The sequence below is a fragment of the Dioscorea cayenensis genome, chromosome 5 (assembly GCF_009730915.1).
Source record: "Dioscorea cayenensis subsp. rotundata cultivar TDr96_F1 chromosome 5, TDr96_F1_v2_PseudoChromosome.rev07_lg8_w22 25.fasta, whole genome shotgun sequence".
Taxonomy (NCBI): domain Eukaryota; kingdom Viridiplantae; phylum Streptophyta; class Magnoliopsida; order Dioscoreales; family Dioscoreaceae; genus Dioscorea; species Dioscorea cayenensis.
Window position 1 is genome coordinate 13,440,458 of NC_052475.1, and position 72,089 is coordinate 13,512,546.

At 34.7% G+C, this 72,089-nt stretch overlaps 1 protein-coding gene across 1 annotated transcript; it reads right to left on the reverse strand.

Moving 5' to 3' along the window:
- Nucleotides 1-29,542: 29,542 nt before the first annotated feature.
- Nucleotides 29,543-31,304, reverse strand: LOC120261510 (chaperone protein dnaJ 49-like). Its single transcript, XM_039269429.1, is given in 3 exon segments — nucleotides 29,543-30,771; nucleotides 30,773-30,961; nucleotides 31,215-31,304. Coding segments are annotated over 2 exon segments (1,125 nt in total). The 5' UTR covers nucleotides 30,925-30,961; nucleotides 31,215-31,304; the 3' UTR covers nucleotides 29,543-29,798.
- Between the last annotated feature and the right edge of the window lie 40,785 nt (nucleotides 31,305-72,089).

Genomic DNA, 72,089 nt, shown 5'->3' on the forward strand with positions numbered 1-72,089 from the left:
TTTGGATTTTCCCTGGCAATACTAAACTATATAAGGCAGGTAAGTCAACTTAAAGATTAAATGATGACACTAAAGATGACAACTATTCTCTTCCTAATAAGGAGTTTAATTAATAAAATCAAAACACTTTTATCTATAATAAATTTAATCTCAAATATGTGTTTTGACATGTCCCTTTTATCATGAAAAAATAGGCCTTGGACTACCTTTACTACTCATAATGAACATTATGAATGGACTGTCATACCTTTTGTATTAATGAATGCTCTACAAGTATTCCAAAGAAAAATGGATAATATATTTAGAAAATAAATAGATTTTATTATAACTTATATAGATTACATTTTAGATTTTAGCAAAAACTAGGGAAAAACATGTATACGCCTTTTTAATATTTTTTACAAAATGCCAAAAAAATGGCTTAGTCTTATCAGAAAAGAATATCAAAGTAGGATGTAGGAAAATTGAATTTCTTGGTGATAAAATAGCTCAAGGAGAAATAAATCTCCAAAGAAATTAGCTTAGTTTTGTATGTTTGAGAACCATAAAGCTTCCTTATGACATCTTGTTAGAATAAGGAATAAGTTTGATTCTTCAGATGGCTACCTTTGACATTCTTTTGATAGAGTCATAGCCTCCAATGAATCCTTGGATATCTTGGCTTCAAAATTTCCATAATTTTAAGTAAAAAATGACTCATAATTTCCCTTGGAGAATGAGTTGCTTCTTCTTTCTTCATATGAAATTGTCACGTTTTTAAATAAGCATCTTGAGAGTTTTCTCCTTGAGGCTTCCGATTGTTCAAGTACAATCATCTCCACATGAGACCACATGCCTCTTTTAGCCATTTACTCTAGCATGTTAAATGGAGGTGTGAAGACAAATTGGAAAAAATAAAAACCCATCCTTTCTCCACATGAGATAGATATAGCATAGTGTCCATTGCTGAGAATGTCATAGCTATATTAACATTTATGTAGTTTCTTATATAACTTGAAAATGTGGAACAATTTCTTCCAACATTTAACATGTGAAAAAGTTAACTCAAAGCAGCTATAATATTTATATTCATTGATGATTTTTCTTCCATTTATCTTAGAGCTTGACATTCTTTAACCTGTAATCCTTCCTCCAACATAATCTTCATCATCATGAGAGCTTGTTTGATAACTTGATGGTTGTGATGCATTTGCAAATTTATGTCTACATATCATATCTTTGCTCTAATATGATTACTTTCAAGTTCTCAAACTTAACTTCCTTTGTTCGTTATGCATCTCATCAGTCTCATCCTCACATGCTTAGAGTTATCTGAGTACTTTACCTTCATCCTCTAAGTCTAGTACTAAGATATTAACAATTATTTCATAACTTTATATTTTAGCTTATGTTAGAATTTCATAGGGGTCATTGGGCTTTCTTTGCTTGGGACTTTCATGTGCTTATGAAATTCTTTTAGCTATTCATAAGTAGGAGACTAGCTAATGAGATACCAATATTTTTAACACTTAGCAGAGTAATCAAAAACAGCTTTTCTGTTAAATTTTTATCTTTGTATTTGAAACATCACCATGAGCCAATGAAGTTTACTTGAACAGTTTTCATCATTTTTCTTACTTTCAATCTTCATCCTATTAAAGAATGGCTGAGGGGTATACTCCAAATTTGAGCCTTTTTCTATATCTTCTTTTCTACTTCTTTGCTTCATCATCATCATCATCATCACATCATCATCATCATCATCTTGTATCTCTTCTTCATGAAGAGCGCTTAATCATAATCTCCCCATCTTGAGATCTATCCAGGTTAGTGAGTGGCTTCTTAACTTCATTGGATTGCAATCCTTGAATGTAATCATAACTCCCTACTTTTTTTGTTAGTGAGCCTCCAAGGAGTCGATATTCCTTTCTATAATTAACTTAATTCTTATAGGGGCAACTTAATAGGTTTAAATGCTTCTGCTTCTTCATCTTATTCTTGACTTTTGGGTTTTTTAGACTTTTGCTTGGGCTCCTCACTAGGGTCTCAAGCTCTCCGCTGCTTGATCCTATCTCCTATCTACTCTAGAAATCTTTCACATGAATTTTAGGTCACTAAGAAAAGTAAGTTCTTCAAGAACTTGAGATCTCCTTTCTGTTTGCATGCCTTCTAATATAACACTTGCATCTTTCCCCCAAAAGGCTCTTTCTTGTGATGTGATTGATACATAATTTGAGTGATTAGTTGATTGATCAAGCAACAAATGTTTTGACAAGGTGATCCTCTTTTCTTGATCTTGTCACTCAATGAAGTTCTTGAAGATATAGCAAATTTTGATTAAGTGTCCCACTACTTTTTTACATAGAGAAAAGTTTAGATAACCTTTCTTGTCTGCTTCTTCTAGTCACTTACTTTTCAATGTTTGCAAGACCACTTTTCTTTTTTCTAACCTAAATATCTTTATAAGTTTCTCTTTTTCTAAAAGTACGTGTTCATCCTTTGTTAGGAGAAAGTTTAAAGGCCTAGTTGTTCTACTTCAACTTCAAAGTTAGGTGTCCCTTGGTTGTTGTAGCCTAGTAGTGTTGTAATCGCTTTTACTCTATCAAATGTGAAGGCCTTATATGCTTAACAACTCTGATCTTCTTGTTTTTTTACTTACCTAGTAGGATCAATCATAAAAAATACTTATGGACTTGTTCATCCTAGTTTCTTGATTTAAGAAATCAAGTCCTGAAATGTGTGGATATTATATGAGATAAGGAGAGGCATCATCCAATTGTCGATATTCCAAGCTTATAATTCCACAACTTGTACTTGATTAAATGGCCGTTCATATTTGGTTCTCTTGTTATGCCACCTCATTTATAGTCAATAAAATTCTCATTGTTTTGTCATGTATTAAATAGATCTACTGTGGTGATCTTATTAGTTACTCCACTAAACTAGACCTTGAAAACTTCTTTCATCAACTACCATGTTTGGATAGATTCAAATAACAAATTTATGTACCTTGAAATACTATTCTAGTTAGGATAGAAATGAATTGACATTATGCTAAACAAGGGTGGGAGAGCTGCGAGCGGGCCATGTAATTTATCACCATCACTCATAATTTTAATCCCATTTAGCTTACATCAAAAAATTTGTTATCATCATTGATTGAGATTTGCAAGTGCATGGGTCATCAAGTAATATCTCTCACTCAGGCATAAGAGGGTCATATTCCCTAGGGTCCGAAGAGCTACTATTACTTCCCCCTAAACGGCACTATCTAGACTACCCAATATAAGTTTAAAAGAAACTAACAAAACTAACAAAAGGAAAAACTATAAACAATTGGATTAAGGCACACCACATAAACACATTAAGGAAGCAATTAACAATGAAAGAGTTAGGTCCGTGGGTGAGGATCCCCTCGGAACTACTAAAGCTAGAAGGATGCTAAAATTACAAAGGCAAGGGTGATTTTGGGCCAAGAAATGTCCAAAAGTAGGTTACCCTAATGGTCGCGGTGATTAACCCCTAATCCCATACAAGTTTTGGGTCGGAATCGCTTCCGCCCAAATCCTTCTATGATTGCATTATGCCTAGGGAAATCTCCAATTAGGTTCAAACTCAATACCTAGGTTTATCCCTAATGGTTGGAGGGGTATGAAATACCCAATGGTCATGGCATATTCATACATGAATCCCTTTTAAGCCAAGTGTTTCTAGTACAAGGGCGATGGTCAGACAACTATGTACAACCTAGAAATCAAACCACAGAATTCACATGTAATTGGATACATCAAAGAACACAAAGCTTAAACCATAACCAAACCAAATGCCATAAATGTAAATCAAAACATCATGCAAGCAAGTTCATCCCAAGGTTCACCGGACGCTTGGTGACCTTGGGAGTCTAGCTCAATATGAATAAGAGAGAGATCTCAAGATACAAATAAAACATAAACAAAACCAAAGAAACTTTCTTGAAATGTTGAGTAGAAGAAGATGATGAGAGCTTGTCGGATCTGCACTAACAAACTCCTTGATGTTCTCCTTGATAGCACTCCTCTTTTTCCCTTAGATTTGCCCCTCTGATCTGCCTTCTCCAGCCTCCTTGAAGCCCTAGGTGATGATGGTGGAGAAAGGGTGGCCAAATACCCCTTCAATGATGCCCTAGAAACCCCTTTTAAAATCCTCTTGGAATGGCATACGGTCTAGTTCACAGTCAACAAATAGGCTGTGGAATCCTCTATAGTTCTACCAATTTTCCAGTAAGTTACTATAGTAACAACTACAGTAGAAATGCTATAGTAAACTACTTCTTCAGTTGTCTTGCGGCCATCTTTACAGCCATGCGGTTGCCCGTGAGGATTTCCAGACTTAGCATTTTTCTTCATGCTTTCGTGCTACAAGTTGCTGCAGTGATGCTGCAATACTGAACTCTAAAACTCCATTTTGATGTTGATTTCTTCAAGAATTGCATTTTCAAGCTCATTTAGGCTTTTTTGATGCCTGTAGCATGAAAGAAATCAATTAAACCATAAAAAGGGCATCAAATTATTTAAATATACATAAATAGTACATAATATGTATGTATAAATACATACATTTAGAGTTATCAATCATCTTCTTCATTATTATCTTATTCTTTTTCTTGGGTAGCTTGTAATGATAATACTTACTTTCTAAGAATCTTTGAATTTTCATGGATTAAGCTCTGAACTTGATCACTTAAATGGGAGGTCACACCAATTAGTGAGACGATAGTGTACATCAAAGACAGATGATCTTTCTCTCATTGATCTAATTGCTTCTTAACCTTTGAAAGCATTAGGTCTCTATTTACTATGGAAAATAAGGTTTTCATCCTCTTTATCACTTTAATTATTGTTACTCCTTAAAAGAGTGTAATCATGCATATGAGATAACCATGTTTTCATCTTGCATAACCTGCAACCATCATTTTCTCCCACGATTTATTGAAGAGACATGTTAGCTCATTTGGTTGTATTGGAACTCCAATGTATACCTATATAGTATGTATCCCAAGGTCATTAATTTCATTATCTTCATGTATTCCCCACTAGAGCTTTAGAGAGAATAATTCAGGTGTAGTGACTTGTGCTTGTTTTAAGGTTCTTATGCTTTTGTTTCTTTGGTAGTGAGAGCTGGATAAAAGTAGAAGCCCATGATCTCATCAAGGATAATGCATTTGATATCATCTTTATAATCTGCAACTTACTGTAAGGGATGTAATTGTTGTAGATTTTCTTAACAAATGTCTTTTTTAGGATAGCGAGACTTCAGTGGTCTGCCCACTTTCATTGTTCTTGTTGAGAAAGAAGCTAAGTTGTCATGTAGTTCTCCTTCACCACTTGCAATGCTTCAAAGGAGTTTGCAAATGAGCTTGATGAGGTTTCTTCATATCTTGGAATGAGATCGAACTTGCATACAAAACTTGCATTTCCTTGTGGCGAGAGAAGTTTTTCTTTATCACTCTTAGCCACCCTATTGTGAAGGATTTTACTTGGGTAGTGAAGGATTTCTTAAAGAGGCAACCTTGTTCTTGCTTAGTAGAGACAATGAATGAAGGCTCTTCTTCATCTCCTACCTTCTTGATATGCACAACTCTCCTAAAGAAAATGAGCCAATTAAAAATGGATTTTCTAATAGCAAAAAATCAAAAGGAAGCCTTAGCAGGTGACACCATATTTGGTCAATGCTCTCTTGATGGTAAGCACTAAACATAAAGCTTGGTTGGTATAAAGGTGACAAAAACAACCCCCAAACTTGATTTCAGCTTCGATATGTCTTATGCAGATGGTGACATGACGCAACTTCACTTGAGTATATTCTCCATTGGAAAAAAATTTTATGAGGCAAGGCCAACGGTGTTGATAAAAGATGTCATGACCATGCTCTTAATTTCATAACATTTCTCACATACAGTTTGTTACAAAGATGGAAGGAGAATTCGTGTCCCACTAGACGTGGCAAGATTTTTTTAGCCTTTTATTCTCATTTGGCCTTAATAAAGTCTAATGGGCAAAAAATAATAGGTCACAAATCATATTTTAATTATTTCAAGTTTTTTTTATGTGATTGTGGATTCATGACTTCATTAGAGATAAGCCTCTAATGTTCATTGTCCCAGACTTTATCGTGGGAACCTCCGATTAAGAACAAGTGTGAATGGGAAAGACAGATAAATAATTAACATTAATTTATTGATTTTGAAAAAAACACATAAGTACATAAACTTGATTGTAGGTGGCAAGAGTAGGAAGTTTATATATTTTTATTTACTAATCCTATTTTTCTAATTTTTTTATGAATGGAGCCTACTCAGCTTTGTGAGCAAGGACCACGATATTTGCATTACTCTCAATTCTTTTGCTAAGAAATCATGCTTGTATGTCTCCTTTGACTTTGTTAACTTTGACCTTCTTTGAGCCTTTTGGTTTGTATCCCAAAGATTATCTGGTTCCCAAGTTGTGGTCTTTCCAGGTTTATGAATCACTAACTTGATTTTGTGTCATTTAGACATTGAAAACTTTGACATTTTATGCTTGTAGACCTTTCAGGTGTTTGACTTGTCAAGCTCGTTTAGCTCTTTATCTTCATGATGCCTTAAGACTCTTGAGTTTATTTATGGTGTATTTAAGGTTTTTTCTCTTCGTTTGTTCTTGGAATTGACACTCCCATGCTTTTTAGCCTCGACTTGCGTATTATCATGTTATGACCTTTCACATAATTGGGTCTCTAACTTGATTGCTTTGAATGGATCTTAAGCTATAATCATGCACTTGATCTCCCTTGATTGAACCTTTAAAGGTCTGTTCTAATGTAGCCCTTTTAGTGTCAAGAGGTATTAGTCCTCACAGCGAGCTTCAAGGAATTCTTCAAAGGTTTCATCACCCATGTGAGTGTCAAGCAATGATCCTTACAGTGGACTTCAAGAGAAAACTCTAAGGGTTTTATTCAATACTATCCACCCCTATGAGTGTTGAACATTGGACCTCACAGTAGGCTTCAAGAAATTCTTCATAGTTTCCATCACCCTATGATTGTCAGCATTGGATCTCACAATAGGTTTAAAGTGAACTCTTAAAGAAAATTTTATCATCTCTAGGAGTGTTACACATTGGACCTCATGGTAGGTTTGAAGAGAGCTCTTAAATAAAATTTTATCACCGTAAGGAGTATCACACATTGGACATCACATTAGGTTTGAAAAGAGCTCTTCATCAACTCCATTCACTCCTATGAGTGTCAAGAGGCATAAATGCCCCCTCAAGACCACATTGTAAGCTTGAAGAGAGTTTTCATTAATATCATTCACTCCTATGAGTGTCGAGAGTCAATAGATGCATCCCCAAAACCTTATAGTAAACTTCAAAAGAAATTTCATAGAAGGTTTCATCAACTCCATCCACTTCAATGAGTGTTAAGAGGTCTCATAGAACGCTTTACAAGACATTTCATAGAAAGGGTTTATCAACTCCTTCCACTCATATGAGTGTCAAGAGATCTCATAATAAGCTTTAAAAGAACTTTATAGAAACTTTTCATCAACTCTTTGATAAGTGCTTGTGTATAAGTAATTCAAAGTTTATTTTTCTTACATTAAGCATTACTTTTCTCAGATTTTATCGCTTATTCGTGTGTATATGTGTTCTTTTGTCTATTTAGGGTTGTAGAGATAATTGTGAAAGAAAAGAACCAAAAGTAGATTGTGGATGCATTTGTTGATGAAGTCTTGGATTGAACAAACGTGAAGACACAAGTTGTGCTCAAATACATGTGGGTGTGTGCCAACCTCCATTGTGCTCAAGAGAATATACAAAGTGGAGGGGCATAATGGTAGTCACACTCATATGTTCCGACTTGTGCAATACTAGCATGATCTTCGTCAATGTGGTTTTATTGAAGATGCGACACGATCTACCACATGGATGTGTGCCCATTCATGTGGCCTCGATGAAAAGAGTGGATTTGGAAGCATTTTGGTGAAGTACTGCAGTAGTTTATTGTAGCAAATTACTGTAGTAAAATTACTATAGCAATTACTGTTCACAACTGGTAGGAAACCAATTTCTAGAAATCCACACGGCTATGTGGAAATTCCACACAATCATGTGGATGCCCGATTCTAGCCCCTATAAATACCTCAATTTGATACGTTTTGAAGGATCCTTTTCTCATCTTTTCCCCATCTTTGGAGGCGCTCGTGGCTAGGGTTTGCATAAGCTTTGGCTAGGTCTTTGGAGTGGTTCTACGGCCTTTGACATCGCCTTCTTTCGGAGGAGAGTTATTAGGGAGCTTTTGTCGGCATCGATTTGGCAAGGTGTGCCCTAGGCTTGACGAGGGAACCCTTGGAGAAGACGAGGCGACTCCACAAGACCATCGATATGGACTACAAGGGGGTTTTACTTATGGATTACATGTTTTTATATTCAATTTCATTGTTGATTGTATATTCCTCCATGGAGAGCTAAACCCCTAGTGGGTGCTTGGACTTGTAAACCCGAGGATGATTTTGTTTCTTTGACCTTTATTATGTTTCTTTAATTGATATTTTAATTGAGTTCCAACCTTGAATGCTTGTTGAATTGATTTTCTCTTAGAGTGACACTAGGGTTGAGAATTTATATTGGTATTCCTTGTGAATGAGTGAAATTTCATTAGGATTAGATAAAGCTAGAATGGAGAGGGTCGAGAAGGTGAGTCGAGAGGTAGTAGAACGTCCTCTTTCCCTTCTGATGTGATTTATCCTACCTCCACGCTCCAAGAGTTCTATGAGGTCAAAATAGAGTAAAGTGCTAAGAGACAAACTCCACTGGGGCTTAGTTGCATGAGCAATAGAGTGAAGTGTTGCAGTAATCCTTAGTGTTGTGGCTTAATCGTGACTAGGGGTCTTTCGCCTATACCAAAGGGTTAGATCTATATTAAGGAATAGGGTTTATCACTTGGAGTCTCTAGAGCTTCAAGCAACCTTGAGTAGTGTTAGGCACCAAGAGTATTCCTTTCCACCATGGCATAGTGTAGGGTTAGTCATGGTTGACCTTAAGTTTGGGACCGTGTGTTTTTTGGATTTTCATGACTCATTAAACATCAGTTAGGAGGCATAATGATTAGTCTTGCACTTGAAACAATAGTTTTAGGGTAAGCAATGTCCGGGTGCCCCATTTTTCTATCGATTGCCTCTCCTTGTTTCTATTGCGTATCTTTCTTCTTTTCTTTATTTTTACTTGCATTGATATTGTTCACACAACTCTGGAATCATCTTCATAATAGTTAAATAGCAATACTTGTGTTTCCAAGCACTATTCCCTATGGATACAACTAACCACTCACTAGGGTATATTATTACTTTGACAACCCGTGCACTTGCAATACACACACGCAAGGGGTGTGTCACTCTTTTCACTCATATGAATGTCAAGTGACCTCATGGTAAGCTTCAAGAAAGTTTTTATCTACTCTTTTCACTTCTATGAGTTCCAAGAGACCTCATAGTAAGCTTTAAGAGAATTTTCATAGAAAGAATTCATCAAGTTTTTCACTCTTATGAGTGTCAAGAGACCTCATAATTGTTAGTGTAAGAACTAGCTAAATACATTGTGTTAACTCTTATTATTTGGATAGTTATTATGAGGCATCATTTTATCTATTATTTATGTACATAGTTAATAAGATAAAATATCATTGAATATTGGTTTTGCTCAAGTTATCAAATGCGTGATTTGGATAGTAGAAACCTTGAAGCACAAACTAGAACAATATTCTAAATGTCCCTAGTCGATTATTTTCATGGGAATGAAAATAAATTAAGACTAGTTGCCTTTCGTGAGATGGCATTGTTTTACGGGTCATAGGATATGGGATATCAATCAAAGGACATAAATACATGTTAGGGAACAGTGTACTTGGATTGATCCGCTCTTGAGAACACTACATGGTTGTAAAGTCATAAGTGTTTTTCTCAAGCAATTCTTGTACTCGAATACTTCGACCAAAAATCATTATGGATCTCGGATGAATCAATACATGCTTTAACTTATGCCTAACGTCATTAGTAACTGAGTGGCGAGTACGGGTATATTTGGGCATGTCGTGGTTCATGCTGAGAGACATAAGTGAAGCAAAGGGATTGTCCCTCTCTATAGAGAGAGTGAATATCACCGGCCACTTGATTAGTGAGACTGAGTAGTGCGTGGCACGCCTAAGGGAAATGATAAGAGTTTATCATTTACTTGACCTACACAGTTCACTAAGAGATCAAGAAATTAATTAGCATTAAAATAAGGGTGACTCGCTCCATGCCTTATGCTAATTAAGATATTCAGTGGCAAAGGATTGTATGAGGTTGCGATAGATTCCGTTAATTCTCAAAATTTACCTTCATTTAATATTGGGTAATCGTATTATCTTGCTAGAGAATAATTATGATTTATAAGCGTTAAAATTGTTTAAGCTCATTGCCAATGTTAAATGGACCTACAGGATCGTGCACTAAGAATGTCGGGATCAAGGTTCAATATTTGTTACTTATTGGACCACCTGTTTAGGGTTTTGGTGAAAAACCTAAATTAGGTGGAGCCAATAGCTTATTCGGGTTGGGTCTTATTAAGTGTTGATCCAATCTAATTGATTTAGTTAATTAAAATGGTTTAATTAATCAAGTATAGAAGAGATTCCTAATTTGATTAGGAGTGAATGGTTTTTTCGTAAATTAGGGTTTTGGGTTTCCAATATAAATAGATGGTCTGACCCTAATATGAATAGAGAGAATAAAAAAGATAGAGTGATTGAGAGATTGTCTCTTAAGAAACCCTAGCCGCCACCCATTCTTTTCCCTTGGCCGCCGCCATCGGATCCCGCCACCGGAACCCGCCGCTACCGCGATTACAGCCATTTTCTCTTGAGTCTCGGATGCTTGCTATTCGAACCAAGAAACAAGTGTTTTTTCTTGAGGTACTAGCATACCTACTTGATTCCCAGAGGCGTTCGTGTGTACATGATACTAGAGGGAGTCGCGATTCGCAGTCCCTTTCGATTTCGGGGAAACAATGGCGTGTTCGGAATCGTCACCAAAAGAAAGGCATAACTTTTAATTATATATTTATTTAAAATTTAATCCTATTTTTAGCATGCACTACGGTTTTATCATGTTTATTTTCCGTTAAAAATTTTGTTATCCGTTGCGTTTTGGCATGTTTTTTTGGCATAGTAATTCCCTTATTAGAGTGATAAGATCCCAATAGTGGTACCAGAGACAAGTTTTGCATGCCTATATAATTAGATGTTAGATCTATTCATAATGTTATTTTGATTGACATTGCATGCTAATAAAATAGGATGATAGATCCGTATTCTGTTAATTTTGTTAATCTGATAAACTAGTTAATATTTCCTAATATGATTAGGAAATAATTGATCATGCTTATTTTTAGAAAGATTTTATTTCCTATTTTTAAATCTTGATTTGATTAGGATTTTAAAATCTGTTATATATATATATATATTAGGCCATACGTCCATTTATAAGTTTTTAAAATTGTTTTGTTAGGCTTATTTTTGTATGTGCCATATATATATATATATATGTGCTCTTTTGGTATGATTGTTTTATTGTTTTTGGTATAATTATTATGCCTTAAACATTAAAATTCTATGTAACGAATTGATTAGTTTGATTGATAGCACAAATTAACTAATAGTGAGTTTTAGGGTTTTTTAAGAACATTTAAATTGATAAAATAGATCAAAGGGTTTGATCATTTGGGTTAACACCCAAGTCCGTCACTAGGTTAGTTCTTAAAACCTAAACACACAATTCCTGTATGGCTTAAATTAAAAGTTAATTGAAATTCAGATTCCATGTCTTTCTTGTTTGGTTTATATAATATGCATGTGATGCATGTTGGTTGGTGCGTTCATGGGCTTTAGCTGTTTAAACGGCCTGCCCGTCGTTTTTTTTTTTAAACAGCCTGCGAGCCATTATATTTTTGTGTACGGCCTGTGTGTCATCGTTAGTTTTATTTTTTTTATTTTATATTGTATAAAAATTAAAGACAAGACGACGTGATGAAGACGGAGCCCCAAAGGTTGGTGGGAGAGCTCGTCGTGGCACAACCAGAAGAGGAACCTGACAGAGATAGTCTCTAGGCTTAGGATTTTTTGGCCCATGAATGTCACATATATTTCTTTTTTTTATTTTTTTTTCTTACATATGTTTTGGATGAATGGAATTCTGCTATTGCCATGTAAGCCGTTATTAATCCCAACAATAGTAAGTCATGAAAATGCCTTCCCTTATTCGAAACTTGTCAAGGCATCGATCATCAAAACACGGGTCATGCCAAAGCTGAGCGCGTTAGATTATCTTTGTGAGGCAAGTGTTGGGATAATGGCTAAGGCCAACACTCTAGTAAAGGTTTGACTTAACATGGGTAGTGGGACGGTCCTAGCCCTAGGCATTGAAAAGATTGGGGTGTGCTTTAACACTAAATTTTAACCCCATTATATCTAAGAATCACATGTAATGTGATTGGAAAGAGTTCCTACCTAAATAACCTAGTCTTGGGTGTACAAGCTTATCTTGACCAAGATGAAGTGAAATATAGATCTTGGCCCTCAATAAATCACTAATAATGAATTATTTACATTGAGATATTAATTCATATATGTGGGAAAAAATTTTAAGACCACATAACTAAATCTTGCTTTTAATTCTGTGTAGATCATAATGACAACCAATAATGCAAATCCACAAAATATTTTGTTGTGATCTGTCCTTGAGAAGGGCAAGCTCAATGGAACTAATTTTTCCTTGATTAGTCTCGAAACCTGATAATTGTTCTTAGACAAGAACGGAAATTGCCTGAAGCACCGACAAGGAACACTATGGCTGCTATTAAAGAGACATTTGACAAGTCAAATAATGACTCTAATGATGTTACTAGCCTCATTCTGGCTACCATGAGTCCAGAATTGCAAAAGCAGTTCGTGGATATGGAGGCTTGTGGTATTATGGTTCATCTTAAGAAAATGTTCCAAGAACAAGCCAGGCATGAAAGGCTCATGACCACAAAAGCGTTGACCTCCTGTAGGATGGCTTAGGGTACTTCCGTAAGTGCCCATGTACTCAAGATGAAGGGGTATATTAATACGCTTAAGAAACTTGATGCGTTGATTCGGAAGGAACTTGCAGTGGACCTTATCTTAGGGTCCTTACATGATAGTTATAATCAGTTTGTCATTAACTATAACATGCATGGTATGGATAAGATACTTACCGAGATACATGGGATGCTTAAAAATACTGAGCAAAGTATCAAGAAATCCATCCCAGTGCTTATGGTACTAAAGGACAAGGAAAAGAGAGGAAAGTGGAAGGATAAAGCCAAGTCCAAGCCAAAGGAGAAGGTTAAACCTTATTCCAAAGGCAAGGAGGCTAAGAAACCCAAGCCCAAACCTCAGAAGGAGGGTATGTGTTTTCACTGCAATGAAGATGGTCATTAGAAGAGAAACTATCCACTCTACTTGGAAGAATTAAAGAAGGGAAGCAAACCTTCTACTTCATGTATCTATATGATAGAAGTCAATCTCTGTATTTCTATATCATGGGTATTAGATACCGGATGCGGTTCTCATATTTGTTCAAATGTGCAGGGACTCAAAAATAGGAGACGTTTGACTAAAGGCAAATTTGACCTAAGAGTAGGGAACGGAGCAAGAATTGCTGAAATAGAGATAGGAGACTTTCCATTAACTTTGCCTTCTGGACTTGTTTTAGAATTTATAAATTATTATTATGTGCCTGCTATGAACAAAAACATTATTTTAGTTTCTTGTCTGGATAATGATGGTTATAACTTCATTATTAAGAATAATGTTATTTCCATTTTTCATGAGGACATTCTGTATGGAAATGCAATGCTTAGTAATGGGCTTTACATTCTATACTTTTAAAACCACAAGTCCATCAATAACATAGATACTAAAAGGGCTAAGTTGAACGAGTCGAACCCTTCATACTTCTGGTATTGTCATTTGGGTCACGTAAATGAGAAATGCATCTCAAGACTTTATAAGGATGGAGTTCTTGGCTCATTTGATTTTGAATCATTTCGAGATATGAGAATCTTGTCTCCATGACAAAATGACTAAAAAACGCTTTAACAAACAAGGCAAAAGGGCAGGTGATTTATTGAGACTAATACATTCTGATGTATGTGAACCATTAAGCATACATGCTAGAGGTGGTTTTGAGTACTTCATTACTTTCACAGATGACTTCAATAGATATAGCTACATCTATCTTATAAAGCACAAGTCCGAGACTTTTGCGAAATTCAAGGAGTTTAAGAATGAAGTACAAAATCAACTTCGCAAAAGTATTAAAGCTAGTCTTCCAATTTCCTTTTAGGGAAATGCCCTTGAGACTGCTGCATTCCTGCTAAATAGAACTCCAACTAAGGAAGTTGAAAACACACCATATTAGATATGGACTTGGCAAAAGACTAATATGACTTTTCTACGAATTTGGGGTTGTGAGTCACATGTTAAAAGGTTAACATTAGACAAGCTTGCATCCAAGACCGATAAATGCCTATTTGTGGGGTATCCCAAGGAAACTAAGGGATATTATTTCTACAACCCTAATGAGAACAAAGTGTTTATTGCTCAGAATGCTGTTTTCTTGGAGAAGGAGTTTCTTCTCAAGAAGAATAGTGGGAGTGGATTACAACTTGAGGAGGTACAAGTGCCACAAATTCCTGTAGAGGATAGTTTGGAAATGAAAACGGATTCATAAGTTGTGGAACCCGAACCTATTACACAAGAACCAAGAAGGTCTAGTTGGATTCATCACGAGCCTGAGAAATATGGTTTTCTCATTACTAACAATCAAATCTTAGAGCTATTGGATCAGGATGATCCCATCACTTACCAAGAGGCAATTGAGAGTTCTAATTCAGATAAATGGCTTGGAACTATGAAATCTGAAATGTAATCAATGTATGATAACCAAGTATGGACTTTGGTTGATCCACCGAAAGGATCTAAGATCATTAAGTGCAAATGGATTTTCAAATGTAAGGCTGATAACACCTTCAAAGGTAGACTAGTGGCGAAATGTTTTAGACAAACTCATGGTATTAACTATGATGAAACATTTTCACCAGTAGTCATGCTCAAATCCATTAGGATTCTTCTTGCCATAGCAACATATTATGACTATGAGATATGGTAAATGGATGTGAAAACGCCTTTCCTTAATGGAAACCTCCTTGAGGATGTGTACATGACACAACCTGAGGGTTTTGTCGATCAGAAGAACCCTAACAAGGTGTGCAAGCTACTGAGGTCCATTTATGGACTCAAGCAACCATCCCAAAGTTGGAACCTCTGTTTCAATGAGGCAGTCAGAGGGTTTGGCTTTCTCAAAAATGAGGATGAGCCTTGTGTGCACAAGAAGGTTAGTGGGAGCGTAGTCGTTTTCTTTGTGTTATATGTCGATGACATCTTTCTTATTGGAAATGACATCCCGACATTGTTAAATGTTAAGCAATGGTTAGGGAAGTGTTTCTCAATGAAAGACTTAGGTGAAGCTGAGATTATACTAGGTATAAAGATCTATAGGGATAGATCACAACGGCTTTTGGGACTAATTCAAGAAAGGTACATAGATACGATACGAAAATGGTTTAGTATGTCTAACTTCAAGAAAGTATTTTTACCCATGTCTCAGGAAGTTGTTCTAAGTAAAAGGGATTATACTCAGATTAAAGAACAAAGGGAACGCATGAGTAAGATCCCTTACGTGTCTGTTATAGGATCTATCATGTATACCATGCTATGTACTAGGCTGGATGTCGCACATGCACTAAGCATAACTAGCCTATTAAAACAGGATCCAGGGAAACACCATTGGTCTGCTATCAAGAGTATTCTTAAGTACTTGCGAAGGACTAAAGATTACTTCTTAGTGTAAGGTGGTGAAAATGAGCTTATTGTAACGGGTTACACTAATGCTGCATTTCAAACCAATGTCAACGACAGTAAATTACAATCTGGTTATGTGTTTTTCATGAATGGAGGTGTTGTAAGCTGGAAGAGATCAAAATAGGACATCTTCGCTGATTCTACCACCGAGTCTGAGTATATAATTGCATCGAATGCTGCTAAGGAGGCAATTTGGCTTAAGAAGTTCCTTACAGGATTAGGAGTTGTCCCAAGCATCCTAGATCCAGTAAACTTCTTTTGTGACAACAATGGGGTCATAGCATAGGCCAAGGAGCCCCGGTCAAAGCAGAAGCCTAAACGCATACGCAGAAGATTCCATCTCATTAGGGAGATCGTTGATAAAGGAGATGCGAAAGTTTGCAAGATTGCTAGAGAAGACATTGTAGCTGATCCTTTGACCAAGCAGTTGGCTAGGCTAAAACATGATCGTCATGTTAGGGTTTTGGTCTTAGAGTTATGCCTGATTGGGACTAGTGCTAGTGGGAAATTGTTAGTGTAAGCCCTAACTCCAAAACATTGTATGAACTCTTATTATTTGGATAATTATTATGAGCCATTGTTTTATTTATTATTATTTCTGTGCATAGTTAATAAGATAAAATATCCTTTTGAATATTGGTTCTGCTTAAGTAATCAAATGCGTGATTTGGATAGTAAAACCTTGAAGCATAAACTAGAACAATATTCTAAATTTCCCTAGTCGATTATTTTCTAGGGAAAGAAAATAAATTAAGACTAGTATGTCTTTTGTGAGATGGCCGTGTTTTATTGGTTATAGGATATAGGATATCAATCAAAGGACATAAATACATGTTAGGGAATAGTGTACCAGGATCGATCCGCTCTTGAGAACACTACATGGTTGTAAAGTTATAAGTGTTTTTCTCAAGCAATTCTTGTACTCAAATACATCGACCTAAAATCACTATAGATCTCGAATGAATCCTTACATGATTTAACTTATGCCTAACATCATTCGTAACTGAGTAGCAAGTACTGGTATGTTTGGGCATGTCGCGGTTCATGCTGAGAGATATGAGTGAAGCAAAGGGATTGTCCCTCTCTATAGAGAGAGTGAATATCACCAGCCATTTGATTAGTAAGACTGAGTAGTGTGTGCCCACGCCCAAAGGAAATGATAAGAGTTATCATTTACTTGACCTAGTCGATTCACTAAGAGATCAAAAAATTAATTAGCATTAAAATAAGGGTGACTCGCTCCATGCCTTATGCTAATTAAGATATTCAGTGGCAAAGGATTGTATGAGGCTGCAATAGATTCCGTTAATTCTCAAAATTGACCTTCATTTAATATTGGGTAATCGTACTATCTTGCTAGAGAATAATTATGATTTATGAGCAATAAAATTGGTTAAGCTCATTGCCAATATTAAATGGACCTACAAGATCGTACACTAAGAATGCCGGGATCAAGGTTCAGTATTTGTTACTTATTGGATCACCTATTTAGGGTTTTGGTGAAAAACTTAAATTAGGTCGAGCCAATAGCTTATTCGAGTTGGGTCTTATTAAGTATTGATCCAATCTAATCGATTTGGTTAATTAAAATGGTTTAATTAATCAAGTAAAGAAGAGACTCCTAATTTGATTAGGAGTGAAGGGTTTTTTCATAAATTAGGGTTTTGGGTTTCCAATATAAATAGATGGTCTGACCCTAATATGAATAGAGAGAAAAAAAAAGATAGAGTGATTGAGAGATTTTCTCTTAAGAAACCCTAGCCACCACCCACTATTCTCCCTTTCCCGCCGTTGTCTGATCCCGCTACTGGAGCCCACCACTACCGTGCCTATAGCCCATTTTCTCTTGAATCTCAAGTGCTTGATATTCGAACCAAGAAACAAGTGTTGTTTCTTGAGGTACTAGCATACCTGCTTGATTTCCAGAGGTGTTTCTGTGTACATGATAGGAGAGGGGAGTCGCAATTCGCAGTCCCTTTCGATTTCGGGGAAACAAGAGTGCGTTTAGAATCGTTATCAAAAGAAATGTATAGCTTTTAATTATCTATTTATTTAGAATTTAATCCTAGTTATGGCATGTGTTACGGTTTTACCATGTTTACTTGTCGTTAAAAATTTTGTTATCCACTGCGTTTTGGCATGTATTTTTCGTATGGTAATTCCCTTATTAGAGTGATAAGATCCCAACAATAATGAGCCTCAAGAAAGTCATCATAGAAAGTCTTCATCAAATATTTTCGCTCTTATGCGTGTCACGGGTCCTAATAATAAGGTTTAAGAGAGTCTTCACAGAAAATCATCATCAACTATTTTCACTCTTATTAGTATCGAAAAGACGTCATAGTGACCTTCAATAGAGTCTTTATACAAAGCCTTCATTAACTCTTTTCACTCCAATCAGTGTGAAGAGAACTCATAGTGTGCTTCAAGAGAATATTTATAACGAGTCTTCATAAACTCTTTGCACTCCTATAAGGGTCAAGGAGCTCATAGTAAGTGATAAGAGCTATTTTGTGCACATTTGATCTATATTTTTTAGAACTTAATCGATTATTTTAGCCTTTGTTTCTACAGATAACTGGTACTTAATTGTTCAATTCGTATCATAGGTTAAAATGGAACAAAATAAGAACTAAGTGAAGCAATTTAGGAGTATTTTGGTGCTTAAATAAGCAAACAATAGAATACATGACTAGGGTACACGCCTATTTATTGGCCTGTGGACATCTCGATAGAAGTAGTCATACTAGCACTATGTGGATCACTCACAAGCCTCACGGTCATGTCTTACCAAGAGGAACACACCCGTGTAAACCAAGTACATGCCTATATACATTAGAATGATACTAGAGCACATCCCAAACAAGAGCACGAGCAGAGGAACGAGTTGAATAGGCGAGTAACTAATGAATTGAAGAAGAAAAATTCCTAGGAGATACACGGCCAAAGTCCGAAGAACATGACCATGTACATCAAGTTTCAAGGTTTCTAGGATCTCTCATGGGAGTTACACAGGCAAGGTACACGTCTGCGTAATGATCGGATCTAGCCAGTATTAATCAAAATTTTAAAGAGGTTTTAGGGCATCCAAGATTTGGCCGATTTTGGGGAGAAAAGTTATGGAGCTCTTTGGATGTAATTGAATGAGGTTTTGAAGGATTGAAGAAGGAATTTGACCAAAGTGACGATCCATTGGCGACAATAGCGGCTCACATCATTTCTAATGTTACATTATGAAAGGGGGTTTTTTATTACATGTTTAGGGATTTAGGGATTGAGTTTTATCTTGTATTGATGAACATGAGCCCCATGGAGGACTAACTTCCTTTAGTGCTTGGATTGATGTAGCATAGGATTGCTTTATCTTTTGATTGCATTTTAATATAGAATCGGCCTTCTGCTTCTGGATTTAACCTTGTTTTATTTGTTCGATTTGAGTAATGAGAGTGGCGCTTCCATGTTTTTATTGCTTGTGTATTGAGAGATCCTTGCAATTAGAACACACTTGGTTAAATAGGTATCACTGATGCTCTCTAGAGATACTAAGGATGCCATGTACCTTTTGATTAGAATTTTGGTGATTAATCCCCGATTCTCCACATAAAAACCCTAGAACTCATTGCAATCGCGCGAGAGTAGGAGTAGGAGAGACTCACTTCATGCCTTAGCATTGGATTAGACACTAAGGAATCTTGAGAGAGTACTTGGTGTGTTTTTGGTTTCCTTTGTTCCAGATAGCTAAGGTTTATTCTTTGTTAAATTGCAATCTCAATAAATTTTATCATCCCTAGTGAAATCAATCCGGGCACCGCCTTTTTTTATTGAGTTAAATTACTTGTTTACCTTTGTTTAGGCCTTTTACTTGTTCTTATTGTTTCTTATCCTTACTCTTGGATTAACCTCGATTCTTGTTTTAGTTAGCTAACGAAGATAAGGTTAGTACTAGTATTATCTAGTCTGCGTGGATTTAACCTTGCTTTTATTACTTTGATTGACACATCCGCTTGCGTGCATCTACTTCACGCCGATCAAGTTTTTGGCCCCGTTGTCGGGGACTAGATATATTAGGAACACTTTTATTTGTTAGACTAGCCATTACTCATTCTTATTGTGTTTATCCTTAATTTTTATGTTGATGTCAACATAGGCCCATTGCTAATTATTTTTTTTTTTTTACTTGTTGCATGATCTTCCAGAGCAAGGATGATCGATTTACTTATAACCTTGACTGCCATTCTAGAGGCATTACACAAGAAGATTGATGATCTCATGAGTAAAACAGAATATGAATGGATGAATCTCGTTGGGCTACATTCTATGCATCAAACAGAATAAGCATTGCTGAAATATTTTAATAGAGCGAAATGTGAAGAGCCTTTAGAGAAGCCAACAATAACAAATCTTGAGAAGTTAGTGGCTGATTTTTCCGAATGCGTACAAAAAGATTTTAGGAATTATGGGACTTTGGTCAACAATATTGATGAGTGCATTTCATATAGATATTTAAATACTCTGTCATGTATTTATTTTGTCTTTAAGCGTTTATTTGTTTAGGAAAACAGTTTCTCATGCAAAAGAATAGGATTCGATACAAGTACAATGTGAAAAAGAGGTCAAAACATAGTGTTATAGATGAAACATGGTCTGAGCACGGGCATGCTCCCTCCCCGTGAAAATCTCTGGAATTCCACATCAAGCGAAGCACTGGCACTGTAGGAAAAAAAACACTATAGTTAAGTTACTGTAATAATTTACTGTGGCAAATTGTTGTGACAAAAGTCTGGAGAAATAGCTCGGTTTCAGTGCTCCTTTTATAGGTGTGCTCTTTGAAAAGCACGAGCGTGCTTATGCTAAATTTCTGATTCAATTGCCCAGACTATCCCGAGAACTCCACGGGGTAAAAGCACAGCCTAAGCACGACCATGCTCACCCCAAAAAGCAACTTTTAAGCCCAGATCTAGGTCATCTGCAAGGGGTCTTCTTCTTCTTCTTCTTGGGGGGCGGTTGTTATGGTCTTCTCCTTCACATTTCTGGGGCTGGAGTGAAGCTATGGTGCAAGAGAGTGAGTGGAGTGGAGCTTAGCCAGCGGGACTTCATCGGAGCACCGTCGGAGTAGTTAAGAAGCAAAGAGGAGAGTCTTTTATGGCTTCTATTTCTTTTGTTTTCCTTAGTCTTGTGTTGATTTGTAAAACTATGAGGGGTTAACCATTCTCTAGTGCCCCGGATCTATAAACTTGGATGTTTATGTGTTATATTAATTTATTTGCGTTTAATGTCTACAGAGTTCTAATGTATTCTTGTGTTTTTATCGTGTTGAATAACTTGGCGTGCTTGATTTGCATAGATGCTTGTGTAAAACTTGACGTGTATGGATTGCCATAGTTGTGATTTCCTAGCATAGTTGTGAAACTCGACGTGTATGAAGCTTGTAGTTACACATGCAGCCCTTGACGTAATTGAGAGCCATAAATGCAACATTGCTTTTGAGCACCCGCAAGGATCTTAGGATGTACCTGGTAGACCTTAGAAGCAAGTCCATATACATTTTTCCAGGGGATTAGTTTGGGGCACTGCTCTATCTATGAGTTTCTCACCTAGTTCATTTACAGCCCTTGCTTGTCATCCTTCCCTCCTTTTAGGTTATCTAGTTATCTGATAAGTGCTTGAGTAGACATATTTCTCTATATATTTTACATGCTTTGAGCATCATTTTTTACCATGGTTTATGTCTCATATAGTGTATTAGGTGTTCTTTGTCTCATATAGTGTATTTGGTGTTCTTTTGTGCAATTAGGTTGTGAATGCCTTGAAGGAAAAAAAAATAAGAAAAGATAGGTTATGAAGACACATTTTGGGAGTTTTTGTGCAACTTAAGGATTAAGACATAAGAGGAGCTCATGTATATGGAGGTGTGTGCCAACTTACAAAAGAATTCAAGCTAATTTGTGAGTTGGAAGGGCACAAAGACAGTCACACAACCATGTCCCTACTTGTATGAAGAATGCAAGAGCTTCCAAATGTTTATTCGACGAGGAAAAGTCTATAACCTACCACTTGGACGTGTGCTCCACCATTTGGCCTCAAGAGAAGATCATGTGAGCCATGTTTATGAAGAGTATTGTATCAAAAATCCTATTCACGTGACCGCGTGAAAATTCCACACGGTTGCATGGGAATTTCTATAGCTCACGTGAGCGCGTGAAATCTCACGCAGTCGTGTGGAGGCACTTGATAGTCGTGGTTTAGGCTTATAAATAGCCCTTTTGCCTGAGTATTTGAGGATTTTTTGCTAGCGTTTGAAGGGCAAAGCAGCTAGGGATTGATGAGGAGGTCTTTGACGAATTTGGGGGGTATTTTTCACCAACTTTGATAGATCTTTTCTCCGTCATAGCATCAAGGAGACATTCGGCAACCTAGCTTCTGAGAGGGATCCTTCAAAACGTTGAGCGACCCATCAAGGCCATCATCACGAATTCAAGGGGGTTTTATTCCATGGTTTACATTACTTTTTATTCCATTATTCTTTTCTTTGTAACTTGCTCCATGGAGGGCTAAACCCTAGTATGTATTTGGGCATGTGAACCCTAGGATCTTATCTTTTATATTGACTTACTTTATGTTTTCTATTAATATGATTTTATTTAAGTTTTAATCTTGTTTTCTCATTTCTTGCATGTCATATTGATCTTTGTGATTGATTGGTAATGCATGATTTATTGCCTTGGTGAGAGAGAGGTCTCTATTAGGGTTAGAACTCAAAGATTAAAGAGGGTTGACAAGGTAAGTCATGAGATAGTGGAGTGTCCCCTTTCTTTTCTGATGATTGCTTCTGATCTCCGTATTCCCTAGACATTATGCAACCATATTTCGTGTGAGGTGTAAGATTGAGAGATTTCTCCATCGGGACCTTGTAGGGAGTTAGGAATCTTTCGCCTAAAAGTAAGGCTAGGTCTATCTTTAGGAATTGGTTGCACTCCTAGGTATTCCTAGAGTTTATTGTGGTCATATGTGGTGTGAGGTGTTGAGATTGAGCGGTTTTTCGACCAGGACCTCGTAGGGGACTAGTATCGGTGGCTTGGAGGCGGGGACTGATTGTTCTTGGATTACCTCAACTCATTTAACTCAGTTTAGGAGCATTTAGTAAGTCTTGTACTTCATGTTTAGATCCTAGGAGAGCATTGCTGGGGTACCTCATCTTTATTGATTGAGATCTCCATTGTTTTCTACTTTCCCTTTGCTTGCTTTTGATACTTATTCTTGCAATTAAGTTCATTTCATCACAATCTTGATTCTAACTAGATAACTGAGAAGTGGTTATTACTAATACTTCTGTGCCTGTAGATTCGACTACCCACTCACTGGGTATTTTATTACTTCAACACCCGTGCACTTGCAGCACACACATACAAATTGGTCGTGTCATTATCACACTTACCTTGAATTTGTAATCTGGTTAGAGATTAGAAGATCAACTAGTACTAGGAGTCTAGTCCCTGTGATTCGACAACCCTACCCCTCATGGGGTACCACTTTATTACTTGTAACGATCCGTGCACTTGAGGAGAGTACATCAAATATCCAACATGTTATGTCAATTGAACCCACATTGGTAGGAGAGAAAGTAGAAAGTGAGACCCCTTCGGTGGATGATTGTCTCAATACTCGAAAACACGGTGAATTCTTTCATTGAGGAACCTCCTGAATTGGAATTGAAGCATTTGTCAGATCACTTGGAATATGCTTATTTGGCTGAAGGAGAAAAATTACCGATGATCATTTCATCTGCTCTAACATCAAATCAAAACGTGAGATTGTTGGAAGTGTTACAAAGGTGAAAGGGGTTATTGCATGGAAGATTTCAGATATTAAGGGGACAGTCCTTCGTATTACACACATAAGATCTTCATGGAAGAAAATTTCAAAACCATGGTTCAACCTTAAAGGCGATTGAATCCCAATATGAAGGAAGTGGTTAAGAAGGAGGTTATCAAGCTTTTGGATGCCGGTATTACCTATCCCATTTTGGATAGCTCTTGGGTAAGTTCGGTTCAAGTGGTTCCTAAGAAGAGTGGTATGACCATAGTGGAGAATGACAAGAATGAGCCATGAGAATGGTCACGGGGTAGAGAGTGTGTATTGACTATAGAAGACTTAATGTTCCACCAGAAAAGACCACTTCCCTTTATCGTTTATTGATTAAATGTTGGAACGTCTTTCGGGGAATGAATACTATTGTTTTTTTAACAGATTGTCCGGGTACTTCCAGATCCCTATAGTATTGGAGGACCAAGAGAAGACGGCATTCACATGCCCATATCGTAAATTTGCTTATCGGAGAATGTCATGTGGTCTATGTAATACACCAGCGACTTTACAGCGTTGTATGATGGCCATTTTTGATGGGCTCATAGAAGATATCATGAAGGTTTTTATAGATGACATCTCGGGTTTTAGAGACTCCTTTAAGCTTTGGCTGAAAAATCTAGAGAGACTTTTGATCCGTTGTGAGGAAACAAACTTAGTGCTTAATTGGGAGAAATGTTATTTTATGGTTCAAGAGGGCATAGTCATGGGTCATAAGATATCCCGCCATAGGATTGAAGTTGATAACACTAAAGTTGAAGCTATTGAAAAATTACCACCTCCCACTTTGATGAAGGCAATTAGAAGCTTTATTGAACATGGATGGTTTTATAGGAGATTTATCAAGGACTTCTCAAAGTTAGCAAGACCTTTGACACAATTGCTTAAAAAAAATGTCCCGTTCATTTTTAGCACCGATTGTTTAACCGCCTTTAACCCCTTGAAGGAGAAGCTTACTCTTTCCCTGATCATGATCTCTCCCGATTAGAGTTTGCTATTCTAACTCATGTGGGATGTGAGAGATTACGCAGTGGGTGCGGTCCTTGGGAAAAGAAGAGATAAGCATTTTCTGCTAATTTATTATGCTAGCAAAGCACTTACCAATGCTCAAGAGAATTACACAACAATAGAAAAGGAATTACTTGCTGAGGTGTTCGCCTTTGACATATTCAGATCATACTTGATTCTTTCAAGGGTAATTGTCTACGCAAACCATTCACTTCTATGATATCTGTTGAGGAAGACGGACGCCAAATCATTCATTAACTCTTTTCACTCCTATGAGTGTCAAAAGATATCATAGTGTGCTTCAAGAGAATATTTATAGAGAATCTTCATAAACTCTTTCCACTTGTATGAGTGCCAAGAGACCTCATAGTGAGCTTCAAGAAAGTCATCATAAAAGTCTTCATCAACTCTTTTCACTCTTATCAATATCAAGAGACATGATAGTGAGCTTCAGTAGAGTCTTTGTAGAAAGCCTTCATCAAGTCTTTCCACTTATATGAGTGTGAAGACACCTCAAAGTATGCTTCAAGAAGAGAATATTTATAGAGAGTCTTCATAAACTCATTCCACTCCCATGAATCTCAAGAGACCTCATAATAATCGTCCAAAAAGTCATTATCAACTCTTTTGACTCCTATGAGTATCAAAGGACCTCATAGTAAATTTTAAGAAATTCTTCATAAATGTCTTCATCAACTCTTTTCACTCTTATGAATCTCAAGAGATTTTATAATAAGTTTCAGGAATAATCCGCAAAATAGTCCCTTCATTATGGTCAGGTCACCCTTTTAGTTCCTCTATTATGAAATATGCCAATTTGATCCTTCTATTTTTCCCGATTGGAAAATGTCAGTTCTTACCCTAACAATTGTCATTGTTGTTGTCCATTTTTGTTGATGTGGCATCCACTAACACTGACCTGCCCACGTTTAATATAAAAAAACCAATTATTGGCTTAAAATATTGTTAAAAGTTTCCACGTCATTTTGGAACATGCTGATATAGTATCCACTACCACTGACATGAAAACTTTTACCAATATTTTAAGAAATTTATTATTTTTTTATATTAAATGGGGCCACGTCGGTGTTAGTGGAAGCCACATCAGTGAAAATAGACAATAGAGGGACTAAAAGTTTTTATACAAAGGGATCAAATGGGATCAAATGGGCGTATTTCATAATAGAGGGACTAAAATGGCGATTTGACCATAATAGATGGACTATTTTAAAAATTAAAGAGAGTCTTTATACAAAGTCTTCATTGCCATCCACTCTTATAGGTATCAAAAGGCAGTAGATGCCCCTCAAGACCTCATAGTAAGCTTCAAGGGAGTGATCCTACAAATTTATTAAAATACCCCTCGTTCTCACAAAAATTTCCATTCTCGCCATTTTCTCTATTTTTTTTTTTTTTGGCATTTCAACCCCTTTCATGTCACTATTTGCATATTACACCCTAAATCTTTTTTTTCCACAAATTTTTATAATTTATACAATTAAACCCTCTAAACTTTCACTTTTTGCGTTTTCCTATAATTTTGCAAACAAATTCTCAAACGTTCACATTTGCCATAATTTTAGCAAATAAACACAAATCTCTCACATTTTTTTTTCATAAATTTTTTGTAATTTATGATTCGCATTTTTCCATTTTCACCTTTTTACCTTTTTGCCATATATTTTGCACCTGAGCCCTTAATATTCATATTTTCTACATTTTTTAAAAATTCTTGCAAATAAATGTTATTCGTTTAACATTTTTACAATTTCCAAACAATTTTTCATGTTTTTCACACATTTTACAAACATGTCTTCAAATATTCTTCTATTTATTATGTTCCATCATTTTCAATTATTATTATTATTATTATTATTATTATTATTATTATTACTATTATAGTAAAATAGAGAGAACAGACTTACACAAACACTTTATATCCACCTAGCTTATATACTACATAAATCAAAATTTGAATTCTCATAATTTAAAGATGAGGCAAATCAAATCAGATAGATGGGATAACCTAGTATATCTTGATTTGTTGCGGGCATAATATTATACTCTCAAAATTAATAAATCAAACAAATTAAATCACATAGTATGGAGATGATTGCATGAAATATTCGTGATAAATTTGGAGTCTAAAATAGAAGTAATTATATGTTGATAAGTAATACGCCTAGGATATAAAGTGTGGGAAAAAAATCAATCTTATTGACAATAAAGTATCATCAATTCTCTTTTTCTGACTCGATTTTCTACTTTTTTTCATCCCCTCCGTTTCTTTGGTCTTTCAAAAATGATCCAGTCTTCTTTAGATCTTTTGCCCGATAGAATTTTTCCTCATATCTCTCCCTCTGGTTTATCTTTTTCCGATATAATTTTTCCTCATATCTCTCTCTGGTTTTCTTTTTTATTTTTTATTTTTTTAAGGCATCCTTCTCTTCAAGTTGTCCTCTTCTTTGCTCAGCTTTTCTCCTCCTTTTTCTTCTTCATTTCATTTCATTTTCTTTTCTTTATGTTTTCCCCTTCTTTCCTTCCACCTTCTCTTAAATAGCCTTTTTTTTTAGCTCTTCCCCTTAATTCTTCCTCTCGTTTATTCTCACGCCCACGTTTGGTTTTTCTTTGGTTTTTTTTATTTTGAGTGAATCTATAATCAGGAATTCATTTTTTAATTTTTATTAATTTTAAATTTTAATTAAAAAAAATAAATATAATTCTTTTCATATAAAAATTTGCATAAACTCCATGTGAAAAATTTTGAGTCAGAGAATCCCCTCCCGTGAGGAGAAGGGAGAAACAAGGATGCCATTCCCCACCCCACTTCATTTGTATTTGGCTAACATGAAAAGAGCTCTGTATACAAAATTATGGTGTTGTCCACAATCGGGTTTTCATTAAATTTAAGGCTCGGAAACTCTCAAATAGTTCCATACTTGATAACTTAATATGAATTCTAGTAAAACTGATTCAATGAAGGTTATGAACTCCGAGTTCGATTTAGAGGCATACAATGCATTGCCTAAGATTAATTTTGTCCCTCCGATAATTAGAATACTTGGCAGGGGCCAATCTCTACACCTTATATATAAAGCCGCAGAGCTTGTGGTAAATATCAGAAGAACTCAACAAACATGCAATAGTTTCTATGAAATGTTACGTTTTCTAAATCACTGAACTACTACCGTTAAAGAAAACAACATAATTGCCCATGTGGGGATTTCAGTCATGAACTCTGTGACTATGATCTAATGCCCACTGCAGACAAACACACATGCACATGGGAAAACCATTGATACAAAGCATAAAAAAGATGTGATCCAATACAAAAACAGTCAAGGAAATACAAGGGAGGTCCTCCATATATTAATAGAGAAGTTTTTTTAAAAAATAAAATAAAATAAGAAGCAGCATATTTTCGATCTCAACCCATCCATAAAAAGTTTGCACCAAGCCAACAATGGAGAAACATTTTATGCTGGCAGCTCAAGATGGATCAGTAAGGACTATAAGATTGGAAACCACCCAGAAAGTTATCTCCAGTTAGTCAAGCCACTGTGAAAATGTGGTGCAGTTTAATCATGTGAAATGAAAATTACAAGAAAACACCACTGTGAAAAGGAAAATGTGGTGCAGTTTAATCATGTGAACTGAAAATTACAAGAAAACTTCTACTTGGTGGAAGGTACCTACATCGTCTGGTGCACTGATAGACAAAAAAAGAGGTATGGCACCCACAGCAAGCCAAAATAAATAAATGCGTTCATGAGACTAAGTACGGCAACCCCCAAAGAAAGCCAAAATAACTGAAAATGAGTTCATGAGGCTACAAAAACAAACAATGCTAAGGTACTAGAACTTTTCATAAAACAAAACCATCATTCTACTATTTGTAAACTGAATAAAATAACAGAATTATTTCCATTCCCATCAAGAAATATATTCTGCTTAACATTGTAACCTTAAAAGACGACTCCAAAGACATGTCATTGTAAAGTACATCCTGCTAAGATTAGAAGGGTACTCTGCCTCAATATGTGAAGATCTCCATCTGGCCTGTTTTTTGCAATCTGAGATTATATGACAAAATATATGAAATATTTACACTGAGTTGTATCAGAACATTATCATGAAGACATAATTATAAAAAAATTCTATAAACTCAGCTATGATGTTGAATAGTTTCAATAAAACTGTCAATATGTCCATCAGAGAAATAATCCCAAACAGGTGAGCCACTAAGGTTTTGGCATGTCAAACAAGGGAATAAAAAAATAATAAAAAAAATAAAAAAAAACTAACAGTCTCGTTACCTTATCCCAAAAGGCATGATAGAAGGTAATGCAATGCCAGATTCCCATATAAAGGAAGAGACCTACAGCCAAAAAAAAATGAATTACAGTTCTAGTTGTTACCAAAAAAGTTAAATCTAATAGGTATTCTAATGAAAGAAAGTATATTGTCAAACAAGAAAAAAAAAGAAATGTGGACTCAATTGTGTATGCTTCATATGTGATCTTCTACAGAACTCCCACTTAGATACCTAATGGATAATAAATAAAAATTGGATAAAGAGATATTAAACATGGCGCAGCACAATTAAGAATATGTTTATCATAAATTATTCAAGTATATCAAACAACTGTCATGGGAAACCAAATACATTTACAAAGTTTTCCAGATAAAGGAATTACAATATAGATATATCACTGAAAAGTTTAAAGAAGATTACAACAAAAAGACAATGGCGTTAAATGTTTAAAGCTGATAGTCACACAGATATCATTTATTAAAAAGAGAAGTATAGAAAATCCAATGGGTTGTTCCAGAAGACCATAAAAAAGAAAAAAGGATTACTTCATACAATAGAACAATGCAAGTAAGAGTATCTTGCTATAAAAGCATAATACTAAAGAAAGAACCTCTGGACAATGACCTCAGACTGCCTAATCAAACTTCCGTAGCATGTCACAGTAGGGTGTTTCATATGATAAACCCCAGTTTCGCCGCTGCAATTCAACCCGACAATTCTGACTTAAGATACCAATATACTCCCTTTCAATACGTTTCTCCAGAGCTACCCGCTCAGAACTTTGGTAAGGATAGTCTTGATCAAATTTATCTCGCTTAACATAATATGGCACACCCCTTGGAGTCTCAACCTTGTAGTCATGGTGGTAAGTCCGAGAAAGGGAGTAAACAGGCTCTGAGGATGGGAGGAAGTTCAGTAAAAGTAACAGAAGAACAGGCAAGATTTGGATCAGTGTCCGCAGGTTGAAACCACCACCACCACCACCATGCATCTCATTAGCAGTGTGTCTGCCCATGCCACCAGTTCTAAACTGAAATGTCCCAAAAGGAGTAGTTTGCATTGGCCCTCCACCAAAGAAAAAGTTCCTAAATATCTCATCTGCATCAAAATCAGCCTCATAAAATCCATTATATCCATTATAGTAATTCCTAGCAGCAGGTCTGGCAACACCATAATTCGGCTCCTCAGACCCCACAAGATCATATCTTTTCCGGGTCTCTTCATTGCTGAGACATTGGAAAGCCCTAGAAACAGCTTTAAATGCTTCATCTGAGCCCGGTGCATTGTTTTTGTCTGGGTGAACCTTTAGAGATATCTTCCTATAAGCCTTGCGGACATCTTCAATTGTGCAATTCCTCTCTAAACCCAAGATCTTGTAGAAATCCTTTTGTTTTTTAATCTCCCTCACAATGGAAATCTGCTCCTCTGTGCAGACCCTAGCAGACCCATTTGTAGATCCATTCAAAGAAACCCTAGTCCTGGCAGTCGTAGACGAGGATGCTGTTGAAGCAACACCAGCGTCCGGATTGCCAGCTTCTTCTGCCGAGGGAGCATCAGATGGATTGGCGCCATTAGAAGAAGATGAGTGATCATGAGATTCTCCACCACAGGGCGGCCAACAAAAGTTCATCAACGGGGAGACTAGGATCCAAGCGACGGGCTTTGGAGAGAAATTTGAGGGCACGACCCCGATCTCCAGATTCCAGAGCAGCTTTCCCGATTTTCAGGCATTTCAAAGCATCATCTTTGTTCCCATCCATCTAAAAAATTATTTACGAGGCCCCAAATTTAGAAACCCTAGCACCAATTAGAAGCCAAAATTAGGGTTAGTTCTTCATCTGATCATCTTCACAAGTGGGAAAACTAGAAAATAAAAGGGTTTCTATTGTAATAAAAACCGATGTCGATCTACAAAAGAAAATCGAATTTCAACAAAAATCAATAAAAAAAAACAATGAAATCTAAAAGAAAAGACACCAAAATTGAATTCTTAATTGAGAACAAACAAACATGAAATCAAAGGGAAGTTATAAGGTATAAAATTCATTACCAGTTAAATCGAATTCCGATAAATGTCCTCTTGGATTTCGAAGAGGAATTTGGGTAGCAAGGGCGAAACGAGAGCGACGAAGGGGGGCAAGTCGCTATTCGCCTTAGCTGGGGATATTTATTAGAGATGTTTTCAAAGAATACGTCGATGGTGTAATCACAGCCGTTGAAATAATTTGATCGGACAATCTCGTCCATTCATCTGGTACCTTCGTCAAAACGGTCATTGTATCAATCGGGGCTATCGGGCCGTCGATCATGATCATTTGCAAGAATAATCTCGCGGAAAACAATATATAAATGATTATTTATTTAAAATATTATAAATCAAAACAGTTCCAGAAGACCTGGCAGCCTCTAGTCACTTGTAAGAGGGATGAAACTAAATAAACTAGCGCTTAAACTGTGGGTTCAATATATGAAGAAGAAGGTTATAAAAAATAATATAAATTACATAAAAATAAAAGACATTGTTAATATTTTTTAAAATTTTTTTTATTACGGGAAGTATATTATCAATTTTTAAAATATATCTGAAACAAAATTTTACTTTATTTATGTATTCTTAACACAAAATTATGGGAAAAAAAAAGACTATTTCAATAAATTTTCCAAAAAAATAATTATTAAATATTCACTACAAAGCATAAGTTTGTATTCGTTATTTTCAAATTCTTTAGTTTTTTAACATATTTTTGTTAATTATGTCACTTTTTAAACATTCACTTTTAAAATCGTATGAATTATTGGAAATATTTTAACTTTTTAAGCCCTTTTGAGTAAAAGATGTTATTTTGAAAATTTTAATACATTGAACAACTCTTTAATAATTTTTTCTATATATTTTTATTAGATAACTATCTAACAGTTAAATAAATTATTTTAAGAAATATTTAAAAAACATAATTAACTGTTGGATATGGAATTTCAATCCTCTATGGGGTAATTTTATATTTAAAGTTTTCATTAGAATTATTATTTAATGTTTGCGTTAACCTTTTGATCATAATACTTTAATCATTCTTACAATATGATATATATATATATATATATATTTTCTCAACTCTATGGTAGAGAGTTACATCTCATTCTTTATCCAACAAAAGAATCCATTCTAATTAACAATTAATAGTGATCATTTTATCAAAGTAAACACTTTCTATTTAAATCATTTCTATAAATTAGAATTTGGATTAAATCAAATAAAATGGTATATTCATATAAGTGTACAGAGAAAAACATAAGTACCAAGTATTGTTGATATTAGAGTGGGAAGAGACAAACATAACGGCTCAATTATTAGGGCGGAGTAGAGAAAGGGTTAATGTGCTCATATTTTTTGTTTGAAATTATCCAAGTGAAGTCATTTTCATCAATTATATATCTCTCTCTCTCTTTGTGTGTGTGTCAAAACATCTATCTATCTCTCTTTCTCTCTAAATTTATATATTTGTATAAAAATATTATATAATATCTTGGCATTTTTTTAAAAAATATTGCATTTTTTTAATTATTTACCAAAACGACTATTTTTTAAATTAATTACCAAAATGTGTAAAATACCATCTCCACGGGGACAACAATGTGGAAAAAATTGTCCCCATACCATGGTTTAAAGACAAGGTTGGGGATGGATTTATGAATTCGGTGTAGGGGCTAGGGATTATATCCCCATGCGAATCCCCTCACCATGTTGACAACTCTATTAGGACCCTCAATTATTGTAGAGATTCATGAGGTCCCTTAATTAAATTTGCTTAAGCATATGCAAGAATAAACATGTATAACTGGATGTAAGAAAATAATGTAGTATAAAGTGGATGCCAATGATAGTATGCAAGTAGAGCTACTAAATGTTCAAGTTGCACTACAAGAAAAAATGCTATTTGCGACACACATTGCAACCATTTGTGACAAAAAAACAAAAACGTTGCAAATTTAACCAAATTACTTTGCAAAAAAATGACCATGCAAAAATGTCACCAATTTTGTCGCAAAAGTTTTGTACCTACCATGTAATGGTTTGCGACACCGGTTGCAACACATTATTTGCAACAATCTATTGGCGTCGCAAACGTTATCGTAAATGTTGGCACTTAGCGTACGATTGGTTTCTGACGTAGATTGCGACGACATTATTTGCAACGATTTTTTGCAGCGTATATCGTGTTTGCAAAAATTTGTCGCACATGAAATTGGTTTTGCGACACTGACTTTGCGACACATCGATTCAGACGATAAATTATTGTCGCAAAAATGTATCTCAAATTTTAATAAAAAAAAATATTTCCCCCATTCAAAAAGGTAAGTTTTGGTTTATGGGAAAATGCAAGAGAAGTCCTCCAAGCCCTTAACCTTTACTCTTCTTCATTTTCTTCACAAGTTTTTAGATTTCTTGAGGTATTAGAGCCTCCAAAACCTTATTCTTGGTGATTTAAGTTGGTATGTCTCTCTCTCTCTCTCTCTCTCTCTCTCTCTCTCTCTCTCCTCCCTTTTCTCTTTTGAATTTGCTTTTAGGGTTTCATTTAGTGTATATAGTAAATTTGTGATGATTTGAGTTATGAATGTTCTATTAATCAACTTATGTTATATATTATAGTTTCAAATTAGTGATGATTATAGTATTACTGTTTTAGTTTGGATCATTTATCGATTTTACAAGAGTTGGAAAAAGCGGGAAAGTTTTGAAGTTTCTGACGGTTTTTTGCAATATTTTTGCGACATGATCTGTTTTTGTGTCGCGAATTGACAAAATGTGTCATAAAATTTTCTACACGATATTACCCTACTTAGTTATATTTGAAAAAAATATTTTTTTGATTTCGAGAACAATGTCTTTAAGAGAATCAAGGAAATGGATGCATAACAAGAATTTGCTCGGTTATGGTGCCCTAAATGATGAATTTATTAGAGTGTAGTCGAATTCATTAAATATGCAAGTTCACAACTCTGAAGCAAATGGATGGGTCATTAATAAAGGTGCCCATGTAAGAAGTGTGATAATTTAAAAATTTTTTTAGCCCTGGGATGAAGTGATGCTTCACACTTTTGTCATAAAAGGATTCACTGACCAATTATTTCAACTCGGACATGTCATGGAGAGAAAATGTAGCATAAAGAAGAACAATTTGTGGTTAATCAATTGCCACAACAAACTAATTGGTGGGTTCAAGGATTTAGAAATTTTGAAGACACAGGTTGTAGCTTTGTTGCACATTCGGACTTTGATGATGATGCTAGTAATTATTGTCATGAAAATCCATCTGTACTGCATGATGAAGCTGGCCCAAGTATACAAGAACCACGTGAAGATGAAAAACCATATGTTGATGAGGTAGTTCGTAGTCCTCAATGTGATGATACAACAAATTTGTGTGATAATTTCATTGGTTTGCTAAAAGATGTTGATAAACCTCTATATGATGGATGTGAAACTTATATGCAGTTATCTCTGGTTGCTAAAATTCTAAGCATGAAGTTTGAATACAACCAATCTATGAATCACTTTAATGAGAATGCTAGAGTGTTTAAGAACTCACTGCCTCGTGAAAACACATTGCCTGAGGATTTTTATGGTTATAAAAGGTTACTACGTGACTTGGGTCTGCCTGTGGTAAAAATTGATGCTTGTAGAGATGGATGCATGTTGTTTTGGAAAAATGATGAACATGAGCAATTTTGTAAGTTTTGTAAGTTGCCAAGGTATAAGAAAAGGGAAGATACACTTAATAACCCTATGCGTAAAAAGGTTGCATATGCCATATTGAGGTACTTGCCATTAACTCCAAGGTTGCAGAGGTTATATGCTTCAAAGGTAACGGCACCGCATATGACATGGCATGCTACTCATGAAACAAATCAAGGGGTCATGTGTCATCCTTCTGATGCAGAGGCATGGAAACATTTTGATAAAACTCATCCCCTATTTGCTTCAGAACCTCGTAACATTCGGTTAGGCCTTTGTGCTGATGGGTTTTCTCCTCACAGTCAATATAGGGCAAGCTTATTCATGTTGGCCAGTTATTACTACACCTTACAATCTTCCTCCAGGGATGTGCATGAAGAACCCTTATATGTTTTTATCTTTAATCTATCCGGGGCCTAAAAATCCGAAGAAGAATATAGATGTCTTTTTACAGCCCTTGATTGAGGAGTTGAAGCATTTGTGGGAGGTTGGTGTTGAAACTTATGATATCAACTTAGGTAAAAAGTTTAACATGAGAACTGCACTTTTGTGGACCATTAATGATTTTCCAGCTTATGGAATGCTTTCGGGATGAAGTACATCTGGTTTGCTTTGGTGCCCGATATGCATGGAGAAGTCTAAAGCTTTCTATCTACATCATGGTAAAAAAGTCAGCTACTTCGATTGTCACAGGCAATTTTTACCAATGAATCATTCATATAGAAGGGATAAATCGACTTTCATTCGAGGTAGAGCGAGATGAGTCGTCCACCTCCAAGATTGACGAGGAGATGAGATTTGGAACCGTGTGTCACAATATAAAAAGCTGTCATTGAGGATCCTCGAGGGTAAGACCCCTCACTATTGCAACAATCACAAATGGAATAAAAAAAGTATTTTTTGGGAATTACCATATTGGAGGGCTAACATGATTCGGCACAATCTTGATGTTATGCACATTGAAAAAAATGTGTTTGATAATATCATGGACACAATATTTGATGTACCTGGGAAAACTAAGGATAATTTGAATGCATGGAAAGATCTTCATATTCTCCGTGATCGTCCCCGAACTTGATGTTCCTATTGATAATACGATTGCCTCGTAAGCCAAAGGCAAAAGTACACATCGACAAAAAAATGAAAAAGTTAAGATTTGCAGTTGGGTGAGGGCTTTAAGGTTTCCCGATGGCTATGCATCAAATCTTGGTAGATGTGTTGACATTAATGAATGTCGGTTGAAAAATATGAAGAGTCACGATTGTCACATGTTCATGCAGAGGCTCATTCCGATTGCATATAGAGAAATATTACCTGATTTCATATGGTCTACATTAACTGAAGTGACTTTGATCTTTCAAATCATATGCTCTGCACTGCTTGATTTGCAAAAGCTTGAGGAATTGGAGAAAAATGTGGCTATATTGTTATGCAACTTGGAAAAAAAATTTCCTCCAGCATTCTTTGATTCCATGGAACATCTACTTATTCACTTGCCATATGAGGCTATAATTGGGGGCCCTGTTCAATATAGATGGATGTATCCTTTTGAAAGGTAATATTTTTCTCATATTTTCTAGAGTTAATGTATGTGTTTATGTTATCAATTTAATTATTCAAGCTCATAGATTAATTCGAATTATATATATACACATATATTAGGTTCCTTCATGGTCTAAAGAAAAAAGTGAAGAATAAAGCTCATGTGGAAGGTTCAATATGTGAAGCTTACATTGTTGAAGAGATGTCATTCTTTGCAAACCATTTCTTTGAAAAAGATGTTCCACCTTACAAGAGAATGAGAGTTGGAAGAAATGAAGAGGGTGTCGATAAGAACATTCTACCTTGCTCTATCTTCAACTATCCAATTCGAGGTCAAGGCCGAATGACAGAAAGATGGCTATCTCAAGAAGAGTTACTTGCAGCACATACATACATATTACAAAATTGTGAAGAAGCTCAACCAATTTACCAGTATGTTTAGTATCATATGTGATTTTATGAGTTCAAATGAATATGCATGTTAATTAAATATCATAACTAATACTGTTTTTTATTTTGTAGGATGTTTGTCACACACCTTCAACACTTAGATGCCACACTCATTGAAAAAATGGTTGATCTACATTTTACCGAATGGTTTATTGGTTATGTGAGTTTCTTAGATATATTTTTCTTGTTGCATACTTCCTTATTCAGTAACGAAATATATTGATATTCTCAACTTTGACTAATTTTGGTAGTATCACTTTAGGGTTCAAAACCCGGATAATCAAAGTTACTCGATCAATTATTCTTGACTCTTGCATGGGGTCCAGTGGTCAAGTCAAAAACTTGGTCAGGGTTGCTTTTATAAATGGTTATAACTTCCACACTCTTGGACATGGTGAAAATAAGTCAACTATGAATAGTGGTGTATGTGTCCAAAGTTTCTAGTGGTGATTTTTTTATGGGCTTATTGGAAGAAATAATTCAGTTTGGAGTTTCCAAGTAGCACACAAAAATTTGTTGTCCTCTTCAAGTGTCGATGGTTTGATCCAATACATGGAAAGAAGGTTCACCATAAGTATGGTATGGTCGACATTAATAGAAAGCGTTTTTACACAAAGTATGACCCCTTTATCTTAGCACAACAGCCTATTCAAGTGTATTATTCTGAATATCCAAGTTTGAAACGAGATAAAAGGCGATTCGATGGTCGTATGCAAAAACAAAAAGCAAGAAGAACAATTGAGGCACAATGGCAAGAAAGGGATATCCCACCCTACCAAATGGATGAAGTTGAAGTTAGACATGATGTTAATACATTTGATGTTCTTCCATCATTACATGATAATTTGAATGGTATTGATCTCTTTGTTGACCTATCCGATGTTGTGGACCTAACATCTCAAAGTAGTCAGCCAATTCTTACAACTATGATGGAAGAAGAAAAAAATGAAACAAATGAAGAAGAAGACAAAAACGAAGAAGAAGAAGAAGAAGAATAAGAAGAAGATGTGGAGGATGAGGAAAATGACAATGAAGATGAATTATTATTTTAGACCTAATATGGAAGTTACATTATTTATGAATTTAGTTTATCGTTTTGTCTTGTATTAACAAATGCATTATATTCTATAACTTATTTTGGCGGACTGATTTATAGTTTGCCAATGTATATTTTTTGCTAACTTGCATTTGATATGACTTCTTGTTTTTTCTTTTCTTGCAAGGGTAGATGATGGGTACAAGAACTCTCTAATTTCTTGTACATGGCAATGATGATTGTAAGAATTCTATGACAATGCATCGAGGCATGCTTTATGGTATGACCTCGAATCAACGGGTGTACTGGCGGGCAATGGAAGGGGCAATAGTTCCCTTAACTTTGCAGCCAGCAAGCATCTCGTTTGGTTTTAGGAGTGCCAACATTTATTAACATATAATTGCCAATGAAAATGCAATACTTTTGTGATTCTTATCATCTGAGCCATGTCAACACTTTTGTCGCACGATGCAATGGTTTCGGAGTCAAAAAAACTGTTAATTTTATTGATGATGAGGCATTGAAATGGGCTGCGCTTGAGAAGCTGCCAACTTATGATCGTGTACGAAGAGGAATACTCACTGGAAAAGAAGGAGAGACCATAGAGGTTGATATCCGGAGCCTTGGGTTGAATGATAGGAGGAGTTTGATTGAGAGGTTGGTTAGAGTGGTGAGGGAGGACAATGAGAAGTTCTTGTTGAAGCTCAAGACAGAATGGAGCAGTATTTTTTTGAGTTTGAGTTATATGTATATATGTTTTCTTGTTTTTTTTTGTATTGAAATGATGATCTTGTTCGTTGGTCTTAATTAGTGTGGGGATTGAGCCACCAACAGTTGAAGTCCGGGTTGAGAATTTGAATGTAACTGCAGAAGCTTATGTGGGAAGCAAAGGTGTTCCAACAGTCCTGAATTTTTTTGGTAAAAAGATTGAGGTATCTAAAAGCTTGTGTGTGTGTGTTCTATTATCCTCTAAAAAACACAAATGAGTTAAAAAGTAGTGTTCTGCTTTTACTTGGAATTCTGCTAATATATATTGTAGGAGATTTTGCATAACCTTTATATAATCCCAAGTAGAAAAGAAACCCATTTACGTTCTCCAAGACATCGATTGAATTGTTAAGCCTTGCGGTATGCTATACTGACAAGTACAAGTTAATTAATCCAAGAATTTATTTTTTTATCTTTTTTTCTTTTTTTCTTCCCCCACCCCCACTTTTATGATACAAACGAGTGTGTCCTTTGTAGGGATGACTCTGCTGCTAGGCCCCCGAGGATCGGGGAAAGACTACCTTGTTATTAGCCATGGGTGGGAAACTTGATTCATCACTGAAGGCAAGTGCATCAGTTTGTTCCTATTGTTTTTCTTATTCTTTGTTATAGAAAAAAATTATCATTTATTCGTTTGTGTTTGTTTAGGCATGAATTGAAGAGATGGAAAAAAAATTGGATTATAACAAATATCTGTCTTCTTTTGTTCATAGCAAAATGTAGAAATATTCCTTCTTTGTTTAATTAATGCATGCCATTTATCTATTTATCCATTTTTATCCACTGTTATAAATAGAAAAATGTTTCATTAGAGGATGAACAAGGCTATAGCTGCAGGGTTTGTGGGCGAGTGAGCTATAATGGGCATGAGATGAATGAATTTGTCCCTCAAAGGACCTCTCGCATACATTAGCCAACATGATGTGCATCTAGGGCAAATGACTGTTAGAGAAACCCTTGCTTTTTGTGCAAGATGCCAAGACATTGGAACTCATTATGGTAGGTTTTAGAGATGCAGATGCATATGCTCTCTCTCTCTCTCTCTCCATCTATGTATCTATGTATCTATCGATGAGCAGGTGAGGCTTTCTTTCTTTCTCTACATATTTTTTTAATTTGAATATTTTATTTATGTGGTCATTGGGGTGGCAATTGCCTCGGACCCGAGAAAGATGTTGATGGAGCTTTGTCAAAAGGGAGAAGGGTCGCAAACATCACGCTGACCAAGATATTGATCTTTTTATGAAGGTGAGCAGTGACATTTGAGCTTCTCATACCCAATCAAAGCAAATTTAAATATTTTCATCGCTTGCTTTAGAAATGCTTCCAAAATACAAATCAACTCTTCAAAAAACAAATTATAATATTTTATTTTATAATTTATTGTATAAAATAAATTATAGATCTTCTATTTATTTATTTATTGTATTCTCCTTTTTGTTGCCAATGCATTCAATCTCTTTCCACTTTTCCACCTTCCAGTTTGCCATCAGTAATATTTTATTTTATGACTAGTTGAACTTGCTTTGGTGACAGGTTGTTTTCATGCTCTCACTCTCACTCTAAGTAGGGACCAGGGAGTGAATTTTTTTAATTAAGATTGTTAATTTTTTTAAAAAAATGGATGCACACTGATTCATGAAAATAAATTATCATTGGAACTTGGAAGGACTCAATGGATTGGTTTTAGTTTATATATATGTAGGTTTAAGACTAGTTAAAATCCAAAAGGGTAGCTATGATGCATATCTTTAAATATTCATGCAGTTTCTACTTTTATTTTTTTTAATAAACTAGTTGTTTATCTTATTTATTTATTTATTTATTTTAAAGATAATAAATCAAACACTCTCTCTCTTCATCCAATCCATTCTTCCATCCATCACTTCCCTTGAAACCCTAGCGGAGAAGAGCCGTCCCTTTTCCATCAATCCATTTCTTCTCTTGAAACCCTATCTGAGAAGAGCATCCCATTTTCCTAGCAATGAAACCCTATCTGAAAAGAGCCGTCCCTTTTCCTGGCAATGGGGATCGATCGCTACGGCTGCCTTAAGGTTGGCGAAAAGATCGAGGTGAGCTGCGACGATGAGGGTTTCCATGGCGTTTGGTACGAGGCCACGGTTGCTCGCCTCCTGAACGGAAGCCTCCGCTTGTCGATCATATACACCTCGCTTCTCTCCGACACCGACCCACAGCTGCTCCAAGGGTTTGAAACCTTAGCATTCGAGTCCCGAAGAATCGCTGAGCGTCTCGACACTGTTGCACAAGCCACTACTGCCCGTGCCCGCGAGCTGGACCAGGAGATATGGATTGCGCGTCGATAGCGCTCCCTTTTTGTGGATTTCTCGCGCAACTGGCCCAGGGTCGATCTTACTCTGTCTTTGAGCACGATTTTTTTCTTTTTCTTTTTTGGTTATGCTGATTTTGGGGATTTTTTGTTCTCTTTTTCAGTACAGGAAAGAGTTGAGTGATTTATCACGATAACAAAAAAGTTTGAACGACTTCAAATTTAACTGGTCAGTGGTGTTTAAATCTTTATTGTTCTAAATTTTCCTTAGATTACAATTATATATTTTTTGTTTTTTTTCTTTTTTATGTGAAAGAGTTCTAGAGTAGTGACTATATTTTGATGGAATGCAGTGAGAAATTGATCTGGATTTGTTGTTTTTTTTTTCTTTCTTTTTAGCCTTTTTGTTCTCTCGCTTGATTCAAACGTTGATAGGATCGGAAGGCATCGGTGTTTATGCTCTGGACGTGATTTATTTGAAGTTTTTTGGTGGTGATCTGAGGACGTGCTGGATCTCTGAGGTTAGGTTTTTTTTTTAGTTTTTTTAACTGTATTTTTTTATGGTTTTTGGGGTTGGTTGTGGATTTGTGGCTAGAGGTGGGTGAAAGTTGGGGTTTTAATGGAGATCGGGCAGTGCATTGGGTTTGGTTGTTGTTTGATGCGTGGATCTGTGGATTGCTGTGAGTTTCCCTGGTTTTGATGTTGGTTCTAGGAAACTTATGATCTTTTTCGTGTTTTAGGTTTTTTTTTCTTTGTATATTTTAGGATTGGGAAGATATGAACTTAGTCTTGTTAGGTTTTTTTTCTTTTTCTGGGTTGTTTTTGCTGGCTTTTGTCCGTAAAATTGTGGAAAAATTGAAACTTTGGGTTTTGTTTGGTCTTTCGGATGGAAACTTGTAGATCTTGAAGTTCTAGGGTTGTATGCTTGTTGTGGGCTCTCGGCCTCTTCTACCACAATTTCACAAAAAAGGAGAAATTCAGAACTATAGCTCTTTTCCTAAAGAGGAAAGCTTCCTTTTAGATGGTATTAGTTGTGTTGCCAAGTGGTTTTCTTGTCCTTTGGTTTGTTTGGTTAATCTCTGAAAATTAATTACAGTTCTTTTTTATTTTTATTTTTCCAAATTAGTTGTCTTCTCCCTTGGATGATTATCTATATCTTTTTTCCCCTTGATTTTTTAGGTTTTATTTTGAATTTTTTGGTTGGGGATTCTTGATTTATGATTTTCAGGTCCTGTGGTGTATGGATGCTTGTATTGCTCTCTATCTTACCAGAAGACACTTGGTTCCTTGGATTTTGCAGGTATGGATTGGATCTCCCTTGTTCTTGTTTCTTTTTCTTTTTATCTGAAATGTAGTTCTTGTTTCTTTTTCTTTTTTTTTCGTTTTGTTATATTTGAGTTTATGCAAGTGTTATGAGTAATACATTTGGTTCAAAGTGTGATTTTTTTTCTTTGGTAAATTCTTCTGTCAAAGCAGCTCTGGATATCTTGATTAGCTATGGGTATTTAGTATCATTTATACATCAATTAAATTGAATTGGTGGAGTCATGTTAGATATTTTCTTGCCCTCCTAAAACAAAAAAATTATAAAATAAAAATTGGACTCTTTCTGTGTAGTTAGTAAATGTAGAAATTTATGTATATGTTTGGTCTCTCATCTTATAAATTAGAGTTTCGGGAGTCTGGATAATGATGAGTTTAGTTTCGATCTAACGTGTTATTAGAGATTGATTATTATTATTATTATTATTATTATTATTATTATTATTATTTTTATATATGATGTAGCTAGCCAAAATAGACTAGTAGGTATTAATGGAATGTATTAGAGTAACTAATTGAATCTAAATAACATGTGTTTAGAAGAAAATAGAACATAAGAATGAATATCAACAAACCATATTATAGCAAGGCACAAGATAATTAATTGCACACAACATATTTGTTAAATGGAGCTCACTCGAAAGAGTTCAGCTTAGGACATCGGAATTAATAATGCGAATGATATCATCGGTATATAAAGACAACTAAAAGACCACAAACACCACCACTGTTTCTCTTTATCTCATCCTGGAATTGTTTTCATCTGGTATATGATGTCTACTGTTTTGCCTCATCGTTTGAGTTCAGGTTCTGTCTGCTTTCAGGTATGTTTGCTTAGCTTGCAATATCAGGCATCAAGCTTACACCAGCTTAAGAGAGAAAGAGAAAGAGAAAGAGAGACAGGAGTGTCAGAATAGGCTCAGAGAGAAAGAAGAAAATTTGAAAAGAAGGTCCAACTCCCATAATGCCCGTATATATATATTAATAATTGTAAAAAAAAAGGAATTGTTTGATTAAAAGAAGTTAGTTATTAAAATAAAGAAAAATGTTGAAGAGTTTGAAGTACTGGTGGATTATCATATGGACGTGTGTAGGGACAAGATATTAAACAAAGTGAGCATGTGGGTTGTGATTCAGTTAATTTCAGTTAGTGCATGAATGATAATACTATGATTGGATTATCATTTATATATAATCTTTATATAAAACAAAACTGATTGATATTTCCACTCAATTGGGTTTTGAGCTTAATGTCATGATGATATCACTAGCATCAATATTAGTCAAACACTTTGTTTATTTATATATATTTATAACTGAAAAAAAAGACTTTTCATGGTAATGTTGTATATTTTTGTTAACTTTTTTTTCTTTTTTGTTTGAAAATTGTTTATCTGCATTGTGTTCATATTGCTTCATTAGTTTATTGAAAATAATAGTAGTGGCATCTTTTCAAACAATCTTGTATTGTGTTCATATTGTTTATCTTTTATTATTGAAAACAATGGGAAATGGTATGAGCAATAATTATATTAATCAAGGTCTGTTGCATGGTAAAGCGGTACTACTTTCCCAAGTTCCTGTATATATTATCTGCATGTATGTGTATATATTATCTTCATTTGGACTAGATTATGTTTATTTATAGGGAAATGGGACGAAAGCGTGTTGCATCATATTTTCATTCTAATTCTAAGCGAAATACTTCTCCGACTCCATCTTCTCGTCCATCTACTGGGAAAGTACCTTTAAATCCCCGGTGAACTACGAGCTCAGGATCTCATTCTTCAGCTACTCATGGGCGTACAGGTTCTCGAGGCTCCTCGCAACATGTTGATACACGAGCCTATATTCCAAAATATGTCCCACCTCCGAACAATGAGGTCCCACCTACTGACGAGGCCCCCGATGATGTTCAAATGAATCCTGAAGATGATTCTGACTCGGAAACAGATGAATCCCTTGAGGAGGGTACAGAGGCACATGATGGTGGCACGATGCAGAAAACTTTCATCATCCCGTCAAGCCTACAGTAAGATTACTTATTTATTATTTTATTATTATATAGGCTTTATTGATATATTTAAACCTTATAATTTTTCTTTTTGTAGTAAGAAATCTGTGCTTGATATCTTGAAAAGAATTATAAAGAAGTACTACACCGCACCTTGGAACACATGGAAAGAAGTGTCCAATGATGGCTACCTATGTTATTGGCAACAGTTTCAGGTATATCTTTTTTTAAAGTATTTTTTAATTAGTTTTTTTTAATTTATTAATTTCTTATAAGTTTAATTATCTATTGTAGTCCCATTTTACTTGGCAACCGCATGATGTTGGAGAAGTGGAAAAAATGTTTAACAAGAAGGCTGCTGAGTGGTTGCGGAGAAATCTAGGTCGTGCTCGGGAGAAGCGAAAAAGACCAGAATGGATTAGGCACAATGTCTGGGAGCAGTTGTTATTGATTTGGAATGATGCAAAATATAAAAAATACTGTGAGAAGAATAAAAAAGAGCCGAGATCGAAAAACTGAGGGATCTACAACAATTTATCATGGTGGTTCCATCTCTATGATTGAACATAGAGATAGACTAGTAAGTTTTTATTAAAAAAATTTTTGCTCGATAGAATTTTCATTTTTTTGCTCTCTATGATTGAAACATAGAGATAGACTAGAATGATAATAATATGATATATATTTCCTCGCTATTCTGCTTTCTCGAATTGATGCCTTGATGAATTAATTCTTTAGCATGTTTAATTTAGAAGTTTCATTGAATGCATTATGAAGTATAAACAAAGAAGTAGGTGCTCAAAAACAGTGCATGGTTTAGCAAAAACAAATAATTCAGACAATCTATTAACTGCTTTGATTTAATGTATGACTCTTGTCCCATGTTGCTCACATTAAGATTGTACAAAAAAAACATGTTCTATCATTATTTAGCTCTCTTAAAGTCCAAACAAACAACAAGAGTTGTTGCCTAATGCTTGCCATTCCTGTTTCTTTTTTTATTTATTTATTTATTTTATTTTTGGGATTGTTAATTATGTGAAAGATATTTTTTTGATTCGAAAGACAATGTGAGCTTAAAGTTGATGCATGATGAGTGGGATATGAGTCATAAGTGTGGCCCTTTTTTTGGTATTTTTGTTTTCTCTTGGTAGGGACCATATGAGCTCATCGTGCATCTCCTCCTAGCCTTTTCTAAAGCACAAGTAAGAGCACATAAGATCAAAAACTAGTGCCTGTAGGGAATTGTCCCTAAGCTATAATTCCTATAAATGAAACTCTAAAACTAAAAATTAAAAGATAGAGAGAATGGAATGAATTTTGCCACTAGACATTGAGTACTAAAAAAATTAAAAAGATGAGAGAATGGAATGAATTCTGCCACTAGACATTGAGTGAGAGAGAGAGAGAGAGAGAGAGTTGAAATTGAGTGCATGAATGAATTGAGAGGTTCCAAATGCTCATGTGATAGCGTATGCAAGGATTTTAATTATTTTTATTAAAAAAACTAATTTTATTATATATATACTGTTTGATAGAAAAAATTGAAAGGGTGCACATGATAATGAATTTAAAATTTTTCATTTAGATGGAACCACCATGGTGCCCTTTGGTTTCACAATTTTTGCTCGAGTAAATTTTCATTTTTTTTCTTAATATATACATTTAAAATTTTTCTACTAGCTAACTATTTACACATGTATATATATATATATATATTTTTAGGAAGCCAAATTAGGCCGCAAGGTATCCATGGTGGAGGCTTTTAAAGAAGTTTATCAAAAGGATGATGGGAGTTGGAATGAGCAGGGGGCCTAATTAGCACATGTATGTGTAAAATTAAATTTTATTCTTAATTACTTAATACTTTGTTTATCATAACATATAAATAATGACTAACTTTATATTATGTAGGAGAAATTTGTCAAAGCTCGCCAAGACGTATTGGCTAGAGAAGGCCAGAGGGTACAAATTGATGATAAACTATGGTGGGACATATTCGGGGTTCCAAAAAATCGATGTTATGGCATGGGAAACCTTGTTGAGGAGATAGCTTCTGATTATTCTCATTCGCAATCGCAGCGGTCTACTTTGGGAACTCAACAATCTATGCCTCCAGAGGTTATGAGTAAGTTGGAATTTTTAGAGAAAGCATACGAGGAGCAGAAGCAGCAGAACCAGTACATCATTTCTCTATTAGAATCTCGAGGTATTCAGGTAAACTTTGAGAAAACTCCTCGTACTTCTCATGCTCCTGCCAGGACCGGAGAGTCTGCTTCCCATGCCCCTCACACTTCAGAGGATGTTGAACAGCCTCAGCCTATCGATGATATTGCAACAAAATGAATGTGGTGTTTTGGATTATTACATTAGATACTTGGATTATTACATTTTGGACTATTACATTTTGTATTTGTTTGTTGTATTAGATGTTTGAACTATTATATTTTGTAATGCATTGTTATTCTAGATATTTACTGATCGGAATGGTTATTTTGAAAAATATTATAAAAGTTATTGTTCAGGATTGTAAATTAGGTTTTAAAATAGGTTTGTGAAATAATTAAAAAAATATTATAAATAATCATGGTTATGAATAATTAATTTGCGACATAATTTGTGACAATAAAATTGTGTCGCATAATATCTCACTAAGATGCAACACAATTTGTAACAATCGAAATGTGTCTCAAATTTTGTTGCAAAACATCGCACATATTTGTAACACAATTTGCGACACAAAAAAGTTTTGTGACAAACAAAATGAGTAACAAAATTTGTTGCAAAAAGACTCAATATTTGCAACACAATTTGCGGCGCGTAAAGTTTTGCGACAATTAAAATAAGTCGCAAAGAATATTACAAAAAGTCTCAAATAATTGCAACATTTATTGCGACACAGAAATTGTGTTGCAATAAATTGTCGCATATCGTTACAAATTGAATGGCAAATATTGTTTCAGAAGATCCATGAATTGCGAATAAAATTTGCAACGTTTTCATTTTGTGTCACAAAATCTGTGACACAATCTTCAAAAGTGTCGCAAATATTTGCGACATCTGAAATGCGACACATTTTATTGTGTTGCAGATTATGTTGCAAATTGCGATCTGCGACACATTTTTGATCTTTTGTGTTGAAAAAATGTGTCGCTAATTGCGTTTTTTGTTGTAGTGTTGTTCCTGTGCAACTAGAGCTCAATTAGAGAAAAAAAACTAGAGTTTGGGACTTGATTATCCCCAAACATAATGTGAGTTTTTCTATCTTAAATTGCTCCACTTGAAAAAAAATCATGTATTATACATTATAGCTTATATTATATGTTTATTATATTAATATAATACATTATTTCCCCCATCGCTAACTTGAAGACCTCCAATTCTCCATCATCCTACTCTAGTCCTGCAAATGATCACAAGGAAGTCCATGACCAACCTCATTACTAGACACCCAAGTCTATTGCTAGATATGCTGGTTCTCCATATTCTTGAATCACAAAGTTATGTACTTGAGAAGCTGACATGTTTAACTATGGTAGATAAAGTGTTTATTTTATATTAATTATAATCCTAAGCTACAAGCTTCATGAAGTGCCCCTTCTTTCAAGTAGATATTTGTAGGACTTCAACCCTTTGATACATCCTTCACCCTATTTACCACTAGGAAGTGTAGAAAACAAGTATAAATGCTACCTGGTGCTTTGAAAACTCACATTGTAATTAGTTGCATTGTGATTCAATTATATTTCATATATCTCTAAAGATAGATAAATAAAGAAAAGTTGATATGGTTTATATATTATAAGACAATATGAAGTAGAGACTTCATAGTAAAAGGCTTAAAGCTTAGCAATTGATATATAGTAATATTAGTTTCTCAAAGTTTCAAATGTTTAGTCCATTAATTGGTGTCCATTTGCATGTTAATAGCTGAAAGATGGAAATTGGTTACTCTTTTTTATGAAATGCTTAGACTTGTTGAGAAAAAAAAATAGCTCATTTTTATTCAATGACACATGTGGCTCTCTTGATTTTTATATTCTCGTTCAATTTTAATTTTCTTCCCAAACCATCTAAATGAAACCTAAACTACCAATCATAATTCTTATTTTTTACTAATTTATATGAGTATACTCTTTGTTAATATATTTTTGCAAGCATGCTTAATATTTGAGTGGGCAATTACTTTCATTTTCCAAGAAAGAATAGAAATTTATAAAAATTATTATTTTTTTAATTTTATCTAACTCATTCATTGAAAAAAAATTATTTTCTTCTAAATTTAACTATTTTTATTGTTAATTAGAAGGGATGTCAACTCTTGTTTCTTAACATTTAATATTAAGTGTGGATGAGTCAATTTCTTGAGATGAAGAACATGGTAAAGAAGCGGCTAAGTGAGCTTGATCATAAAAGATGTAATAAATAAATAAATAAATATCAATAATTGAAGAATGAGAAAAGAATGTATTAGTTCAAAAACATAATTGCATATGTTATCATAAAAAAATATAAAATCTTAAAGTTGGGCACCCCCATTCACTTCAAAATAAATTTGGTTAAATATCCGTTTTATTAAAATGTTGAAAAACATCAAAGAACCGTCAATTTACTATTAGTAGAAGGTGGTTTTGAGGGTATTGAGGCATATGTTTCTTATCCTTCCAAAGGCATTGACAAGATGAGAATTAAAGTTATTATTGGAAATATGATCATAGTGCATAAGTAGATTTAATATGGTAGAACACTTTTTATTAAATGTGTTATTTAAACCAATGAATCCACAATATGAAAGAATACACAAAAATACAATAACAAGTGATTGAATGAAATTACATGAACATGAGAAATGTAAATTGAAGAAGATTTTCAAGAATGCTAATTTAATTTCTCTTACATCCGATACTTGGAGTTTCAATCAAACTACTTGATATATATTTTTGACTGCTTATTTTTTGGATTCAAAGTAAAGCCTATATATATTTGTTCTATTATTTCTAATGCAACTTTTTATTATTTTCATGAATGGATATTCCAAGATAGAATTTTCACTATTACTTTGAGTAATGCATCAATTAATTATGTTGTTGTTAGAAATTTCAAAGTCAATTTTAAATCATGGGGTAAGCTTCATTATAAAGTAAAGCTTTTCTACATTAATTATTGTGCACATATTGATTTAATGGTTCAAAAACATCTTATGCAGATTGAAGGAATAGTGCACAATATATGAGGGAGTGCCAAATATTTGAAGAAGTCACCTACGAGTTGCATAAATTTGGTGAAATATTGCAAGGCAAGTAAACAACTCTATAGAAAAGTACTTATGCATTGATGTTCCCACTCATTGGAACTTTAATTATAGCATGCTTGATAATGTTACTCATGTCTTTTCATGTTTTTGTTTGTTTTTGTTTTTTGTTTTTTGGCTCTATAAGAGTCATTGTTGATGTATAACAAATTTGACAATTGTGGGATGATTAACTTTGCATTTTAGCTATATTTGACCTAAGGTATAAAATTGTTTTGATTAACTTTGCATTGCATAGAATTTATACATATAATTTATTCAGATTTGCAGTGTGAAAGCAAATTTATAAAGTTAAACAAACACTTCAGGGATGTATGAAATATGCAACTAAATAAGCCTTTTCAGTACTTTGCATTATATTCATCATGTAATTAAGCAAAGTGATTTAGCAAAATCTATAAGCAGCACATACACCTTTCTCGGTCTTGGTAGAAAGCATAAAACTAGAGGTAGATTAGAGTATGATGATTTTGGAAGAAGTAATGAAATTATACTACCTATCAAAAATGAGTTGGACATTCATTTGGAAGAAGAAAGGTTTGATATTGAAGCTAAACTTTTAGATTCTTTTAAAGATAGCTCTTGATGCCTTCTTACTACCCATTAGTACTGTAGCCTCAGAGTCAGCATTTGGTGTTGGAGATTGGATGTTAGACAAATATCGAAATTTTAATTTCTCAAAAGACATTGAGTGTACTTAAAGTTATTAAAAGAGTCAACCATTGGATAGCCCAATGGTAAGACATCAAAGTGTAAGAGGAGGTCATGGGTTCAAATCTCTCCCCCAACAGTATTGTTCCCCCATACTGTTCATACACTGTTTACCCGAGATTCCTATATTATTTTCATACTGTACATATATTGTACATCCGGGTTCCAGTGCTGTTTAATACTGTTTCTATTCGTAAAAAAAGGCGCTTGTTGTCTATTATTCAAAAAGTTATTAAAAGATGTCAAGATCAAGGTGAACATGTCTAATTATTTTTAAACTTTCATTTTTTTTGAAAGGAAGATTAGGAACTTTCAATAATGATTTGTGAATGAGTATGCACTTGATTAATGATTATTATCACATAAGGTACCCAAAAAAAGTTAAATTTATAACTTTAGCACTATTATTTGTTGAGTTCTTTATTTTTGTAATTATTTTTTTATTTTAATTGATATTTATTTTTTAATAGAATGAAAAGGAAGATAAAAAGTTCTATAGAAAGAGTAATGAAGTGTCAGTTAATGGCTCCTGCGAAAAAAAGTTATAATAGTGGCATTTCAATTTAAGACTATGCCACTCCTATTTCAACTTTTTACTCTGATTATTATTGATTTTATGGTAATTGTTATTATTTGATGTAATGGAGTTTGTAAACTTAGTGAGTTTTGAGAACAACAAATCATGGGGAAATTATTCTGAATCTTTTTTACTTAGCATTCTTCATGAAATCTTAAATCCTACTTTTCAACTCTTTGGTTTATGTTTCTTATATTGGAGTAATGAGGAATATTGAATTTTTAATGTTAGTGGAGTATAAAGACTGTAATTTTTTTAAGAATTTGTCATGATATTATTCATTTTATATTGTTGTTATGGAAAATTAAATTATCTTGCTAATTGTTCTTTAAAATAGGTGGTATTAATGTTATCTAGCTAGTAAATGATATGGAGACACTAATTTATGCTATTATGAAAAATTAACTTAAGTTATTTGTTATTTTATTGTTTAGATAGTGCCAGCCTTATCTATCAAATTAATGAAATAATGGAGCAAATAATTCATGATTTTTATTTAATTAATATTGTTGTTTAGAATTCCATGAAAAGGTAATTTAATCTATGAGAAATATTCATATCTTATATAATTTAGTATACAAAAAAGGTCAGCCATGTTTATGTGTTTAAATTTTAGCTAAATAGGTTAGATTCAATTTTGCAAAAAACAATCATGTCCAATTTCTATGGCACAAAGAAAAATATTCATAACTTCTATTATTTAATATACTAAAATATTACGTCATACATATGTGTTTAATTTTGATCTAAATGTTCATAATTTGATTTTTTTTTTTAAGCAGTCAATCTAGACCTAGTAATTTACAATGAATTATTTAATCTATGACATGCATTTAATTTATGACATGCTATATGTTGAATGCATCATTGGCATTTGAAGATGAGATTTCCATTATTAAATGTTGTAACTTTCCATCTTATCTTTTTTCAAGCTGATATGGTAGTTTGCAGTATATACCTTTTATAATTCCATCTATATCTGCGATGATATAGTTAAAATTGAAAATCTTAATAGCGGGGCTAAGGAAAATATTGTCCCCATTGGAGATGATATGCATGGAAATGAAGTTGACATAATGTATTTTAAGGGTCTAGCATGTGCTCTCAAAGAAGATGAAAAACTAATACAAATGGGGCATAATTATTGTAGCTATCATTGACGTAGAATATGAAACATGTATAAGATCAACCTAGTATTGAAATTTAGTCTTGCAATGCTAATATTTGCTTAAAGTTCTTAAGATTAATTTAATACATGTTTTCACAGTAAAAAAAACCAATATATAATAATATTTCTTCCTCAAATATGACAAGTGTCTAACACTTTACATGTATTTTATGGATCAACTCTTTTTATAGGCTTAATTAATTATATTTTCATCAATAGGATATGAAAGAGGCTATTGGGGCCCGAGAATGTGTTACAAGGTTGGTGAGTTCTGAACTGAAGGAATTTATTAGTCTACTGCAATACTATTGTAGAATCCACATAGAATTTTGTGCAGCCAGCATAGTAGGGCACATTGGATAAGCTAAAAGGTATGGGTCTATATGAGTGGTTGCATGCATTGTCAGGTTTCCCAAATTTGAGTTTTAACACTCCGTGCGAGCTCTGTAAGCAGCATGGAATGAGTTGAAAGGTGTGCAGGCACTTGTGAACTAATACGGGAAGTTGTAAGTATCATCTGGCTTCCAAATTTTTAGTTTTTGACACTCTTACAGGCTCCTATGCACCCACATGTGACCTTGCACGGACACTAGATATAAATAGCTGATAAGTGCTTGAAAGTGTGTATTTTATATATCATTTATACTACAATTAGCATGAGATTTCACATGTTTAGTACCAAACTAGTACATAATTTCATTATTTTGTTAACCATGAGCTTTTATTTTGTCTTAGGGCTAAAGAAGCAAATATGTTGGCATCTCGGAGCAAAACAAGTCAAATTGCTAAACTACAACATCACCACTACTCACAACTGACTTTGTGACATTTCACCATAGTCTTTGTCCACTTCTATCACAACCATTATCAAGCCGTGGTAGTGTAAAATCACAGAGAACAATACAGAAGTCATAACGGCCTTCACAACGATCATTGTGAATCATAACAACTGCGACCAATCTACACAACGCCCGAAAAGACCATGCCAAGAAGTGACTTGGAGTGCAGAACGGACGTGGTGAGGCCATGGCTGACTCGATACTATAAAACCCTATGGTTTACTGTTCAAGGGGGTTTTATTTTGCCGAATTTAGTAGAGTGGCCGGAATTCGGAGGACTTGTGAGGTTATACACGAATTTCATCATGCTTTTAACATATTTCGGTGAGTTTTCTAATGGGCGATTCAACGTGCATCAAAAGTGGAGGGCATGCTAAGAGATTTGGTGCCATCTTGATAATCATGAGATCTTCTCAACCTTAACCATTAGAGATCATATTATTGGAGGGAGTTAGTCTAGGAATTCTTTTGATTTATTTCTTTTGGATGATTTCTATTCATTGCTTAATACTTGTTTATCCATTAGAGGCCCCCAATTGAGGGGAATTTCATGTCTATTCACCTTGATTATTTCTTGTAAATCTTTATTAGTAATTCAATATTGTTTCTAGTGTTTCGTAATTCATTGTATGTTTTCTTAATGATGTTTTGCTGATGTGGATGAGGAAGATATGACCACACATTAGATGACCTATGCTTAGTTAGATCCATGCATGTGATTAGAGGTTAGGTATTGCTAGATCTTTAGATTAGGCTTTGATTAGATATTTAGATTAGGATTTGATTAGCCCTTCGAGTGGAGTTCTTAAACTTAAGGCAAACATAGGAGGCTGAGGTGGAAGAGATTCCATCTTAAGTTCCTAGTGTTTAGATCTAGTTGCCAAGAGATTGGGACCAGTAGGCCCTTGAATTCCCGATCCAATATTAGATTGAATTGTCACACCTTAACGCTATTTCACAAGTAATCATTAAGAAAATCTTCATACAATCTCCTAAACTCCTTCTAATTGCACTCAATGATCCTTAATTGCATTGTTTAATAAATTTTGTAGAAGTAAACTTAAGAAACACCGTAGACGTTTAGGCTATTGAATAAGCGAAAAGAAAGTAATAGGAGTTTCTCATCGTTTCACGAGGAATACGATCCTCATGCTTAATTACTAGGTATTACTTGACGATCCATACACTTGCAGCAGTTACAGATTTAAACCTTATTTATAACTACATCCATCTCAAGTCTTGTCAATAGCCTACTTTAGGTTTTTGGATAGATCCCAGGAAGGAATAGCCGACATCTCTTGGAACAAGTTTCTCATTATTGAGAGCAAATTTAGATATAATTGCAAGGAGGAGAGTGTGGACCTTGAATATCTAACACTAGGGAACAACGCATCCTTGAAGGAAGCCACATTTTGGGAGGATTAGGGGTGACACCTTTGAGTGCTTTTGGCATTCCTCTCTACTCACCATCATCTTATTAAGGGGGATTTTGAAAATGATTCTCTTGTGTTTTCTCTTGGTTTATCATGTTCATTTAGAGTTTATGTTGAACTAAACCACCAAGGCTACCAAATGTTAGTGAACCTTGGGGTAAATATGCGATTGTTGGATACTTTGATTTGGTTAATGTAATTTTATTGTTTAAGATTTAATCTATGATACTTGTATGCCTTGAATTACATTATAAAAAAACTCTGTATTTAATGTTTGAATAATGTGTTTGAGGAAGGTTTTCCTTTGACACTAGGTCATACATAGATTGATATGGTTTTGAGTTATGATCATAATTGAAAATTTGGGTATTGGCAAGCCCACGAATTTAGTTAAATCCCTATGATAGAGACTTCTAGAATGTAATTTAATCATAAGAAAGTCGATTATAAATTGATTAAAGCTGACTCTCATATGGGATTAGGAGCTAATCACCAAGGTATTCGGTTTAGTTCATCTTAGAGATCATCTTGTAGTCCAAATTTATCTTTGCAATATTTCAACATCACACTAGTAGGCTTAAGGGGATCAATATATGTGGGCCATCATCACCTAGCAATTTTCCCTTTAGAGATTGTGCCTTTGGTTGAAGCTTCTAGTTCCTAGTTTTCTTAGTTAGTGCAACTTCAAACACCCTTAAATCGTTGAAACTAGATAATAGTTGATGAGTGAAGTATAAGAATTCCTTGGCCCCATAGAATATGATCCTCATGCTTTTACAAGAGCCATTACTTAATGACTCGTGTGCTTGCGGCCAACAAACATCAAATATAAGGTCAACATAACCATATGTAAACTTATTTAGCTAACAAAATTCAAAGTGTATAATAATGTTACAATAATCAGTGCTCTACAATTATTTCTTAAAGCTATAATACTTTTTAGACAGTGTTTAGATGAATTTAATTGTAAATGCAGTAGATTTCAAATTACACTATAATTTCAAATACTTAGGTTTTATAATATAGCAGAGTCAAATATGGTATTTGGTAAGCTAAAACTAGAGATGCTGTATTGCAAATTTTTGTTTTCATTTGAAGGATTTGTAATTATGGGGTTTGGAAACATATCTTTGTTTTGATGTATTAGAGATTGTGTCTTTGGTTGAAGCTTCTAGTTTCTAGTTTTCTTAGTTAGTGTAGCTTCAGAACACCCTTAAGTCATTTGGGATAGATAATAGGTAACGAGTGAGTAATATTAATTTCTTGGCCCCGTGGAATACAATCCTTATTCTTTTACACGAGGTATTACTTGATGACTTGTGTGTTGCGGCCAACAAACATCAAATATAAGGTCAACATAACCTTATGTAAACTTATTTAGAGAACAAAAATTCAAAGTGTATAATAATATTACAATAATCAATGATCTGCAAATAATATTAGAAGCTATAATACTTTTTAGGTAGAATTTAGATGAATGTAATTGTAAATGTAGTAGATTTCAAATTATTCTGTAACTGTAAATACTTGGGTTTTATAATACAGTTGAATCAAATATGGCATTTGGTAAGCTATAACTAGAGATGTTGTATTGCAAAATTTTGTGTTTCGTTGGAGGGATTTGTAAATCTAGAATTGGAAAACATATCTTTAGTTTGATGTATTTGAGGGAAGTTGGCACCCAAGGTAAGATTACCAACACCCACCCCCACCGCCTCCCTAGCCTTTACATACTAATTGTTTTGTTTTTTTATTTATATAAATGAATATTATTTTAATGATTGTAATTATCTTGTTAATTAGTGTAACTATTAATTTTATCACCATATTAATTATTAGATTTATTATTATAAGTTTTTAATTTATTATGAATTTTAGTTATAACTCATGTTATTTTAATTTTATCAACTACTAAATCTATTAATAAATTTTGCAAAATAAAATTCTTATTGCACTATGATACCAAAATCAAAATTTTAGCTTTCAAGAAATTCATTCATTGATTGCATTATGATTCCTGGCTCTAATCATAAGTACATCTTAGACTTTTATGGTAGTAACATCATATCCCATAATTAAACATACCTTGTATTGAGAAAGGTTTCAAAGAGGATGCCAATATAGAACATCCGCATCCCTCTTCATTGTATTAGATTTCAAAGCACACACTGGATAAGTACTACAAATATTTTGAAGTAAATCCAAGGGAAGTGACAAAGGTAAAAAGAAGACATTAGCATGGTCTTGCAATAGGACATAAACAACCTTGCCTTAAGGCAACAAACTCCCATATTCAAAAATTATATAATGATGTCAAGCACATAGTAGGACATCATCAAAATAGGCCTTGAAGCAACTATTGAAAAATACTAAACTCTAACCAAAGTCCAAACATCTAGATTAACCAAACATCCGACAACCAATCATTAGTTCTCAAATAATATTTTCACATATTGGGATATTCAATTTTAGTATCATGAGGTAACTAATGACAACAAAATATATACAATGATAGGAAAATAATTAATTACCTCAAGTAATCTTTTTGGTTTCAATACTAACTCTAATCATTGCTCCATAGTTTGCAATGGCTATAAATAATAAATAAATAAATAAATAAAAAGAATACTGTGATATTTTAGATCCATATAACATCACCATCCATAAAAAATATTAAAGATTCTATAACATAATAAGAGATGAAGCAACAACCAAATTGGGTCCAGAATTCATTCTCCTTGTGAGAGAACTAATTCAAAAAATTCTTCAGTCAAATACTTCATGAGTTCTTCATCTCTAGCTAAGAAAGATATGGCTTTACTTTCATTAACCATCAACTAGTCATAGGCCTTATTGATCTCATGGCTAGAGTAGCCATATGCTTTTAACTTTATGTGCTCATCAATCAGGTCCTTTGTAAATGCTAAGGAATGAGTAGAATTCATTACCTCAAATACCTCCTTAGTTGTGCTATTCATCTCTTATATTGTGTTATCTTCGGAGGTCAATTTTTATTTTCTTTTTATTTTGTCTTTTTTCTTAAGAGGAAGTTGCTCCTTTGGTTTCTGTACTCTCTAACTGGTTATGGATGGGCATTGCCATATTCTCCTGAAACTTTATCTCATCAAAAGATATGTCATCGAAACTACCAGTAACCAGTGATGGGCGAAGGGTGACATTATCAAGCATATCATCTGAAAATTGTTCACCACAACGGGTGGGTGAACAATGCTAGAACCGGATCCTTCCAAATTTGGTCTAGCATAATTTGAAATACTTCTCTGATTTTCAGCCATTGGTGCTTCTTGATCTATCTCAACTAACTCTGTATGTCTCAAATTAACTTGTCTCAATCTCCTATGTAAAAACCGTTCAATGTCCAGATTGGGGCTAGCCAATGGAGAAGAGCTTTCTCTGGTCATGTAAAGATCAATTCCACAAGAATTGAACAAAGTGAGAAACCAAATCAAGAATAAAAGAATAAGATATAAACAAGAAAAGTAAATAATGGCTAGATTACTAGAATCCTAATGTTCCTAAAATTTGTCAGTCCCCGGCAACGGCACCATAAAATTGATACACAATCCCTTGTTATGCTGAAAGTGCACAGATCGTACAAGTAGTTAAGTACACCCAATAGGATCGGGTAATTGAATCCACAGGGACTGGGAAGATCTTAATACTAATTGCTCTTCTAGTCTCTAACTGGAATAAAGGGTTGTGAAAATTATCGATCTAAGGATCTAAAAGAACATGAAAGATGGAAGGAGGATAGCTGGAAGTAGGGAATTAAACTGAATTAAAAACACTAATATGAAGCAACACCTCGGACTAATTTCCTTAAGGAATATGTATTGACTCTTTTACAATGACTATCAGATACATCTTCTTGGATTGGAGGGTAAACCCTAGATCTGAAGGCTCGACACCATACACCCTATTTCTAGGCACGTATTCAATCCTAAGCTCCTGTGTGTGCTTTAACAAGCAATGTTACAACTATGGCAATAGCACATCAAGTTTTGCAATCACAACTATGGCAAACATGCACATCAAGTTTCACAACACAAGAGTAAACATAGAAGAATCTAAGAAAACTTGGTAGACAATATAAAAAAGTAAGTCAAATATACATATTCTTAAAGTTCAAAAGCCTAGGGCACTGGAGAACGGTTTAACCACTCATGGGTTCACACAACAACAAAAAGATAGAGAAAACAAACAAGAATTCATAGAACTCCTTTTGATTCTCTAATCCTCCCAATCGTGCTTCGAGGATCTTCCAGTTGACTAGCTCTGCTCCAATCGGTGCTCTAGAATCTCAGCTCTCTTCCTTTTCCAAGTGGTGGTGAAGTTCATCCTGTGGCTGCAATAGAAAATCCAAGGTGAAGTCTCCTCAAACCCTAACTATGGGGTTTAAAAACTAATTCCTAATACAAGCACAACTGTGTAGTCCTTGCTTGTGCCCGCGCACTTTACAAGTGTGTCTAGGGTTTGGAATTAGTTCTGAAATCCTTCTTCAGTGATCTGTATGGGCATAAGCACTCTCGTGCTTGGATTATTCTTCCATCTGCATGGTCATGCTCTAGGCTTCGTGCCCATGCTTTCTTCCTTCATATGAAATCTTCAAGTCCAATGCACTACATAGGGCTAAACACGGCCTCAATAGGTCCGTGCTTCTCATAAAGAAGTATAGCTGAGTTCTTTTAATGCCGAATTTGCTCCAAATCTTGTTCTTTTGTCCAAATACTTGTTAAACTGCACAAATACACACATATACCCAAAGTAGAATCAAGATATATGAATTGAATGCTAAAAGACAAGTGAAATACATAAAAGAGGTATGTAAAATGTCTATATGAAATGCAATCATCAATTAATGATAAGTGCTCAATTATACATGTTTTACTCTTTGATTCAGAGCACATAACTTGTTCTCAAGACTTGTATTATGGTGTTTTATGCACATTTTGGTTGTCTTTTGTGTGTAGGCCACTTTTGGTCATATGCAACAAGGGGGATGAATAGGTGTAAATTTGTGTAAAAAATGGAGATCAAATGAAGAATGTTTGAGAACAACATGACCCAAGCACCGGGGTATAGTGAGGAGGCTGTACATCAATATTTTTGACTAGCTGAAATTCAAGAAACTCAGACATGGGGGGTGTTTGACTTGCGGCGAGATCTATAATTTCAAACACTCAAATTTGCTCTCTTTTGACATAGCCTCAACACAGCTCGTGGCTAACCCGTGCTTGCACTTGATTTGAGTTACTATTTAAGGCCGAACATTGGGTTATTTAGGGGGGACGAGTTCTTGGAAGGGTTCTAGCTGCTACCATTGGCATTGGAGCTTAGGGAGGGCGAGTTTTGAAGGTTTTGGCATGGATTAGCACGGAGAAGCTTGGAGGTTGAAGAGGAGTCACCGGAGAAGGGATTCTCAGCGATGCCCTTCGGTTCTCATCAAGCTTGGAGGAATTTTCCATCATCTATTATGAAGATTAAGAGAGTGTTTTCCATGCTTTCTCTTATTTCTTGGGCACTTATTGATAGTCTTGGCTTCTCATTGTTAAGTGGCAAGCTTCTTATGGCGTTTGAATTGTGGAACCCTAGGATGAATCTGTATTTAAATCTCAATAATTTTAGAGCATATGAAGGCTTTTTATTTTGAGTTTTATCTATGTGCTTGTGCTTGCATTGTTATAGATTCCTAATAGTGAGAGCTAGGGTCTATATTTGATATTCATATTGTGATTGAGAAATTCATGTGATTAGATGATCATAGACAAAAGGGGATTCAAGTTGTGTCTAAAGATAGAACATCCTCCTCCTATCGTCGTAGGGTTATCTTTTTGGGTTAGAAGTCAAGTACTCACCCTTGGTTAAGAAGACTTGTGCTTAGTCTTAGCAAGAGATCCATTGAGCATAATGCTTTCATGCTTGATCAAGGGTGACGAGAGATCTCACCTGTATCTTGTATTCATTTAAATGCTAGTAGCTTTGGGAGAAGCATTAACATATTTGTAGAATCTCCATGCCTTAATCAAACCTAGATTAAATATGGGAGTTAGCGTTTAGGTACTTCGAGGAATTTTAAGGGGTGCCTACTATTGACATTTGATTTTCTTTTGACAACCCTATGTTGTTCGATCTATAATTGGCAAACACATAAGCAAATTTAAAAAAACGACAGATGAATTGTTTGAAAATAATTGTTGAATGCAACAAAATGAAGTCTCATAATAAACACATTATAAAGGATAACAAGCATAGACTTTGTTCCAAGAAACATCATAATTACTTATCAACTACAAGCTTAGAACATTAAACAATCAACAAATGAAGTGGATTTAATGGTACAAAAGAAAGTAACAATCTACTTATTTTCCCATATATCATGTGTAATCTGTTCTTGATATACCACCCATTCTTGGCTCTCCACTCTTTCCTTCGTCGCACTACTTTGTAAAGGAGGCTGTTATGGTGTCCATTCTACCTCAGAGGGTATGAATGTGTCTTCACCTCCACTTAGAATGTAGTTATGTAGAATGCATATAGCCAAAACTAAGTTAACTTGGGTTTTGAATTGAAAACATACTATATATGAGAATTTTGAAACATCCCCTAAGAGAAGAAAAAGCACATTCAATGGTAGTATGAATCGATGCGTAACGATTATTAAATGTTCTCTGTGGTTCGCAAGTGTTAGTGAGTCAAACTTTTTCAGATGGTTTGGCACCTTTATACGGGGATACAAAACCCTGTCTTATAATGTACTTAGGATCAACCAAATAATATTTCCCTAGAGAACCATAGACGTAGTAGTTAAGAAAATCATAGTGTTATTCTTATATGCAAACTCATATATTAATCAACTACATAAAATAGAAACATTCAGGTACTAAGAGGTCATTTGGTCTCTCAAGTGCATCATGTAAGACTAAAGAATTGTGTGCTAAACCTTGCTAGTCAGCAAGGATGTATGTAAAATGTGAGTCAAAGTCTATACATTAATGATCACATTTTATGTGGGTTATGGTTTTCGGCCACGAAATGCTGCAACTTCAGATGCAGCTAAAGACACATAAATATGGGTCCCATCTAGAGCTCCAATACAGTTCTACTATTAACACATTATAACTAAGAATTGGTTATATGATAATAAATTAAATATAAGTAAAAATTTTATTAATACTAATGAGTGCATTCTATATCTATATTTTGCATACCTCCTTTTATATGGTTTTATTATCTTTTAGCATTTGATTTATACATTTTGATGCTAGTTTTGGTATATCTGTGTATCTGTGTAAGTTAATTGGTCTTAGGATATTAGATCGAGAGTTAGAGCAAATTTGGAATGAAAAGAGTTAATGTACAACTCTTCAGGCAAAGCACAAGCGTGTTGAGCGTGTGCTATTATACCCCATGTAGATTACAGGAATTCATGAAACTATTAGAAGAAGGAAATCATAGTCAAAGATCCCAGAGCACGGTCTTGCTTATGGAAAGCACAAGCGTGCTTTTTGACAGTGCACATTACTATATGGAGAAATTGTGTTTTGATAAAACTCTAGACCAACTTGAGAAGTGCAAGGGCATTAAGCATGGCCTAAGCATGGGTATGCTTGTGTCAAAAATCACTTTTTAAGCCCAAAGTTAGGTTTTGAAAGGGAGTTCGGATGGGGAGTTTGGCCGAGCAATTGGAAGATCTACTCCACAATCTATCCAATGGTTAGAGCTAAGATTTGAAGCACAATTTGGAGTGGAGCTAAGTGGGTGAGAAGGTCCTCGGAGCACAATCGGAGAGATTTGAGAAGAAAAAGGGAGTCCATGGATTCTCACTTATTTATTTTCTTTATCTCTCACATGTTGTGTGTACCAATGAGGGGTTAACCGTTCTCTAGTACCCTGGACTTTTGAACCTAGTTGACAATGTGTATTTGATTTACTCTTTCCCAATGACTATGGAGTCTTGTTGGATTTTCCTATATTAAAACTTGTGTTGCAAAACTCGATGTGCATGATATTCGTAGTTGTGATTGTAAAACTCAACGTATTTAATTGCCATAGTTGTAACATTGCTTTTAGAGCACACATGGGATCCATAGGATGTACCTGATAGTCATGGTAGAAGAGTCAATCCATGTTTCACTAGGGGATTAGTCCGGGGCACTACTTCTTATCACTGTTTCTACTCAGTTTATCCCCCAGTTCTTTTCATCCACTATCACCTTTCTTATTCTTTTTAGATCCGTAGTATAGATTTCTCCCCATCTTTAATTCAGCTAGATATTGGAAGATAAATTAGTACTAGAAGATTTCCAATCCTTATGGGTACACTGTATTACTTCTTACGATCAGTGCACTTGCAGATACGCAAAGGGCATATCAAATACCTTGAAGTAACTATATAGTGTGGACCTTAAGGTTATGTATGCTAGGCTTTATGTACTTGCACATACTCTCAAGCAACTTGCCAATTAGGTGTAGAACATTATTGAAGTACCTCCTTATTGTCTTCCTAGACTTGAGAAAATTATGTATGCTGACCTTATTGTACTAGTTATGCCCTATAGCATGGGGGAACATTAGCATAATGTGCAATATATCTCTCACATGTATATGATCTTTTTGTCTTGATATTAAGCATAAATTAAAAAACATGGATTTGTTCATGCAGACCATATCGATACTAGTAAGGCCATTCGCATCCATCAACCAAGATAAATATTATTTTCTAATTTCCAAGTTACTACACCAGGGCTCTCTACAAATTATACATCATTTACTACGCAAAAATAAAGTAACACCAAAAGCCGTAGCCATGATTATAGTTTGAGCGACAACTCATCCTTTTTATCATAGCCAACATCTACAAGTTCTAAAATTTCAAAGATAAAAAAACTAATGAATCATAATAAACATTTCTCATGCTTGGCGTAATTAGAAACATATAAATCCAAAGAATCGAGATCAATAGTAATTTAATTATAAAAATTAATGAATAGTGTTCTTGACGTCATAATTTAACAAAATTTAATTATTAAAAATATGATAAATAGGCTAATAGGACCATCCTTTTGAAAAGCATTAAGAATACAACTTGGTCTTATCACGCCTATATGCTATTGATAAGTACATCAACAACCATCTTCTCTTCTAAAATATCATAATAAAACAATATGCACATGTACACAAGTTTATATTTCAATATTGAATTTGAAACTGCAGGAAATATCAATTGCAAAAACATAAAGATGTAATGCACCCATTGGAAAAATTTTTATTGCCTTTTTAAATAAATTAAAGGAATTAAACTACTGGATCTTAAAAAAAAAAAGCACTAGTACCATAAGAGAGCAAATAATTACTGTCACAAAAAGGAAAGCTCTTAAGAAGCTTGTTTCATTATGAACAAAGGGTAACATTTTCGATCAAAAACTAGAAATGTCTATAAGAATGCGCCAAACAAATATGAATAGTTGCAAAGAGGATGTATCTATAAGTTGCAAAGAAAATCAACAGCTAAAAATTCACAGTGATCTAATATGTGATATTTCTATTTCTGAAAATAACACTACAAAGATAGCATGTCATTTAGTTGCTTAGTTTAATTGAATAAGATGTCACTGGGGACCTACTCAAATCATGGAAAATTAAGTACATTCTTAAAGAAAAAATACCAATGTACGCCATAAATGAAGAAATAAACAAAAAAGTTTAACCAAGAATCAATATTATAATAAAATACAATTGATACCAAATAGAGTGACCAAGAAAAAATAAAATTAAATTAAGAGAAAATTATTTTTTAGTCCTTGAAACTTTTCAAATATCCCATGCAGTTCCTTTGACAGATTGATATACTTTTTAGTCTTTCCTTTTTAAAATTTATGTCATTTGGTCCTTATCATTACTTTGCACCGTGAATTTTTTTGTTAATCCCAAAATTGCCCTTGTGTGTTTTAGTGGGAAGAATGGCGCCAAGTCTTGTCAGTCATGTTTGCATGCCCTCTTAGAAGTGCATGAGAAGTTTGTTTTTACCTTTTTAGTATACTTTTTCTTCTTCGTTTTCTTCATTACTAGGGTTCTGGTGTGTGCAATTCCTCAAGTATATGGGTCATCAAGTAATACCTCTCGTGAAAGCACAAGAGGGTCGTATTCCCTGGGGCTCGAGAAGCTACTCTTACTTCCTCTTTTCTTATTGTTCAACCTAAAACTACGAGTGATGTAATGAAATTACTAATTAACAATAAAAAAATCAACTAGAGTGTCTATAGTGAAGGCCAATTATGGGTGATAATCAAGGAAGGAAAGTAGTCACGGATGAGGATCACCTTGGGGCTACTAAAGTGTGGAGGATGCTACAACCATCATGCAAATGGTAGTTTGGATCGAGAAAACCCTAAGTTAGGGCAACCCGATGGTCAAGGCAATTGACCCCTAATCTAGTACAAGTATTGATACAGAATTTCTTCCGACCAAATCATCCTACGATTGCAATGTGGGTAATGGAATTCTCCATTTAGAGTCAAAACACAAACTAGGAACAACCCTAAAGTTGGAGGGGTACAAAATACCCAATGATCACGGTGTATTCCTACATGTATCCCTTCCACGCTCGGTGTGTCTAATACAAGGGCGATGATCACACAACATAGTAAAGCCTAGAAAATGATATACATGGTTCTTATGCATATTAAAGCATTAAAATGCACCAATCATAGATCGTAAACAAACCAAATGCAATAAAGTAAGCTAAAGCATTTAATCTACACAAGTTCACCTCCAAGGTTCACCAACATCCGGTAACCTTAGGGTTTAGTTGCTCATACTAGCAATAAACAAAGTAGAATCCATGAAAACAACCAAAATCAATAACATCAACTCCCTCAAGAATGAAGAGCAGAATGACGCTTGAGAAACCCCGTGAAGAGGCTCCTTCTTTGTCTTCAACCTCTTGCAAGTGTGCCCTATGAGTGGATCTCGTCAAAGTACACTATCTTCATCGATCTTCCCCTCGGATTTGCCCTCTATATCCATCTTCTTCTTTTGATCAAAGATGGTGGTGATGAGCTTCAAGAACAAGGTTCCTATTTTAAAGATGATCTCAGGATGGGTTACGGGCTAGTTCAAGGTCAATATATGGTCGTGAGAATCCTCAAATTTGCCTAATTTCTAATAAAATGCTATAGTAAACTGCTGTAGTAATCTGCTACAGTACTATTTCTTCAGTCGGCTTAAGGTCGTCTTCACGGTAGTTAGGTTGCTCGTAAGGAATTCCAGACTTAAATTTTTCTTCAAATCTTCATGCATCAGGATCCTACATCAATGCTATAGTGACGGGCTCTAAAACGCTATTTTTAGTGTAGATTTCTTCTTGAATTGCGTTGTCGAGCTCACCTAGGCTTCTTTTATACCTGTAACATGAAAGAAACCAATTAAACCATAAAAGGGAATTGATTCTTCAAAAAAATACACAATTCATACACAACAATACGTATAAAATACATACATTTAGGCGTTTATCAGGTTCCTGTTGTGCTTATTGTTTACTGGTGCTCTTCTATTTCTTCTTCTTCACCTTCTTCTTTACTAGGGTTCTTCTTGTTCTTGTTGTTTACTAGTGCCCCTTCATCTTCTACTTCTTCTTCTTCTTCATTACTAGGGTTCTTGTGGGTGCATGTGAAGCCGATGATAAAGTGACAGTAAGAAACCCTCACAAAGATGCTTGTTTTTATTCTTCTTCTTCTTCTTCATTACTAGGGTTCTTGTGGGTGCATGTGAAGCCGATGATAAAGTGACAGTAAGAAACCCTCGCGGAGCTGCTTGTTTTTATTATTCTTCTTCTTTGTTACTATGGTTCTTACGGGTGCATGTGAAGCCGGTGATAAAGTGATAGTAAGAAACCCTTGGGGAGGTGCTTGATTTTCTTAATGTCAACCTTATTGGTGTAATATTTTTATTAATGTGTAGGCCTTGGATGGACACATTTCATGGTATTGGGTGATATAAGGGCAAGGGCTATGTGTTGTCGTTTACTATTTTGAATGGATGGGAGCAAGTATTTGAGAAATATGCAAACGATAGAATCTTGAAGCTTCTTGGGTGAGAGTGAAATATTTACTTCCGAATGAGTGCAAGACAATATCTCCCATTAGCTCTGAAAGTGATTTCCAATGGATGTGCCATATTCACCATATGTTCAATAAGAATGTAACTGATATGGTTGTAGATGTTGTGGATGGCATGATTGGCAGTTTGGATGTGTTGTTAATGCCATCATAAGTTATACTAACCGTTACATAATACTGTTCTTATTTACTAATTTATCATGTCTACTAACTTTCAGTTTTCCTATTCACATATAAGGCATTGTATTTACCTTTATACATTCTTGTATACATAATTTGTAAACTATTTATTTTCTATAGTTATTGGTCACATTATCTACTTATCATTTAGTATAACATATTTTTGCTTAGAAATATGACTAACTGTTTATTATTAATATTGCCATCACAATGGATCTTGTGTTACAAAGCGCTTCATCTAATCCTTGCCCCATCTTGTCATCAAGTTTATCCATGCCGCCTCGCCAATCTTGAGTTCTCGCGGAAGCTCTGATCATGATGTGACAATATTTGGCCAACGTTATGAAGATGCAAAATACTTCAACGAGGCACTATGCGACTTTTCTATCAAATGCAATTTTAATTTTCATTTTAAAAAAATGACAAAGATAGAGTTACAGTTGTATGCGCTACCACTGGCTGCCCATGGTGAGTCCATGGCTCAAGAGAAGGTAATCTACCTAAGTTTAAAATCAAAACATTACAGGATGCCCATACATGTGGTGGAGGCATTGCCACAACATCTCATCCAAAAGCTTCAAAGAGATGGGTTAGTAAGCAATTACTTAACAAACTCTGGGATCATCCTCTATATCGGCCTGTGGATATACAAAGGGATATATTGTGTATATAGCAAGCTACATGGAAGTGATATAGCAAGCTACAATCTATTACTATGGTATGTGGGCAAGATAGCTAAACCTAACCTAGGATGAATAGTCAAAATTAATAGGGATGGAGAGCAGTTTAGGCATGGTTTCTTTTGTTTCCATGCAAGCCTTTATGGTTTCCGAAAGGGTTGTATATCACTATTGTTCCTTGATGGAACTCATTTGCTTGGGAGATATGATGGTATCCTACTAGGCGCCATAGACAAGGATGGTAATGAAGGTTTCTTTCATTTAGCTTTTGCTATTGTGGAGAATGAGATAGATGAGAATTGGATGTGGTTCATATTAACTTTGGGTGATGCATTATATAGTGAAGAAAACTATGACAAGATCATTACATTCATCTCAAATAGGTCAAAGGGCCTTATCGATGCTATTGTGAAGGCATTCCCTTCCTCCCTACATGGTTACTGTCTATGACATCATCAAGCAAATTTCCTCAAAGTAAATAGTCGACTGGGAGGGCATTGAAAGATGAATGATGGAGCCTAATTGTAAAGATTGCTTATGCATGCACAACTTCCAAATTTGATGATTATGCTAACCAACTCTTACTCTTGTCCATACAAGCGCAAAATTGGTTGTATAAAAAGTTAGAGATCAGCATTGCAGTAATTACCTATTTAGAGATTCTTGATGGCGTGGAATGTACTCCAATGTTGTTGAGTCCTTCAATGCCTGGATCAGAGAAGCTCTAAATCTTCCTATGTGCAATATGATCAATTCGATAAGGTGTGCTGAATATCATTGTTTATTGCCAAGATATGTCAATCCGGTTCAGTATTCCTCTCAAGTGCATTTTTTCATGCAAAAGAGATTATTTACAATAATTCCTATTTATGTTTTGGCTTTATAGTTTATTATATCATTTGTTGAATGCAATATCGAATATATAATTATAAATAGTGTAACTATACAAAATCTGCTATTAATATACAATATTGATATGTACTCTTTGCTTAGCTTCCTTGTTGCATTGGTCGTAGTTAAAGAGGGTTGAGCCACATTGTCTTCATTGTTTGGTGGTCTCGTCAATGATGCTACCTCACTTTTGTCATCCATTGTAGCTAATTCTATTATTGCACTGGGGTCAATGATCGCTGTACTTGCAGCTACCTCACCATTGCGGGTGGATCTTCCATGATGACATCATTCTTATGCTCCTCATCACTATTGGCTACGGAGTGCTCTTTCTTCATTGGCATTTGACACAAACCATCGCCCAATATTTGCACAGACATATTGCATGCGAACATGGCCAACATCACTGGTGGTCAGATGGAGTTGCTCTCCCTTGAGTGTTTGTTCCATGAATCTCATAAGGTAAATGGTACAATCAATGGTATCTTCCCTTTGTTGCGAGTAGTCTCGCACATGTGACATTGGGTAGGAGCTCATATTAGTGATACTCAACTTAAGCTGCAAGTAATTTCCAAAGAGTGCACGTTGTAAAATCAATAAAAAAAAATGATGAAGTAAACAAGAAATTTATTAAATACAAATATTTAAATAAAAAACCATGACGCATGCCATAACACATGCAGATTGGTCATATGTCGGGTTACTTACTAACGAATAGCGAAGATATTCCCTTTCTTAGTCCAGAATGAGAATATGGTAGTGCTTGTGCCGCACAATCTGTATAAGCACTATTTCCTCTATCGGGTAGTTAGCTAGTGTTGGGGCCAGCATGTTATAAACACCATCGAATGAACGCGGTTGCTAAGATAGAGTAAGGACCATCGGTCTAGTGATTGCGGTAGACCTCTTGTAGAGTGATGGGAATTTCTTCAAGGATTCTAACAATATCAAGACGAAGAAGTCAACAACATCTTGAGGCACAAGTTTCTTACCTTCCAGGAAAACAAAACATATGTCAATGGCATGTGTACCCCCATTTGTTGCTCCAAACATGCGTTCTGATAATTAATATATGAAAACAATTAATACAGACATGGTTAAAAACAACAACATCAAATATTAAAGATTTCATAGAACTTGTAAATGATTAGCTCTGAATATAACTAACAAAGTGGGATACCAACCAAATTTAAGCAATATAATACAACACCACAAATATTAATAACAAATATGAAACACTAACCAGCTATGGCTATACTAATTGTTCTATAGAACTTTAAATCCAAAGGCATGCCATGCATAATGGATAGAAATGTATTAAGAAAACAAAATCTTACTTGTCTATATGAGAATTTAAGAAAATAGACACAGTCATTTACTACATCTTGTTTAGGCATACAAACCCCACAGGCCGCTTGTTTGGAAGAATGAAATTTACACTTGAGGCCTTGACTGTATTCTCGGCTGCACCATTATCATGTTGGCTGATTTCAGTTGTTGTCAATGGAGGAACGTCATTGGTGAAAACTGGTTGCTCATTTGTGAGTGGCTTGTGCCAATGCATACTGATCCAACTTCGATAAATTATCTACATAGTATACTAGCCACGGAGATACTGAACACGTAGTGGTTGGGAAAAGCAAATTACCTAGGATATACACCAATAGTAACTTAATAAAACTACTCTCCTTCTTAGCTTCTTTTTCCTCTACTAACTTCATTAAAGTTTTGACTAGGCAGTCCCTAGATTGATCTACTCCCTTTATGAAGTACTCCCCCTCAAGTGCACAGCGTTCCTTTCTCTATTTGAAATTTATGGCATCACCATCACAACGTAACCCTAGTATCAATGCTACATCCTCTAGTCTAAATTGGAAATAACTATTACCCAGCTTGAACATTTTAGTGTTTCCATCAAACACTTGCATAAGCATGTCCAATATAGGCTATTCTTGTGTTATGGGCTCCAAGTCCATGAAATAGCTAAAAGGTTTCTGTTGGAGTATTTCCCAGTGTTTTCATCTCTTCTCTCAAATCCCTTATGGTAGACATGATTGGTGCCAAGAAACATCATCCATTCACATAATTGATGGACTTGATAGCCATCTTCCACTTACATGCACAACCAAAACATTTGATTTCAATTCACACATTGCAAATGGTGCTAATTACATTACTAAAGTACCAAACCAGGTCATTCGTTATGTCATTGCCAAAAATTAAATTATAAAAAGAAAATACAGAGAGTAAACAAAGAACATATAACTACATATTAAAAATTGATTGTAAGTGTTTTAAATTTATGTTGTACAGGAAGGGGAATTTCTAGTGTAAAAATACTAAAAATAATCAAAGTCACCAGAAAAAGAAGAATATTCTCAAATTAAATCATTCCAAACCAAAAAAATTCAGGACAACAACTCCACATTTACACTAAAAATTTTAAGAATTCCTATATTGTTCTAAACCCTAAGTAGAAACTATGTGAAAATAAAAACAAATCAACAAACCTTTGCTTATCTCTTACTCGAATTAGGGTACAAAAAACTTTTTTAACTAGTAGTGCACAATCTTGAACTAAAAAAATTATAGCAACCTCAGATAGCATCAGGCCATCATACCTCTCGGCTTTGGGAGTATAGGGATAATGTTCCATAGGTACGCGGCTTTATCTTCACCTTTTCTTAGTGTGATCTTTTCCTCTTCCACTTGTTCAACCAGTGACGTAAGCTACACTGAGAAAAGAGCACAAGACCATCCTCCTCCACAGTGATGTCTTTCTTCCTCCAGTGATGTCTATCTCCAGTAAGGGCAAGCTTCATTGTTGCATTTGAACTAGGGGAGAAGAGAGGTGATGGAACCAATGAAGCTTCAAGGGAGGTGAAGAGATGGGATGGCCTTTAACTGGTAAATAATTCCAAAAACTGTTTTTGCTTTACAAACTCTCATAAGGGGCAAAATTTGAACTTCACTATCAATCTAACCCTATTAAGGTCTTCTTGGACTATAAAGTCTAAATGTCAAAAAGGAGGGGCTACTTTGGGGCTATGAAATCGTTCAAGGGTTTTTTTATCAAATGAGAAAGACGAAGGCACTATTTGAACAATTTCTCTAAAATTAAAGCTCATACAAACATAGAGAGCAATTTAAAGACAATCTGATCAAGCATAAAGAGCAAAGAATTGCAATTGGCATAAGTAGAAAAATCTTTGTAGATGCAAACCAATTAATAAAACAAACTTTGAAGATCGGTGTTATTTCCAATTCCATAATGCAATGGGGCATCATACCCACAGATAATAATGAGGATGTGAATCTACATACGGGAAAGTAGTAGGAAGATGAACCAAAAATCTACATTTAAAACAATCCATTAATGGAGAAAAATGATAGTTATAAATATTGACAGTATTACATTAGATTAACATTAATGGAATGGATGCATGAATGAAGAACCTAGGGTAGATTCATTAGATCCTTTTCTCTAAAAGAGACTAATATGATTGCCACTCAAATAAAAGAAGCTACCATGGCTAAACTCAGCAACTCATCTATGAAATGAGGGGAAAAAAATTATTTCACAATACCATCAATCAAACCTTGAAGTGCTTTTTTGAGGTTTAAAACCTCATTATTTTGGGGGAAAACAAAGGAAAAACAACTAAGGACAAATAAACCAAATGGGCATTTTATGTTGAAAAATATCATCACACCCAAACTCATGCAATATCTTAAGTGGTGGATTGATTCATGGATACGATTGATTGATTCTAAGCTCATGATATTGAAACAAACCTATTATGTTCCTTAGTTTAAGATAATGAGATTAAGAGATTGGATCTAG